The sequence below is a fragment of the Asterias amurensis genome, chromosome 10 (genome assembly GCF_032118995.1).
Source record: "Asterias amurensis chromosome 10, ASM3211899v1".
Lineage (NCBI taxonomy): Eukaryota > Metazoa > Echinodermata > Asteroidea > Forcipulatida > Asteriidae > Asterias > Asterias amurensis.
Window position 1 is genome coordinate 18,483,605 of NC_092657.1, and position 72,089 is coordinate 18,555,693.

The 72,089-nt window shown below is 37.9% G+C and overlaps 1 protein-coding gene across 1 annotated transcript; it reads right to left on the bottom strand.

Annotated features, from left to right (window-relative positions):
• Positions 1 to 1,986: 1,986 nt before the first annotated feature.
• LOC139943338 (uncharacterized) lies at positions 1,987 to 48,216 on the bottom strand. Its single transcript, XM_071940173.1, has 16 exons — positions 48,191 to 48,216; positions 35,675 to 35,782; positions 34,306 to 34,455; positions 30,071 to 30,268; positions 19,269 to 19,444; positions 15,112 to 15,230; positions 13,939 to 14,200; positions 12,996 to 13,309; positions 12,552 to 12,690; positions 11,348 to 11,670; positions 10,775 to 10,931; positions 9,869 to 10,203; positions 9,113 to 9,251; positions 8,243 to 8,454; positions 7,702 to 7,837; positions 1,987 to 7,210 (listed from the first exon to the last, which is right to left on the bottom strand). The coding sequence occupies exons 2-16, from the start codon at positions 35,776 to 35,778 to the stop codon at positions 6,927 to 6,929; spliced, it is 3,048 nt and encodes a 1,015-aa protein (XP_071796274.1). The 5' UTR covers positions 35,779 to 35,782; positions 48,191 to 48,216; the 3' UTR covers positions 1,987 to 6,926.
• Between the last annotated feature and the right edge of the window lie 23,873 nt (positions 48,217 to 72,089).

The following is a 72,089-nucleotide window of genomic DNA, read 5'->3' on the forward strand; positions in this document are numbered from 1 at the left end:
ATGCTAGGCACTTTTTGAAAGCGAGGGAACTACCAATACACGTTCCTGATAACATTGAAGCTCTTTGGATCCACATGAGACCCCCTAGACTACCACGTCAAATGTCATCTCTTATTACGTGTGTTGTCTACTTCCCACCAAGGAGTCCTCATGCCAAAGACTATATAGATCATCTCATTGCAAGCATTGATTCTCTTCAAGTACAGTATCCGGGTGCTGGAATTTCTTTGATTGGAGATTTTAATGACTTGGATATCCAAGGATTTTTACAGGATGAGCGTTTTACTCAAGTTGTCTTGCAGCCGACTAGAGGTCTTAACATTTTAGATAAGATTATCACAAATTATTCTTATCTTTATTTTCAGACTGAAATTTTATGTCCAGTGGCTAGAAGCGACCATAATTGTGTACTTTGGGTGCCTAAAGACAAAGTTGTAAAAACTAACCAAGTTAGTCGCAAGAAGACTGTACGCCCATTGACAGACAGTGGCCTCAGGTCATTCGGTTCATGGCTCACTAGCCATACCTGGGAAGAAAACTTGCAAATCGATGATCCATCTCAAAAGTGTGATCTACTATGCAAAACAATCCAACAGCACCTTGGTGTCCACTTACCTACTCGCAATATTCGTTTCCACGCGACCGACAAGCCATGGATCACGGCCGAAATTAAAGCGGTTATAAAACAACGACAACAGGCTTGGCATCAAAACAACCGGCCCTTATGGAGTCATGTGAAGACTAGAGTCATGCATGCTATCTCGTCAGCCAAGAGACATTACTACCAAAATAAAGTTCGTCATCTGAAGACCAAGGACCCTGCTGGCTGGCACCGACAAATAAAGTTACTCACCCAAGGCCGACGAGATCAGCCACCCATAACTGTTCCTGGGGTTGATTGCAATGGACAGTTTGAACATGTAGATAATTTGATAAACAATCATTTTATATCTATAGCTAAGGACATTCCAAGTATTGATAGATCACTATTACCTCCCTATTTACCGTCACCCATGCCTTGTCCGCATGATCAGCCAAGAGAAGTATACAAGGAAATTCGTCAGCTTAAAACTAACAAGTCTAGTATTTCTGGTGATTTACCTGTACGTATATTGCGTGAGTTTGCTTATGAGTTGTCTTTCCCACTTACTGACATTCTTAACACTTCCTTTGATCAGGCAAAAGTCCCTGAACAATGGAAATGTGCTGAAGTAGTACCAATCCCAAAAACTAATCCTCCGACCATTGCTGAGCTGAGACCAATTGCACTTACCAGTTGTTTTGCCAAAATTACGGAAACCTTTGTAGGTAAATGGTTGTTGGATGACGTTGCCGGGAAAATTGATTTTAACCAATTTGGCAATCAACGCAAATTATCCACTTGTCGTTATTTGGTAAAATTGTTGCATCAGTTGTACGAAAATGCAGACAACCCTAAATAAATTTTCACCATTGTTTTAACGGATTTCTCTAAAGCATTTGACCGAATTGATCATAATATATTGGTTCAAAAACTGCTTCAGTTACAAGTACGGCCATGTATTGTGTCCTGGGTTATTAGTTTTCTTGAATGTCGTAAGCAGCGTGTGAAGTATAAAGGAACATTTTCCTCCTGGGAAACAATTCACACTGGAGTCCCCCAAGGAACAAAGTTAGGCCCAGTATTGTTTCTTATTATGATCAACGATGCTTGTATTGATGACAACACCCCTTACTATAAATATGTTGATGACTTAACCTTTGTTGAAAGTCGAAATTATGTTCAATTACCTCATATTCAACAGTCCTTAGTCAATCTACAAAACTGGACTTAATAACATGAAGTTAAATGCAGCCAAATGTTGTACCATGTCAGTGTCTTTTGCCAGAAACTTGCAACATCATGAAATCCTGCTCATTAATGACACTCCATTAGAAAATGTGCATTACGTTAAAGTGTTGGGTGTGATTATTCAAGACAATTTAAAGTGGGACAGACATGTCAATGAGATAATCAAAAAATGTAACAGAAAGTTGTACATGTTGCGTTGTTTACGTTCTCATAATCTACCTGTGAACGATCTATTGGCAATTTACAAGGGTTATGTTAGACCTGTTTTAGACTACTGTGTTCCTTTGTTCAATGGTAATCTAACTAAAGAGCAGGTCAACAAATTGGAACGTAATCAAAAAAGGGTGTGTCGGATAATTTTTGGTAAGAACTATTCTACTTATAGGGAAGCTTTAAATGTGTGTAAACTTGAAACCCTTGAAAACCGTCGAGACAAACTGTGTAGCGATTTTGCTTATTCAATCGACTCCCATCACATGTGTAGAAATTGGCTACCTCCCCATAGAAACTGTCAGATTAATTTAAGACACACCAACAAATATGACCCACCCAGATGTAAAACAGTTCGCTACAAACAAAGTGCAATTCCTCAAATCGTCAGTCTGTTAAATACCTTTTAATATAGTTATGTGTGTATATTTAATAATTGTGCCTACTGGTTTTTTTTTTTTACCAATGTATTTTTGCCAATGAATATCTAATAATAATTTTTATCTGATGTCCATTTCCTTGTTAACTTCTACTTAATGTAATTTTTTAAACATATTATGATGTTGACATGTGCAATTCAGTTTTTTTAACTGCGAGTCATGTTTTAATAAACCATTTTTGAATTGAATTGAATTGAATAATGGATGGAATGTTATGGCGGATGGGGTACCTCCATCGACATCTACGGTTCCACCAACGGCAGCGGCGGTGCATGGGGCAGTGATGCCGCCGACAACGATCGGTGAATCTTTCAATACACCAGTATTTGTAAGTTCCGTTAGCGCGTTGGGCTAGATAGCGCGCCACTGCATAGCGTTTGTGACGATCTTGGAGCCGCCGCGCCCTTTTAGCGTTGCACGAAAAAATTTGGAAGGGCGAGTTTGTGATTGTTATAACTATGGTATTCTGCGTTGACGAGATGAACCGTATTTTAGGCGCTTTGGCTTAATTTGCCAACAACCGGGGAATATGTGCTGTTTATTTAACTGTGCTATATTTGCTTTAATTTCAAGTTCCTTTGCAAACCTTTTATTTTAACGCTTTTGGTTTCGCGGTACAGCCTCGTCCGGAAACCTGTATGCAGTAGTAGTTTTGGCGACCTCGCGGATTTAGCTACGGCCGGAGGTCAGTTTTGCTATTGGTTGATTTACTGTTGTTGATTTCGCGGAAATCAGTTTGGCTTTACTTGCTTTATTTATTACTTTTGATTTCGCGGGTGAAGCGACTACCGGGAATCAGTTCAGCTTATTGGTTTGCATTAAACACATTTTAGACGATCTTGCGGATGGCAGGCAACAGCCGGAGATCTGGTTAAGCTTTATAAAATACAAGCATTTTGTTATGGCTTGGCTCATTGCAGCATGAACAAATAAAAGGCTGCCCAGGCCACTCTGTTGATCGAACCAATCTGTTTCTGTGTCGTATGTGGTAATAAAACCGGTAAATAGGGTGTACGTTGTGCCATTGTTTAATCATTTCTAAAAAAAAAACACAGCACCTCATGAAGTAAGATTTCACCGGAAGCTTTCTACTATTTTCAAACCGTGTAAGTTTAACCACAATCGAGGAACAAAATGTAAGATTTTAAAAGTGGCAAGGATAATGGTTTGTTTTTGATTATTCAACAACTTAGCAGTTTGGCCCCCTTTTTGATTGGTAAGTGTTACCGGTATTCTTAATCATTTTACAGCCCTATTTATCGAGGCATTATGTGATGGCCTGAAACCTTTTTGTATCGACCTAGATTCGAACCCACAAACCGATTATCTTTGCCACTTTACTTTGATTCCAGTGCAATAAAGACATTCAATTAAAACATGCAATTGAAGTAAAATCTAGGTCTATTTTTTTTTGTTAGCTTGATAAAGTTACGTTTAAATAAGACATTCTTAAATCAGAAGAAACCATTATTAAAGCTTGAATTCTTGAGTATCAATATCAGTAAACGTTCATTGCTTTTGGCAAATTTTTTTTTTTTTTTTGTATTGTTGTATTTCATTATTTTCAATACATTATTTGTTTACTCAGAAAATAGTAAAACCCTAAGTCGTCCAACTCGTTTTCCTGGTCGTTAGCATTTTGATGTTTGTTTAATTCATCAAAAGAGAATTCTAGCATTTAACAATGATTTCAACTATTACCAATAATACATACATCGATATAATAATACATAATAACTCAACAAATGTTGAAAGGTTTAAATCTTCTCATGACTGATTATATAATAAGGTTACCTAGATAAAGATTATTGATTTCTCATTTGATTGTGATTTGTTCAGAATTGAAAGCTTTAACAAATCTTCTGCGATAGTGTAAAGGACCTGCTTGGTCACCAGATGTAAATTAACTCCGTTGCTTACAATAGCGAACTATAAAACAAATACCAGTTGATGCCCGCTACCATCGTTTGCCTTTAACTTTTAAAGGTCAGTGTTCAGAAATAAATGTTAATTATAATAATATTCTCTTTGTTCAACAGATATCTTTCTGGTACCATTTTAGTCTAGTTTATCATGTTTTGCTCCACTAAAACCAAGAGACTTTGTAAATTTTTGAAAACTGGCAGTAGGAGAGCTCAATAATGATCTACTTCTTACTTAAAATTTAGTTGAATGATTTTTAACAAGTAGCTGTGACCTATTTTAACCGTTAACTATCAAGTGTGTTCATGTGTTTGTCTCGTTTTGAGTTTGCTTGCTTGTAATTCTTATTTGATTACATTGACACATACCACCAACATTGGTTGTTTTGTTGACAATTTCCATCAGTTTTGCGGATTATTGTTTTATCCCCTAAACCATTTCAGCTCTCTGTAGACAGACATGTTGTCACTTATAAGTCACTATAACTTAATCCAAACACTCACAACAACTATATATCTTCCATCTAGCCATACATACCCAGCGACCGGGATTTGAATCCAACCCATTGCCTTAGTTACTGAATTTGTTAAACAATTAACGGCAAGTACCACCACTAAAATAAACACTTTTCCCCTAAATTTAGGAACTTTTCAAAACAATTACAATTGAATTACAACACTTAAAATCAGAAACCCTTCTTAAAACAAAGCTTTTTTTTACCACAGTTTGGTAAAACGTAATGTTTCTTTTAAGGATTTTTGCCATGTTTGCTTTGTTGACAAATATGAAGCTGTTGTTATTCTTCTACTCAATCGCAGCTTTCATGTATTTAATTTTAACAACATTTCTTTTTAAAACTTAGTCTTGAAAATGGTTTATGAGATGACAATTTTACCAATAATTTACCATATTAATCAACACCAATATAATACTACCTTAACACACAAATATTGATAGGTGCAAATATTAATTAAAATAAGTTAAAATTTAGTGAAAATTGCATGTGACAGAAGTTCTTGAATCAAGCTGAATTGTAATACTTAAGATTGGAAAACAAAAGTTTTGTAAAAGTATTTCCACCTATGTAAAAGCACAGGTACAACTTCTCTGTTCATTTATCATTCAGCAGTCGTTGTTAAAAGTTGTATACATAATGATATGTTTGAAGGTTTCTGTTCAAATTTCAAGAACAAATCTTTCCCTTGCAAGGCTAAGTTGTTTGTCCAACTGGAAACGGAACTGCATTGTTTGACAAATTTGCCACCAAAGTAGTCCTGTAACATTCACTGCAGTTGGTTTGCCTCCATGTAAATTGACCTTGTGTGACAAGGCCCTGACAGTATCTCTAACGAAATGACATCAAAACCATCGATAATTAGGCATGGGAACACAATGTAATCATTTTCCTTCAATGTTGTTATGGTATGTTAGGGGGATGTTGATCAACACAGAGCTCGTGACTTGTTTTAACAGACTTGTTTTAATGTAACATATACAGGTGAACAAACTGAAAAGATTAACGTATTACCATGGCAACTGTTTCATTTTACCATGGTACGCATTGTTTGATATGGCTGTTTGACAAGTTAGATTGCTGAGTAAAAGGGACAAAACGCTGTGCCGTTTTGTTTGTAGAAAATAACAGTCAAAGTATTACATTTGCGTGATTTTGATAAAGTCACTGAACATTTATCTAAAGTTATAATTTTTTAAAGCGGCAATGCTTATTACTTAATACTTCTTCCTTCCGAATTGTGCTGAAAAGTTAAATAATCCGTTCGCTATATTCATAAAACCCTTTTAAATTTGTTGTTTACATCAACCTCTACAAGAAACCATTTTTAAAATTTGAACTCTGTAAAATTCAAATCAATTACAAAGGTTTTGTTTTCCTTAAGTTAAACCCCACTCATTGCCCATAAATTCATTTCTACCTGTGTTTCCTCTAAATCGTAACGTAACTGTAACTTATTTAGCAGTTTGTTTTTTATGTTTACGAAAAGTTTATTTAACTTTACATTAATGTGATAACTTCTTCTGAATTTTAAATATGGTTTCAGCAGCTAGCTACGAAATACAATTCAAAATTACTTTGATTAAAACAATGCTTAATAAGTGCACAATATGAATAAATAAAGATTTTAGGGCAAACATGGCCAATTCAACTACGTAATCTAAAAAAACATTTTTGAGCCAAGTAAAACACCAGGTTACCAGTCATGCTGCATTCGATTTGTTTTAGCTGATAGACCGTATTGAATAACCCTTTTTGCCATGAAAAGTCGCCATCTTGTATGGCAAACCGTAAATGAGTATGATAAATAATGCACAAACATACTAGTCTGCGTTTCTTGATCTTTTGACGGTGAAAGACCAAATTTTAAACGGATTTTTGTAACACATGTTTAAGACTCGGCTGAACAGCTTTTCGATTTAACAAATAAACGCACCAACATGCGATTGTGCGTTTCCTAATCGTTTGACCGTGAATGGGCTTAGAACATTTTCATCCTGAAATATTTTTAGCCACGAGGTGGAGATTGGCGGCGAATTTTGATTTCAGTCTTTACAATACGAGACCCATTCCATTCAGTAGCTCTAATAACTCGTTTGTATGGACCCTTAGTATCACCAGGTTGGATATATTCAGCGTTAAGGTTATTATCTACACCAGGTATACCAGAGCATCTATTAAACCACCATCCTCCTTCACTATTCAGACCTGGGCAGTTTGTGTCGTTTTGGTTATTATCTGTACGATGGTGAATGCTGAAGGCTTGATTGTTGGCAGTCTCAAGAATATCATCTGGAAAAAACAAAATAAAATACAAATATTATTTGATGCTCTTTTAAAGGATTCAGGTACTTTTTCAAAAATTAAGTAAGCAATTTTTAATGTCTGGTAAGCTTTTTTTGAGAAAAGTTACTGCACGCGTGTTCTAGAATATAAGTTATATCAAAGGTGTAAATTAGCAGGCTATACTGAAAGGTGTAAATTAGCAGGCTATACTGAAAGGTTTAAATTAGCAGGCTATACTGAAAAGTGTAAATTAGCAGGCTATACTGAAAAGTGTAAATTAGCAGGCTATACTGAAAGGTGTAAATTAGCAGGCTATACTGAAAGGTGTAAATTAGCAGGCTATACTGTTTCAAAACACTTTAATACAAGGCTTGCTTTATACACGTTTCAGATCGTTGTTATTTCTTTATATTAAGATTAAAGCCAAACCAACAAGTAAAACAACACCAGCAGTTGGAATTACAATTCAGTTGGGTTATTACTTTCAAGGAACTTACTTCTGCATCCAATGAGTTCAATGCTTACAGCTGGATATCCGATGTCTGTTTGAGTGACAAGGATGAAGCGTGCTCGGATCGGCTGCTGAAACATGATGGTTACCGGTGCGGTTTGATTCGTGTTACCATGGAATATCTGCAGCACAGGATAGATAGAGCAACTTGATTAAGGTAAAAACAAATTGACAACTTTGCTTTTATATTCGTCACAAAGAAAACTAAATCTATTGTTCATAATGTTGCAATGTTCCTTGTGCGTACGAGTTTCTGGGATTACCAATTGTCTTTGTTTAATGCTAAGTTGAGTAACAAGTCCACGAGAATCAAAACTCGTCAATTTAAAGAGGCACACCGGCTCACCGTATACGCAATTTAGTGGTGTAGGATCATAACACATATTTTTATAGTGACTGCTCTTCTCCATTCCTGGCAGACCTTTGAAGTCATTATCTTAGTCTGTGTTGTAGCCCAAATAGCCCAATTCAGCCGGTGCGCCCCTTTACAAAACCAGTTTTGTTTGTGCAATGACAGAACCATTTACCTGAGGTTCTTTTTCAGGTGCTCCCTGGTGGCTTAGGTAGACCCAAGTAACGTTATCAAGGCTGTATTCTACTTGAAATGACGGTTCGCTTTCCCCTTGAGCTATGACTCCCTCAACTAGAGTTACTAACAGCAGGTCAATCTGAAGCTGTGGTGATTCGTCTGGAATAATATGGGCTTCCTTAAGAAGGCGTTGACCACATACCCATCGTACTGTAAATACAAACAATTGATTGATTGAAGATTTGATGTTAATGCGTTGTGCTCCAGTTCTGGTAAGTTCTGGATTGTTTTTATAAAAGGCTTCTCTATAACACGATAGACTGAAACTGGGCTCTGGTTCGTGAGTTAATTAAACAAATCTTGTTTGGTTGATCAATTGAGTTTAGAAATACTTCATGAACAAAAAACACATTTGTGAACATTAAAATTCAAAAGATCACCAAGCTTTTTGATAATTTATTGTCCATACTCAGAGAACAAAACGGAGAGACATTATCGTAAGAACTAGTTCTCAGATCGAAAGTTTGTGGGGGAAAACAGTTCCGTTTATCAATCAAATAAGTTGTTATTGCCATTACTTTGAAGTAATATTACAAAACGTGAATTTAACTTAACTGTTCGAGAACAATCTTGGTTTTAGAGTTGTAAGTTGCCGTTAAAAAGCTGAGCAAAACTCATTCAAATTATGTACACTTTAAAATTATAAATCGTAACTTTGTCAACCACCCTTTTATTGTTTAAAATATTGCTGTGTTTGATTTGTTTGTTTATGTATATACACAGTTTTCGCGATCAGTTCACTGTTATATTTAGACGAATATAACTTGTTTTAAAGACAATGTGTCTCAGACATCTCGTTAGAACTAACCTTTGCACCCTAGTAGTTCAACACGTATCCACAGAGAGCCATCAGTCTGGTTTAGTATGATGCGGATATAACGAGCACTGATTGGTGGATTGAACATGCTGGTAGCTACCGAGTCTGCTGCGGTGTTTCTTCGGATAATCTGTGAAGAAACAAAAACTGCAAATTATGATCATGCTATCTCCATCAAATAGCATGTCACTCACTAGTAAAACAAAAACCATTTAACTTAGCAAAGCAGAATTATCAATACACATTTTGTATTTTGTTCAAATCAGACTTATGGTCTCGAAATCAATTCAACTGTGCATATCACAACAGTTGAATTGATTTCGAGACCATAAGTCTGATTTAAACAAAATACAAAATGTGTAGTTAAAAAGTAGCCATAGAAGCTTAAACTAAAGTATCTTTGGCACAGCGACATTGTGGTTGTCCACAAACAAGTTGAACAAGATCAACCAAATCTGTTTGAATAGAATTTGCTTGTCAGTTCTTAGATTCGGACTTAATGGATTTGTGAAACCATTATAAAGCGCCAACTCATCAAGAACACAGCGTGTTTCAGTGGGTAAAGATAATGTTTGATACACTTCGCGAATTTGCATGGAAAGTCTGACTCCCTGTCTGAGTGCATTCCGGGTGTGTGGAGCAAAATGCGAGAAGGTGCGAATGGAAGCAGACTTTAGAAGCTTGACAGGTTGACATAATTAGGTTCCAATAACCTAATCAGTTTACATTAAACATGTATGTTCTTACCTGTGCTGAACCCTTAGTATGCCAAGTGTTCTGGTCATCACTGTACTCCAGCCTGTACCCATGACTCACATCTTCATTGATTACCTGATCAGATCCCTGCAGCATCATAATTCCCTCTACTATGACATTACTTTCGAGATCAATCTGTAACCATGGGTTGATGTCATTAGGATCAGGGCACCAGCCAATAGTATCACTGTTTGCTGATTGAGTGAGTCGTGCATTGCTTGGTTGACAGTTACCATCTTCCCTCTGCTGTGTACTTGATGCTGTGATTCTGTAGTCTGGAATGCTGCCATCTCCCATTCCGAGACGATTCAAACAAAAGAATCGTTCTGTATCAGATGTAATAAAGGCAACACAATAATATAAGATTTCTGGACATAACGGTATGTTTCGAAAAAAGAAGAAGAAAAAAAAAAAACACACACAAGCAAGTGACTTAAACGCTTTTGACAAAACAAGGTAATCTCAAATTATGGAACTAACAGGTTGTATTTGGCCCGGGACTTTGCTAGTTGTTGTTCCTTGCTCCATCAAAATAAAACAACTTGTATTAAACAAAAAATGAGCATTATGTGCGTGCTATGCATTTTTACATAACACATACTTATATCAATAGTTAATACATGTAGAGATTATACATGTTTAGATAAAAAACAAAGTATTTGCAGCGATTGTTTTTAGTAATGTTGTCATTTGAGATCAATATGAATCAAGTAAGTGTTTGCTTAATGAGACGTATCCCAACGGCGAGGGCACTTTGGTGCTTTTTGAGTCTTGCTGTGAAACATAACACAAAGTTTCAACAAATCAAACTAAAGAAGTATTATGGTTACTTTGATGTTGTACAAATCAACGGGATCAATAAATAAATAAATAAATTAATCACTTTTACAACTTTACCATTACATCCAAGGAGTTCAACACGCAACCCAGGACGAGTCGAAAATCCAGAAGTAGTATAATACCCAGTTGGTATGATGCGGATGTAGCGCGCTCTGATTCCCTCATTGAACATAGTGGTAACTTTTGTATTCATATCTGTATTTCCGGAAAATCTCTGTTAAGAAAACAATGTGATGCTCAATATCAAGAGCTATTTCAGAACAGAACAGTTTGATTCCGCCAAGGTCATGTGAATCGCAGCTTCCATACACGAAATCGATTTTGTTTTAGTTGAGATTGTTAAAGCATGCAGACGCTTACTACAGCAGTTGCTGTTAATTTTGGTAAAACATGCTGATAAACAGTGTTATAAACAATTGTTTTTTTACAAAATCTGGTTTAAAAGTTCATTCCGTTTCCATATGTAAAACAAAAGAATTGTTGATTATGGAGGAATAGTAAAATTGCCGTTTTAGTGAATCGATGGTCAATAAATAATATATTTTCGTAATCAATTACATATGGTGTCGTTAATACTTATTCAATATTCTGCATTGAACGGTTTTCTGCCATGTATTTATAACGTCATACCTGTGCGTTGTCCTTTTCTGCACCTCCTATAAAGCGCATGTCTTGCTCAGTGTCACCGTAAGATACGATGAACTCTGTAACCCAGAACCCTTTGTAGAAGTTAGCCTGTGTAACAACACCTTGAATCAATACCGGGTGATGTAGATCCACTTGGAACCATGCACTGTCTGTGTCATTCAATGTGGGACACCAGCCACCGTACAAATCTAGCCGTCCGTAAGTGTTCCAACTGCAGTACTGGTCATCAGTAGACGATGTCGTTATGCTTCCATCAGGGATGGTACCATCTCCCATTCCAAGCTTCTGCTGACAAACTTCATGAGCTGAGAAAATAAACAAATTCATAGTGTTCCATCAAGCCAACCTTTAGTGAAAACATTCAATTTTTTTGCGAATTTTGAAGTTGGTCTTGTTTACCTCAGAATTGTTTTAATTTTATTAATTCTAATTGAGACCGCGGTTTACCTTAAAAACGCGTTTTATTTTGGCTTTATAGTACATTTTCATAATAGTAGCTAATGTGTTGTCTAATAATTGTTTACAATAACTTTGAAGGGGAGTGAGGTAGAGAGTGCAAATATATTCTTACTTTACGAATTTTCCCCCCTATTTCTATTTCAATTGTATGACTTCGTGTTCTTGGAGAACGTGGTGAGTGGTCAACAGCATACATTATTAATTTATATCCTTTACCTTTGCAGCCACTGAGCTCAATATCTTAAGTATTCCAGGTTGTTGGTTTGCAGCTGATGCACCGAATTTGTTATGTGCAGTGTTCTGTGCAAGTCTGGCAATAAATTGTTTTCTAGTTGCTTTATAGATGAGATTTATAGACTAACGTTCGAAATCAGAATAGGCGTGTCTCGGTTTTAGGGTCTGTGAACTTCTTTTAGGACACCACCAAATTTCATCAGATTTACAGTTTGAAAATACAAATTGCAGAAACCTTCCATCGGTGTTGTTTTAGCATGTACGACGTATTTTCATGACATCGTTTTACTCATTTCTTAAAAATTACAGCACATCAGCAAGCAATATTTTTTTTATATAAGTTTTTTACTGACATTATCATCAATCTGTGTAAATTAAATGTAAAGGTCAATCGGTAGACTTTTGTTTTGTTATACAAAAAGTACCCCAATCGTTTCAGTGAGATTATGTACAATTTGACGTTTGAAAAAGTGGTGATTGATTGAAACAATACCTCTGCATCCAAGGAGTTCAATACGTAGGGTTGGGCTATTATTCCAGGCTGTAGGTCTGATGCGGATGTACCGTGCTTGAATAGGCTGCTGGAATATATTGGTAACTGGGGTGTTTCCATCAGTGTTGCCAATGAATGTCTGTAAAAATAAATTCAAACCAGAGGTGGAGACACAAATAAATACAAAATGATTATTAACACTTTGGTTACAACTAACGGCTGTACTGCAATATTGGAGTGTTTGTGTTTTTAATGAATATTGGTAAGGGGTGTTTGTATCAGTGTTGCCAACGAATGTCTGTAAAAAAACAGGGGTGGAAACAAATAAAGAAATAAAAATGATAATTAAGCTTTTGGTCATGAATAATAGTTGTATAGCTTAATTGGAGTGTCAATACATGATTACATGTCTGGATGGAAGGTGTCTTTGCCGAGTACTCTTACCTGTGGAGTAGAGGCCTCATTCACATACAGCCATGCAGTGCCATCAATGCTGTATTGTACCTGGTAGTGTGTCGTCCAGTAATAACCGTCTGGATTGCCCTGTGTGATGACGCCCTCAATATGCACAGGCTCTAAACCCATATACATTATTTGAAGCCATGAACCTTGATTTTCAGCTGGTCCCCAACAACCGTTCATATTCAGTCGTGCATTACTTGGCAGATAATTTGAATTCCAATGACTAGATGCTGTGATCTTATCATCGGGAATACTCCCGTCTTCCATTCCTAGTTTGTGTCCACAATGTCTACCAACTTGAACAAAACAAAAACAATTTAGCCTTTAGTTATTTTAAGTAACTGTTGAATTAATAATAGCCTCGTTTAGATTTTTGCCCGGAGTCAACTAACAGATTTAATTGTGTCAATTTTAGTGTTAAATTGAACGGCGGTTTTAAAACGTTAACATAAAGCAACATAGTAATTAAGAACAGGCCCGTCAAAACGTCGTTTGTGTTTTACAAACAAATATTTTACAATTTGTTCTTTACAAAAATTACAATAAATGGAGCCTTTAAAATAACCTTGATAGACTATCAATATAATCAGTGGAGCCCTGGTAATAGTATCCACAATATCTGCAAACTAGAAACTGTTGATGAAACTATAATAGTTTTCGTTTGAACTTTTCTCAGTAGTCGACGAACGGTAAATATATTTAGCAAAATTTAATTTTTAATTGAATGGCGGTTTTGAAATGTTAGCATTAAATGCAACATAATAATTAGAGAACATGCCCTTAAAAACATTGCCTATAAAGTTAAAGACAAATGTTTAAGATTTTGTTCAACACTACATTAAATTGAGCCTTGAATATAGCCTTAATCCTAATATAATAAGTGGAGCCTTGGTTGTGGTGAATACAAATCACACGTTACACATACCACTTTGTTGTATCCCGGAGTGCTCCAGAAACAGGGTGTAATCGCCAGGTCCGACGTGAAACTGTTTCTTCAGCAAATGACCGGTCATGTTATCTTCATTGGTTAGGTCCAGACGGATTGTCCAGTTCCCTTCAGCATCAGTCAGCTCATGTAAAATCTCATTGCCAAGCCAGAACTCACCATCCATTGACCCAAAGCCTTTCTTGTATTCTGCCCAACTGCGGTTGAAACTGACCGATCCGTTATAGCGTCGCTGAACCACCTTCAAATAAACGTATCATTTTTTTTGTTATGATAATTTTTTCATCGACAGTCAGATTGATCTTCATTTAGCTATTTTGTACAGGTTACTTCAAAATGAAAAGAAATCGGAAAACTCTTATTTTCTTTTCCTGGTAAAATGAAGCAAATTTAATCTATTCGAAAAAGATATATACAAATTATATTTAGAGAGACGTGGGCGAAAGGGCGATCCTTTTTTTCTTAAAGTTATTGCAACAAGTGTGGATCAATTTTGTTTTTTTAAGAACTGATTGCTGGTAATGCAGTGGTTTCTGGTGAATAAAGTCAAATGTAAACAAATATTAAGGGGACGCCATTAGTCTATATTGTCTCATTATAATATACACAATCACATACTGTGTAAGCAGATACTTAATCATTTGAATACGTAAAGTTTTAATATTTACGTGTGATTTATTTTCAACAAACGCTTAAATAGTTAAGGTGTGGTTACAGAGAATTGGTCATACCATTAAAACATTATGTGTGCACAATTCAAACACTATATGTAGATCCAGCATGTACAATTATTTCTATCAGGCCGGCTCGGAGGGTTAAGCACATTATTTCATTTGTTAACAGTTCTGAAAAAAACAATGATTTGTCGTGCTATACAACATCATACACGTCAGTTCTTAGGATGGTTTGAAGCTGGAGAGAGTTCTTTTTAGTCTGAGGTGCGGTAGAAGAGCATTCCAATTAGATGGACCAGAATGTTCAAAGGAACGGTCTACCCAAGTGTGTTATTGGCGTAATGTAACCTTGAGAGCATCAAGCATGCTTGGATACAACTAGAGTTAAATAAGATTTTGCTTCGGAGTTGGCGGATTGTTTAAGATGTCTTTGAATCTACATGAGTGAGATGCATTCCCAAATGAGTGATGTACTTACAATCCAGCCGGTATGGTTCGTCATATCACAAAGCACCTTGATTCCTTCGTTATTCTGGAAGGAATGGATAGTGTATATACCATTGTCGTTGTTACCAGCATCCAACAAAGCCTGACAGTCTGGGGGAATAAACAGAGTGATTTGAAAAAGTTTAAAATAAACGAAACATCTTTCATAGAAAACACGATCTGTGATTATTTTTATTTAAAGTCTTAGTACCCGGCTTTGCTACCTTTTTCGTCTTCTATTAAAATGTAGAGATAAGATGTTTCCCATTAAAACGTTTTTTTTTTTTATATCCCCGACGTGGGCTAGCTCGGTAGCCTAGTGGTAATGCACCTGCTATAGCCGAGCAAGGTCGTGGATGGTAATCCCACCCGAGTCTTTTATATTCAATGAATCTTACCCTGAACATGGCATTCATAATAATCATGTATCTCTTCTTGGTCATCAGTGAAGATTGGTTCGTTAGTGTAGATTTGTTTAGTTTGTCTTTTTGGAGCTACTTTAAACAGCCCTCCTGGTCGGGTTGAGGTACATAGACACATATCCTCAAATGGTTGGATCCATCGTAGTTTGTTTTGCCTTATTTGAAATTTTGACCTTAAAAAGAGTCGTTAAGACCCCCACATGACGGTGGTATTGGAATTTTTTTTCTCAAAAACTGCCTGGGTATATTTACCTTTCAAAAAATGTTGTTTGGAACCATTATATGCACCAATGAGGATGGGGAGTGCAAAACCAATTGGTGTACTCAAAATGTACCCTTTTCAAGATAATCACACTTTTACACTTCGTTTTGCTATACATTTGTGCATAAGGTCAATATTTATACGTTAATTACATAGGTTTGTAGTATCAACATAAAGTTAAAAATACATTTTATGAATAGATCTATCAAATGTGAATACATTTGACACCAATTTTGAAAATATTGATTTTTGACCTTTTTTGACCTTTTTACCCCCAAATTACCTTAAAATACAAAATCAAGCTGGGCATCCACCATAATCGTCTTCCCGAGCCCATGATCCATACTTCTAGCATGGATGCCAGCCAATAACAAACTAAGCCGTTTTTTTTTTTTTTTTTTTTTTTTTTTTTTTTTTTTTTTTTTTTTTTTCTAGAGCACTTTTTAAAGTTTGGCTGGTCTACTATACTTAGAAATGTACACTATTGTTCAACATTGCTCTTGTTCATAAAGTATACACTCCAAACTAATAATTGCATTTTTTTTCACTCACCCGGTACAAGGGCCTATCCCTACAGGGATCTTTCTCAAAAAGTAGTATATTATAAATTGTCATGCAAAAAAAAAACTTGTTATCCCTTGAATTTGAAAAACCAAAAACTACAATAAAGCGTTGATTATAGATCGCTCAAAAACTAACATAATAATTATGTAAGACACATAGATCCTTGTAACTTGAGTGTATGCCACATGTTGTTCAATAAACCCAAACCAGTTAAACCACTCAACATTTTTTTGATTCCTTTCCTATTTTGCAAACCAGCCTACATGTTCATCCCCAGTGCTTTAACCAAGGACGTTGAGGCTGAGTGAACAACACACGCAGCAACATAAAACGTAGTCCGGTACAGTTGTACAGATTATTCTCACACAACTATTCTACACACAATGTCGATGTGTGTTAGCCCTGTATATACTCAGTATTTTCTAGTGTTCTGTGAAAACAAATCACGGACATTTTACTCGGGTTGGATTCGGACCAACGACTTTTGCAATTCTAGAGCAGTGTCAGGCAAATATAGGGTGTATGGATAAAAACCAATATTCTTTCTCTCCGATGCAAGTTTAACATTTGAAACAATACTTTGGGGTGTCATAAAATAATACTGTAAACAGTGATCGTTTTTGTACGGAGCCTAAAAGGGACATTTACAAAAATAAAAATTTTATATATTTTGTGCACACGAATTCTCTCGTGCGCACGACATAAATCTGGATTCAGGAAGCAGCCCGTCTCTTCGCAACGCCGCCATTATCACACAAGTGAAATACCCATGTGACTCACCGAGACCGACCATTGGGGTTTGATGTCAAACCAGTAACTGTTGTTTGGCATTCATAGGAGGAACTAGTTAAGTTTGACATTCGAATATCGACTGTCAAACAAGGACCATTTACTCGTTTGACATCAGACTCATTTCGCCGGCGGGAGGGTCAAATTTAAGGAACACACCCGGCCCATGAGGTTTTACTTTTTAAAGATTATTTGAAAAGTCAATAAATTTAACAAACAAAATCCGTACTTTACTGCTCACAAATATGGACAGTTTTACATATTTTTTTTAACCAAATTTTGAAGGGTCTAATCTACAAATTCAGACAACATGGGCCTGGCACAACTACATTGAATTTAAAGAGGATGGATGGTGGTAATTCCTTGATCGGGCCCATGAGGTTTAAATTTTTTGTTTTTATTTATTTTACTTTTTGACCAAAAAGTGATGATTTTTTTGACCGAAAAGGTATTTGAATGGGAACTAAAGTGTGTTGAATCGGTTTTCAACTAGTGGTTTAAACCTCCCGAGGCCTGGTTCTTTTTAATTTACCTCGACTTCGTCTCGGTATAAAATGATCAAGAACCAGGCCTCGTTGGGATAAAACCACTAGTTGAAACCTATCCACCACACATTGATTCCCTTATTCATAAATACCTTTTCGGCCTAAAACATCATCACTTTTTGGTCAAAAAGTAAATTAAATGCAAAAATGTTAATTGTTAAATGATTTATTTCATCACAACACCCCTCCAGCTATAAAATGATAAAGCCCTCCACCGCCCTCTGGTAAACAACTCCTTATAAGGGAATGTTATGCGCCTCGCGCGTATCGCGTGATGTGACACAACTGTTTCAGCCGTTGCTCTCGACCGATATGAATGAAGAAACTGTCTTATAAGAACAGGTGCAAGGTCGCGTGTAACGCCCATAAATTAACACTTTTTACCGGCCATACACAAAGGTTTATACACACCCACGTGACGCGCTCTCCACCAATATGAATAGCGAAATTGTCTGAGGTATTTATGAATCGAAGATAAAACACCGTTTTCGCACAGTGTGTGTTTTCAGATGCTTAAATTTGGGACCTCAGCTTAGGTCTTGGACTCAATTCAAATATTTAAGTGAGAAATTACCTCTTTCTTAAAAACTACGTTATCTTGTACATTAGTTACAAATGTAAATTTGGAGGCAACCATATGCACTACATAATACAACAGGAAGGAACACCTCAGCAGCAAAAAAAAAAGATTTTCTTGCAACTCTATTTTACGGAAATTGACAAGTCAATGTTTGTTCCTTCGTGAAAGTTGTCTTATATTGGCTGCATGTACAATTATTGCCCTTCGTGACATGACCCGAAAATGAGTTTACAGGGCAATGTATTGATGGGAGCAATTATTTTAAGAACAAGAACAATTTTGTCAATTTCTAAGTAGGTCCTGGATTGACCTTTACAAAGGTGAAATAACTGGATTTCCCCAGCAGGCTGGGTGAACAACACACAACAACATAAAGCATAGTCTTGTACAATTGTACAGATTATCCTCGAGCCAGATATTTTGGAGCATTTAACCCAAAGAAGATGGAAATGAAACGGCGTTCCATTAGTAGGTATGCCACTTCATTTAGTCGCCGCATTGGGACAGCTGTTCTGCAGCACCCACAATTTATTTGGTCTAATCTCACTCTATTTCGTTTTGATGGCATTCATCTGTCTTAGGTTGGGATGAGCTATTTCGGTGTAATTTACGGGGCTGCATCAATTTACATCACCCCTCCTACAAATTTTCGAAGTACAAGTACAACATTTTGGTGTTGACTTGGTTGGAAGTTGAACCGAAGTGAAGTTCCCGCACATAAGCAGCATAGGGCGACCTGTTGAGCTCCGCCCATTGCAAAAAGACGTCTCGGGAAAACCCTGGAAAAATGTGCAAGGTCATGAAAAGACCAACTGTACTGGGCTTAGCAAGCCCACATAGCATTACTGAACTAGCCAAGGTGGCACCACAACAGTTGTGTGGGTCCACTGAATAATGTATTCTGTGAGTGATAAAATGAATTATTCTCCAACTATATTTAAATACCACTATTAAAATGTTACCCATACACCAGTATACATTATTTACCTGCCGGGAACTTGTGACCTACAACATACAGGAAACCAGCGTAAGGATGTTTTTCATATAGCACATGACCAAGTGCAATGACGTTAACGGTTTGTGTCCAGCAGTCTTTATCATCATTAAACGATGCAGCTTCACATCCATCAAGTCTTTTACCAGCTTGGAGAGCCAAACCCGACCTATCAAGCAAACAAAAACGTAACATAATAAAGTGCACCCTCCGTTTTATGTTCTGATATTTATTCAATTAATGTGTCAATAACTACGTATTAAGTGAATGGCCAAAATGATGTCGATATTATTTACTTTTAACCCAACACCTGTGACGCCATGCTATTGTTAAATCACCTGGATACATTATCATATACTGAAAATGAGCAATGGTCAATAAATTGACAAGTGACATATTTTTATCTAATAAAGTTGATACTTTTGGTTTATTCGTTTTCAGTCAGTGACGACACACATACGGAGCCGGCCCCTTCAGACGATGTGGCCTTTGACGTCACTCGAAACCATGATTCGCGCGTATACCACCGGGCAAAACCTTTTTGTTTTGGCAGCCACCTAGAAAGTACACGATTCGCGAATATACCGCCGGGCAAGACCTTTTGTTTTGACAGCCAGCTAAAGTAGACGTAAAAATTGAAACGAAGGCCATATCTGTCGTTATGTATGAAAAAATCGATGCAACTCAAATTTCAAAAAGATAAAATTGTACGTAAAAAACATTGCTTCAAAAAGACAGAAAACAAGTCACAAAAACACAGCAAATTTTCCCTTTATGAATGTCAGCAACATTCCCCAAGTAGTATTTATGGATTGAGTATTTCATATTCTTCCCGAAAATGTCAAAAACGAGACCGGATCGTAGCTCGTCCAGTCAGGATACAACGATTTCCACCGTTAATCCAAAACTCCCTTTACACAAAAAATCAACTATTAGACAGCATGGTTTTCCTGCACGGTGATTGGCTGATGATGACATCATCGACTGATATGGCATCATGCTGTTTTTTCGTTGTATCCTGACTGGACTAGCTACGACGTGTTCTCGCTTTTAACATTTCCGGGAAGAATATGAAATATTCTATCCATATATACCAAATGGGGACTGTTGCCGACAATCATAACGGGAAAGTTTGCCGTGTTTTTGTGACTTATTTTCTTTCTTTTTGAAGCATTTTTTTGTTTTAAGTTGCACTGATTTGTTTTCATACAGAACGACAGATATAATCTCCATTTGAATGTGCTGCTACATTATTTTTGTCAATACTTTTCAGATAAGGCCAAAAAAGACTGAATTTCAGAAGCCCTTTGTCCTAATTATTCATTCAAACCGAGGTCACGCATGAAAAACCACAATCAACACTGCATATAAAACCGGGCAAATAGGCCTATTAACGCATGGGTTGCGGGTAGACTGTACACGTCTTTTTGCCCGGCGAAATATGACGTGTACAGTGTTTTGTCAACAGAGGGCGATTTTGAATGTAAAGGTCACATCGTGTATAGAGACCGATCTAAAGAAGAAAATCATTCTATGATTCAATTCACAATGTCATTTAATTTGTGTCCCCTCATCGGAATTTTGTTGTATTGCTCTTAAACCGTTTTGATGTATAGACTTGCCTTTTTTACGTATATCATTTTTGGTGTGTTTTTCTGTGTTTGTCTTTGCTTGTTTGCCTTTTTATAAATTGTTTTGTGTTTTGTATTATCTTCTGCTTTTTTATATGCCCCCTCTTGCCTCAATGTATTTTTAGGGTTTTAGGAGACATACGCCTTTTGGCGACAGTTATTTTTTTATACTTTTATGCTCTCCTGGGCACCCCACTGTTGTTTTACTTTGTTTTCTTAAATATTTTTTAATGTATGTATATGTGCTTGTAAATGTGATTGCCCGAATAAATATTATTATTATTATTATAACTATCACAATGATCATTCAATTTCATTTGAACCAACCTAGGGGTTGATGAAATGATCAGGCATTTATCTTTATAAAATAATTTGGGTATTTTTTGTGACACAAAACACAATGACCACAGATTTACATTTAATTTACACCGTTTTAAGACATTGCTAGTATAAAGCGTAGCCGGCCTTAACATTTAGTTGCTGGGGTGCTGACGGTTTTGAGAAATGAGTAAAACAATGTAATGAAAATACGTGTAACATGCTAAAATAGATTTCGTCTCATGATCACTGAGACGAAAATTATGTTCATGACATGTTGTTTTACTCATTTCTCAAACAATTTAGCACATCATCAGCAAGTAATATTTTGAGGGAAGCTTTCTACCATCATTATCTTCAAACTGTAAAAGTTTAATGCTAATCTGTGGACATTGTGTTTTTTGTCCTACAGAAAGTGCATAGCCCATAATGGGCTAACGATAGTAATGTCCTGCATGATGCCCAACACTCTAACAGTGTGGATGGCTACATTAAGGTCTACTCGTATGTTGTCTCAGGGTTACAACACTCTGCATTTAGACTCAAAACAAACAATGCTGATTTTTGCGGTACCCGCTGCCAAAACATAGGATTCGAACTGCCTCTAGCTGCCGGGCAACCTCGGTAGTCTAGTTGGTAAGACACTGCTCTAGAATTGCAAGGGTCGTGGGTTCGAATCCCACCCGAGTAACATGCCTGTGATATTTTTTCACAGGACTCGGGAAGTACTGAGTATACACATCGGTGTATGGGTAAAAAACGAAATTAATATTCTTTAACCTATAATATGACGTATAACCATGGGAAGTAGAAATGCTCGCAATCTGCCAGGCGCACATTGTCAACTTAACAATTAGGCAGAAGGTAACTTCAACTAGCATTCATTGACATTTAGGTATATCTGAGAAACAAAAGTGATTTAAAATGTGTGAACTCTTAAACCAAACTTGAAGGTGGTAAAATCTTTTAAACTTGGCTTATGAAGAAAATTTGCCCCTTGCTTGAATTGTTAAGTAATGTAGACATATTATTGTTTGCGTATAAAAGCAATAGTTTCGCAACAAACGACCAAAAACTATTACATTTATTTAACACTACTGAACAAGTAAAGTATGTTGTCAACGTATCTACCACTTTGAAGTTTCATTTTACTTTTGTATATTGTATAACATAGGTTTTACAAAAAGTATTTACATTGTAGAATTAGTTTTGGGAAAATGTTAGGGAAACAAACGAAAATGGGAGAACCTGCTCCCCTCTGCATGGAACACAGAACTTGATATGTGTCAATTCCAGATAAGAAGGACATCAGGAGAGTATGGAACTTACGATAAACATGATGTAATCGGCTTCTCACTATTTACTGAATCAATTGGCACTTTCAGTGCAGGCTACGTTATACGTCATGTTTTAAGTCATATGTTTACTTATGTAGCGTTTCATGCTAGATACCTAGTAAAACAATAAACCTTCAGGTCTCACGCAATATATTAGGTCTTATACATGCTACATAAAGGTTTCCGGTTTCAGGTCCGGGCAGCACTCAATACCTGTTCCGACGTAGTGGTCGGAACAGGTATTGAAATCATCAAGATTTGTATTTGTTATTAGCTGTTCCGACGTAGTGGTCGAACCAGCTATTATTATTATTATTATTTCATTTTATCACAGCATGCAAAAGAAAGATGTCATATTCCTTTGTGCCGGTAACTCCTCCAGTCGGGCTACGTCCCGTAGCCTTAGATCTCAAGAGTCTTTCTCAGGATCCTCGCTGTTCCCAAAAGCGCTGCATTCTGTAACAGATCTACCCTCACATTTGTCCCTATTTCATCTAGATGTTTCCCCAGTGCTTTGGGAATGGTGCCAAGTGCTCCAACCACCACGGGGACTACTTTTACCTTTTCCTGCCAAATCTTACGAAGTTCCCTAGCCAGGTCCTGGTACTTCTCGATCTTTTCCATCTCCTTCGAAGCTACCCTTATATCACCTGGCACAGCTATGTCAATGAGATGACACATCTTCTTCGTCTTATCTAATAGCACAACATCCGGACGCCTATGTGGTATAACATGATTGGTCTGAATGTTAAAGTCCCAAAGGAACTTGACCTGGTCGGTCTCTACAACTTTTTCCGGAACATGTTCGTACCATTTCGCAAGCACTTTGACACCATACTTCTTACACAGATCCCAGTGAATAACCTTGGCCAGCTTGTCATGTCTTCCTTTGTACTCCGTTTGGGCCACCTTACTGCATTCGCTAACAATATGAAACTACTCACAAAAAGTAAGGAAACTTTTTTCAATCCAGTATATTTGTTATTATTTAAGAGTCAGTTCAGGTAAATAATTGACATATTTGTTTACGGTCAAAAAATGATTTTTTTTTATACTTTGTGGGTGGAAGGGCCTTGGGGTGCAAGTAAACAAAATTGCATTTTCAATTCCATATATAGCCCGTTGCCATGGTTACGGCTCATTTTTTTTTTTTGGGGGGGGGGCCATTTTAGGCCGATTTTGGGGTCTGAAAAACTGGATTTTAGCTCATATTTACAACTCCACCCCACCAAAATGCAACATTATTTCAAAAACCTTTTATATCACTACAAAGTATCATCCTTGGCCTTCCTTGAGAAAAAAAAATATTGCTTTAAATATCACCCTTGTGCTATTTTTGCATCATGTATTACAGTATGTTTTTAGAACTTGCAAAATCGACATTTTTACCCTATTTTTGGACCCCAAAATGTCAACTTGCCAGGGGTCTCAGAAAATTGTCCTTTCGGCTGTGATTAGGGCAAACATTGGTCTTTCCATATCTGGTGTCGAAAACTTGGGCAATTGTATCATGTTGTGACAGTACTGCCTCAAAACTAGACTACATTTTTCCCCCAAAACGTGAAAAATGCCCTTTTAAGGGTCTTTTCACATAGTATCGATAAACGTGTCCACGGTAAAAAATAAGGAACATTTTTGTTATACTTTGTGGATGGTAGGGACCTGGGGTCCAAATAAACAGCGTTTACATTTCAAATAATAATATAACACGTTGCCATGGTAACAGTTTATTTGTTTTTAGGCCACTTTAGGCCGATTTGGGGGTCTGAAAAACTGTGTTTTAGTTAATATTTACAACTCCACCCACCCCACCAAAAAACAAGCATATTTATGAAACCTTTTCCATCACTATAAATTATCATCCTTGGCTTTACTTGAGACAAAAAAACTATTGCTATAAATTTCACCCTTGTGGTGTTTTAAGATCGTGCATTATAGTATGTTTTTAGAACTTGCAAAATCAACATTTTTACCATATTTTTTGCACTCAAAATTTCATTTTTGCAGGGGTCTCAGAATATTTTCCTTTCGGTTTTGATCAGGGCCAAAACTTGTCTTTTTATTTCTGTTAAGAAAAACCCGGGCAATTGCATCCTGATGCAACAGAACTGCTTCAAAAATAAACCCTTTTCCCCGAAAACATAGAGAAATGCATTTTGAAATATTTGCTTCATTTTGAATTTATAACATTAAGAAGTTAGTAATAATTCCATCAATCTGGCAGCTTTTCATAAGCACTCTGTAGGCTTAGTGCATTACCAAACATTGATCAGGACTTGTTAATGACCTAAATCTTAGAATTTGCCCCGGCCCCACCCCGGCCCAGGCCCAATCATATTTCTTGACATTGCATAACAAAATAAAAAAGTTTTGTGAACAGCGCCTCTTTTTTGAAAGTGACATTTTTTAATTTCCCTTGCACATCAAGAAAGTTTGTACTGTCTTAATTTATTATTGGTCCTCAGAATATTTCCCCTTTGGTTGTGATTGGGCTATCATTATGGTTTGCATGTCTGCTGGGGAGAAACACTTTGGTTTAATGTATTCTATTGTGACACTTCTGCCTGAAACATGGTAATTTTTCTAAAAACAATAAAAATGCATTTTGAAGTTATCCCTTAGTTTGCATTGATAAAAAACAAAAACGAGCATGCTTGTTAAAAAAATATGGCACTGTTTCCATGTTCTTTAAGTAACATATAAAAAGTTTATAACCATGCTTTGCCACTGAGAGTTCTTGTTTTGTCATGACTACTTTACCTAGTTGTACATGTATGATTCACATTGCAAGAAGAGAAGTAGTACGATGAGCATTCTTTACTATTCTTGTGTATACATTTGTACATGGCCTTTTAACAGTCTTCTTGGTCCCCTGCTCGCTACCAAACTAAACATTTTCATCCCTATCAGAACAAAGAGGCTCTAAAAGTGAGCAAGTACTGTGTCCAAATTCAACTGCTTTGGCCTTCTGTAAGCAGTTCCCCCAACCATGGTGGGGTTCCTTTCAGTTGTACTGTTGCAAACAATAAAAGAGTTCAGCAGGTAATGTTTGACAATGTTTTTTGTTGATCGTTCTCAGAGACGTATATGCTAATTATGAACTAGTAAGATAGTGAATGGAAAAAATAATCAAACTAGCCCGAATAAACTTTTGTCACTGCAAATGCATCTTACTTATTTATGTTGAGCAGGTGCAAGTATTTACAACTTCTATCCGTGTTGTTTCATTAAAGGAACACACGTTGCCTTGGATCGGTCGAGTTGGTCTTTGAAATGTGTTTGTAAACGTTTATTACAAAATGCATATGATTAGAAAGCTATTTTAAAAGTAGAATATAATGATCCAGACAAGTATCACTCAAAAACATCTTTCTAGCCATGCATTTTATAACAAGCGGTTACAAACGCATTTCAAAGACCAACTTGACCGATCCCTGGCAACGTGTTCCTTTTAAATGATCTCTTACGCTCGTCATGCAAATCGTTAGTATCATTGTTTTTAATAAGATCTTGGCAAATTTTTCCAACACTTTTAAGCAGGCTTTTTAATTTCCCGCATTTGTGTTGGACATGATTGGATGCTCCAAACCATCTGCCTCAAGCACAGAAACTACATTGTTTATGATCTCTATCTCTATGAAAAGTTTTACATTTGGTAGCAGGCAGGGACCAAGGTGAGTAGGCCCTGTATTAAAGACAACCTGTAAAGAATGCTCATCGCACTCTACTTGCAATGGGAATCATACCTGTACAATAGGTAAAGTAGCCAAATCAAGAACTCTCAGTTTCAAAGCATTGGTTATGGTTTGGTTGGATACCATTATATACAAACTTTGTATTCATTACTCAAAGGGCATGGAAACAGTGCCAGATTTTTAACAAGCATGCATTGCTTTTGGAAAAATTACTATACTTAAGGCATGATCAGTCACAACAGGATACAATAAACACAGTGTTTCTACCCAGAAGACATGAAAATACCAATAACAACCGAAAGGGAACACTTTCACAAAAAGAGGCGCTATTCACAAAACATTGTTTTATGCAATGTCAAGAAATATGATTGGGGCTGGGCCTGGCAAGATCTAAAATTAAGGTCATCAATCGTTCCTGATCAATGTTGGGTAATCCACTAAGCCTATAGAGTGCTTAGGAAAAGCTGCAAGATTGATAGAATTATTACTTTTTAATGTTCGAAATTCAGTATGAAGAAAAAACAAAATCAAAGTGTATTTTTCTGTTTGGGGAAAAAAGTCTATTTTTGAGACAGTACTGTTAACATCAGGATACACTTGCCCAAGTTTTTCTACCAGAAAAAAAGACAAATTTTGGACCTGATCAAAACCGAAAGGAAAATACTCTGAGACCCCTGAAAAAAATGACATTTTGAGGGCCAAAATATGGTAAAAATGTTGATTTTGCAAGTTCTAAAAACATATTCTAATGCATGTCCTAAAAATAGCAAAAGGGTGAATTTTATAGCAATATTTTCTTGTCCCAAGTAAAGCCAAGGATGATACTTTGTAGTGATGGAAAAGGTTTTATGAAATATTTTTGATTTTGGTGGGGTGGAGTTGTAAATATTAACTAAAAAACAGTTTTTTTCAGAACCCCAAATCGGCCTAAAGTGGCCTAAAAACAAATAAACTGTTACCATGGCAACGTGTTATATTATGATTTGAAATGTAAATGTTGTTTATTTGGACCCCAGGTCCCTACCATCCACAAAGTATAACAAAAATGTTCCTTATTTTTTACCGTGGACACGTATGTCGATATGTGTGAAAAGACCCTTAAAATGGCATTTTTCACGTTTGGGGGAAAAAAGTCTAGTTTTGAAAAGTCACAACAGGATACGATTGCCCAAGTTTTTGACACCAGATATGGAAAGACCAATGTTTGCCCTAATCACAGCCGAAAGGAGAATTTTCTGAGACCCCTGGCAAGTTGACATTTTGGGGTCCAAAAATAGGGTAAAAATTTCGATTTTGCATAAAAACATACTGTAATGCATGATGCAAAAATAGCACAAGGGTGATATTTAAAGCAATAATTTTTTTCTCAAGGAAGGCCAAGGATGATACTTTGTAGTGATATAAAAGGTTTTTTGAAAAAATTTTGCATTTTGGTGGGGTGGAGTTGTAAATATGAGCTAAAAACCAGTTTTTCAGACCTCAAAATCGGCCTAAAATGAGCTGTAACCATGGCAACGGGCTATATATGGAATTAAAAATGCAATTTTGTTTACTTGCACCCCAAGGCCCTCCCACCCACAAAGTATAAAAAATTTCATTTTTTGACCGTGAGCAACTATGTCAATTATTTACCTGAACTGACTCTTAATACTCTCTTTGTATATGGTATATATCAATGCAAAGCTGAACTGTTCCTCTTTAAAATGATGCCACATTTGCAATGATTACATGTTGCTGGACTTGTCTACATGAATAACAATGAGGCAAAGTCACAAATCAAATGTGCCAAAATTACCGTTGTCTGTGAATGGTCAATAGGTAATGCTCATTAACCAAACCGATCAAGCTTTTCAGAACTATTACACAGTGATTTTCACCAGTGAGCTCATCGGACACGATTTACCCTCATCTCATGAAAAACACCTTGTTTGATGGGTATTTGCAAGAAGATATTCTACAGCCGGATGCAGTCCCATACTTGCAGACTTTGGACCAAACGCCATCTTTCAAGATGACAACGCTCGCCCCCTTCGAGCCCGACTGGTGATTGACTACCTGAAAAATGTTGGGGTGCACCGGATGGATTGGCCCGCTTACAGTCCAGACCTGGATCCTATGGAACATCTGTGGGACCAGCTTGGCCTCGCTGTCCGCGCCAGAACCACCAACACATCAACTGTGGCTGACCTAACCAGGTTCCTTAATGAAGAATGGAACGCCAATTCCTCATCATCAGCGCATCACAAGACTTGTGTGCAGCATGAGAAGAAGGTGCCATGCTGTTATCAACGCCTTCGGATCATCCACTCGTTACTGAACTTTTTGTATCAATAAAGTGTAATAAGATCAGTAAGTTGTCTTGCTCTATACCCAATTTCTAGTCTCAATCAAGTGGATTAAGATCAGTAAGTTGTCTTGCTTGTTTGAATTACAGTGTCAATTCATACAGTAACACCAAAATATTGCTAATTTTGGCACATTTGATTTGTGACTTTGTCTCATTCTCATTAACGTGTTCAAGTCCAGCAACATGTAATCATTGCAATTGTGGTATCATTTTAAAGAGGAAGAGTTCAGCTTTGCAATAATACATACCATATACAAAAAGAGTATTTAATAATAACAAATATACCGGATTGACCGAAAAGTTTCCTTTCTAACGAAAAGAAAAATATATAGAACGTAACCAAAATATATAGAACGAAATAAAATATATATAGAATGAAATATATATCTATATAACGAAAAAATAATTGATATATAACGAAATAATAATATAAAAATAATATAGAATAAAACAGAAATATATGGGACGAAACATAAATATATAGATCGAATCAGAAATATATAGAACGAAACAAAAATATATAGAACGAAGAGGGCGCACTGTGCGGCCTGGCCATTATTCGTCGAAGGGGGCGCTTCGTTCTATTTCCAGCTCAACCGGAAGTGGGACCATATCTTAAGAACTACACAACCGATTTTCAATCTTGTTACTCTTATAGACTTCTTAGGCATTTAAAATAAACTTTGAAAAGCCGTGACCCCAAGTTGACCTCTTCTTCCGGGTCAACCGGAAGTGGGACCATATCTCAAGAATTACACAACAAATTTTCAAACTTGTTTTCAGTTACAGACTCCTTGATCATTGTAGCACTTAATCCAAGCAAAAGAACACGAAACAGCTTTGTGTTTGTTCACAAACACCTAATGTCTAGTTACCACCATTGAGTTTGTCAATTTTCATAATCACCAAGAGGGATAAGTATATTGGCCAATTATTAATCTTTGTCCGAAATATTGAATATAAATGTTGTGATAAAGGAGCGTAATAAACATGTTCTTTATCAATACCTGACGGGAAAGTCTCCTGATTTAGGGACTTTATAATGAACGAAATAATAATATAAAAATAATAAGTAAGTTTCCGTTTTGGTTTATAACTTGATATAAAACTACTTCTTATTTTTAATTTTGAATTGGTTTAGTTTCAAAGACTGATTGAATTTCAAAAAGTCTAACTCGAACTCTGATTCACTGAGCGAAACATTTCATTCAATTATTGTAAACACTTTTAAAATGTTGCGTTGCGTTTTAGAGGACCAACCGATTTCACGAAACGCTAGGGATTAATTCTGTTTTGAGTTAGGACAAGTAACTTGTTCTAACTTATGGTATGTTCAATGCGTCCTAACGTTTATGGATACTGAAGTCCAAAAGTTTAATCCTAAGTTAAGAAGGGGTTGGTGAAATCGACGGCCGCACTATTTATACGTATAAGAAATCAGTTATGTTGCACATCAATAATTGATACCTTCCGTTTGCCGTTGGTGTTCTGTCGTCGTAATAGCTAGATTGTTCCTCGTGCTTGGGATAGAGGTAAAAGCCATTTGTGCCTCTATCAAGGGTTCTGTATTTCCCAATGAGGTACTCGTTGAAGGGTAAGGGCCCACCGATCATCGTGTCATTCGTCTCGTCGGTAGCGGTGATACAACATTTCGATGCCTTAGGCCTTCAAAAAAAAAAGGATTATAAAAGGTATTGCTGTCATAAGCTTTTCATGCCATGGTAAGCTTGTGAAAATCATTTTTAGCAAACCAATATTTTGTCAAGGTTTGCGACTTGGGTTACAAATCGTGAATTATATATATCAAATTTTTACGATACGGGCAAGATCATTGGGCCGAATTCATACAACAACTTTTTGATTGCGTTTTTGAGCAATTGCTTGAAGTGTTACAAGACGCCAACATGACAGCTTGACCTCTTACTTGTTCGTGATTTACAGAGAAGATTATTTGTTCCGTGGAAGATTTCATCATGTTTATGCTCGGTACAGATGACCGGGCTCGGCCTAGAGAAACAATCGGGAGAAATTCCACCAATCCAACCTATCGTAAATTGTTTTGTTTCGACAAACAAAAATGAATGTTCGTTCTATTTTTCTTTTCAGTTCATGTTGACACATTCATGCAGCCATAACTAATACATTTTTTGCTTCAAGTACAGCTGTGACGGATTTGTTTTTCTTCAGAAACATAACGATAAAAAAATCATCACGTGTCTGAAACCATTTTTAATGTTAATAATCTATCCCATTTCGGACAGAAAATAAGCCCCTGCTCTTTCACACAACACTTGTGCGCACAAACACACATATTCATGAATATGCAGTGCGGTCACAGCCATTCCAGATAAAGGGGGTAAATAAAACTAGAGCGGATAATGTTCTCGCATACAGCCATGAATACAGTGCATGTAGCCTGATAATTATTTCCAAACTGAAAACAATAAAGAGTGTTATAATTGTCATGCTTGTTGTAGTAGACTGAACAATAACAATAACAATAACAATAACGATAACGATAACGATAGCGATAACGATAACGATAACGATAACGATAGCGATAACGATAACGATAACGATAACGATAATGATAACGATAACGATAACGATAACGATAACTATAACGATAACGATAACGGTAACGATAACGATAACGATAACGATAACGATAACGATAACGATAACGATTTGAGTGTCACAGATTGACTAATGGAAGCAGTTGCAAATAGTTGTTTTGTATATTTTGTGGTACACTAAAATATAGGGCCATGATTTGCTGTTGTAAATAGTGCTAACGCGAGCTGCTACTGTGCAACTACTGGGGCAAGCGCTACTGGCTACTGTGCAGCGGCTACAGCTACTGTGTTGTAAAATCATTTTTGTTTAAAGGAATTGTTGGTCCAAAAGCGGAGAATTGCAAGTTTGATAATTTGTCATTGTTTTATTGGAAAGCGTGCCGATACCATCCCATAATGTTAGCGACCTTGTTCTTGTACAGTTTTGGTTCATTTTTAGTTATTATAGATATCCCTTATCCACCCGGCTAGTAATTTCCGAGAGTGGAGGATTTGACGCTTCTGTAACATGAGAAAGCACATGTGAATGTCGGCCAACATACACTGAGCTATGGTGGTGAATGAGAAAGCCGGAGAGGCGAAACCTTTGCATCAATTGAACCGGATAATCTGGAACTGGGAAATAATGCCAATATGAACATCCAATGAACACTTGTACGAACATTGATGAACTATGATAGTGTAGATTCAACGAGAGAGTTGACGAGCCTAAGGAGTGAGGTTAACCCTTAGAATAGACAGTTGTTGAACACTTGTTGGATTATTGAGACGTTACCAAGTACTGTGACATATTGGGGTCGAATTATTGAAAAGTTTCAAAGTACTGTGATATGTTGTCGAATTATGGAGAATTTGCAAAGTACTGGAGATAGATTGTTGAAGCATTGAGAATTTGCAAAGTACTTGATATATAATATTGTTGAATTTAGCGAGAAGAAAGAAGCTGAGAAACTAGTTAAGATTACTCGGAGTCTGTAACTCCAAAAGCTAAGAGTTGAGGTGACTGACTTCGTGGATTGGAAGTAGTGAATTTTGAGGGTTGGATTTATTGTAGTTTGAGGCGTGAATTTCGTTGTTTAAGCGGTGGCCACAGAAAGGAACTCAGAGAGCAGAATTGTGTTGTAAATAAATTTGTAATATTTTGTAAATATAATCTTGATTGGCTTGAGTGCAAATTTATTTCTGCAGTGTTTGGTTCTTCCTCGGTTGCAACAACAACCCCGATGCGTTGGTTGTGACATTGAGCAACAAAGGATAAACCAATCTAGCCCTCCCTTTTCTTGCTAATTTTGTGAACCCGATACTGACTTTGTTCTCCCAAAAGTATTTTATAGAAAAAAAAAAAACAGCAGATTTCAACACTTTGAAAACATCTTCAAGAACATTTGCTATATATTACCGAAAAAACCTTTTAACCGTTCTTCCAATCCATCTCCAGATCTAGATCTCTTCATTGGAATCGGGATCATACAGTCGATAATGCAAACATACATCATCACACACAGTTTACCCCTCTCAAAAATAATGAGGTGATCCATCGCGAGGATGTCAATTCTTACACTTAATTGCTGGATATTTAGACAGATTTAACTTATGGCAGTTATTAAAAACGAAGCGGAACATAAATACTTTTATAAAATCACTTTACTTGTACACAAATCTGAGATTGAAGCAGTATATTTCGCGATTTCGCCGACGAAAAAAAACAGAGTCACTCGCTTCGTCTTTCACGTGGACGGAAGCATGAGTGTATTGGGCTAGTGCCCAGTACAAGTGTGTTCGTTGCCTGCATACGGGAAACCAATGGAGCCAGACTTTACTAACTACTTACATACCCATTACGGGTCACGTCTTCAGATATGAAAGGAGTTCAACAATTGGATCGAAAAAGGCCCTATATTCCTCAAGACCAATCAAAAATATTATTACATCACTGCAAAAAGCATTTTATTTAGTTTATTTAGACATGCGATCCAGTTGTGTAAGATGAATGGAACGGCGGTGCTGTTCAATTTAGTGAGCAAACCCCGGGAAAACTGAGTTGACCTCCATAAGTATTAATTACACTTTTGAGCGTTTTTAGCAGTTCTTCAATCCAAAAAGGCCCTATGTTCTCGAGTTGCATGAATTTATAAACAAATATCGTATCGAAAGGGGATGTTTTATACACTCAAACACTGAGCGATCTGGTTTGATTCCTGAGCGATTCCACGATGGTGTATAGTTGCTCAAGTTATAAAGTGGTGCATTTGCTTTTTAATTCTGTGGAACACATATTTCACTGCAAATGTTGGATGGGAATTTTATTCAGTAAGATAGAACGACAAAACCAATACTTGATCAAATCATTTCTGACGAATAATTTTGACCAAAACTGCACTCCCTTGTTGATCACTTTATTTGACCATGACTGTGTGTAGCTGTGTTTTTCTATACCCACTATTGGTCACGTGATCACATGTAGTCGTTTGGAGGGTTTACGCAGTAGGGGTTGCGTCGCAATTTACAAAATTTCTGTGTTAAACAGTAACCCAACTATGCGTAACATTTCTGACACAACTCTCGAGGGTACTAGCCAAATCGCCACGTAGCCCAACATTGCGTAAGAAGGTACTCAACTTGCGTTCCCAACACATTTACTCAGCAAGTTTTCACACTTCTTATTTAGAGTGCATGTAAGACGGACGTCCTCTACATTATTATTCAGCCCAGACTCATGACCCAACCCATAGCCAGCGCTAGTGTATATGATTTTTTTTGTACGTCAATGTCTGAGTAAATATTTGTTAACGTTGGTGTTATGTGATTTGGGGCACAAATCGTGCATATTTGGACCAACATTGGAGTGGACAATATTTGTATATTAATTTGTGCAATGTTCATAATTCAATAAAGCCAAGGAAAGGCCGAATTAGTAATGATAACAGTAAAGATCGGTATTTAAACATAAAATATATTACACGTCATATACACGTATCAGTTATGACAAATAAATTGCATTGTGTTATTAATAACTCAAAACATGCTCATGTAGGCCTATAAGTTTTACAAAAAGAAAATGAATTTTTACTTTTGATAACTATTGCGTATCACGTGCGTCAGTCAAAGACGGATATCAAAACTTACTGATACGGGTGGTTACACACCAAACAATTGACTTGTCTGTAGAGGACACAGAGCGTAGCATTAATGTTTGCTTCAGATCCACCTGCTGGACTCTGGCTCGATGGCCACTCAGGTGGGGATGCTGTAGGAACTTCCTTTCCAGCACAACAACTGTCGAGAAGGTAAAATATAACACATCAAGGAACAGATTATAATGTTTGGATCTAGTTATTCCTGATATTCGAGATAACCAGAGGATGAGAAAAACAATCCAACCTAGTCTGTTGCATTATTAAACCCTGCTAGCTAGGTCATTACAAATCAATGGATGGTCAAATGAGGGAATTTTGTTTTTAGAGCCGGAGTAACAAAATGCCTAACAAAGCTCAAAAGGCCTTTTAAAGGCAGTCGACGCCATTGGTAATTACACTCAAAATAATTATTAGCATAGAACCTTACTCGGTCACGAGTATTATTTTATTTCGAGACCTCAGAATTAGATTTCGATGTCTCAAAATCAAGCGTCTGAGAGAACACAACTTCGAGTGACAAGGGTGTTTTTGTTTGTTCATTGAACCAATTGAGCTTAAATTTGTACAGGTTCGTTTGTCTGCATATGTTGTGATAAATCAAGTGAGAAGCCTGGTCTTTGACAATTACTGATATAGTGTCCAGTGTCTTTAATAGACCGGTTGTGCTGCGAACGTCACGTGACCTGAGATGGGTATTACACATCAACAAACACGGCATCTGCATATCAACGTGCATTAAAAAGACTTATGATTATTGTTGCGTTTGTTTGTTTGTTTTAATAGAGGCTTTAATTCTCGAAATCACTGAAGAATAGTCTTGAGTTTGTATCTTGGGACTTTAGCGGTTGCTGAAAAAAAGAAACCGAGGAAATTCTACGAGAATGCTCACACGAAGTCATAATTGTGTTTGTGCACGGAAAGTGTGGTTTTGTTGTAATGATTTTACTGCCACTATAAAGCAAAAACAAATCTCCTTGAAAAGCTGCGCATTCTTTTATTTTCAACCTTAACTTATTTAATAAGAAGGGGTAGCTGTCAGCAAGAGTCGGACAACTTTGAGGTCTCTTTCGGCATAGCCCGACTTCACGCCGTGCACACCGCACTAACCACGGCGCATGAGCTCGCTCAAACCTCGGCAATTTAGTTACGTATAATCTAACCATACTCTCAAAAGACACCTCTTAAGTAGTAGAATTCTGCATTTATCAAACACAACATCTGATTTAAATCAGTACGCGCCTGCTCATATATTATGTCTGTACTGGTGTAGCTGTGTTTTTATATACCAATCACATGATCACATGTTAGTATTGACAGCGCAATCGGTCTACTGCTTGAGAAAATAATGAAAAACTTACGACTCGGGAAGCTCCTTGTCACATGTTTCTTGATCAGTACTTGCAATGATATGCACCAAACCAAGCATGCACACGACGAGCACTGAGTAAGAAAGCTCGGCCATTTTACTATATTGTTAAAGGAATAAAAACAAATAATTGAAAATACAATGAATCTCTTATTTTCATATAAGTTTAAGTTGTACTGACACCAACATAAACCTTCCACTTGCTAAGGACCAAACCCACACACAGAAACAGTTTGTAAAGTATGGATTAAATTACCTCTTATTGGAAATAAATCAGTTTGATCTTCAAAATGAAATGCATCATACAAACTGTTGGATATCGTACGTCGGAACAGAGAAAAAAAAATTAAGTTCAGAGATTTGCCAATAACTTACAGGGTTTACATATAGTCAGGTTGCTAAGCGTAAAATATAAAGGTTACCATTACACGGCGGACAAAAGCACACTTTTTTCCCACAGGGCTTCCTAAGGGTATATTAATCAATACTAGTCGAGGAGCCCTCCAGAATTTGTAATTTCTTTTTATGTAAATCGCACAAATTCAAAATGGCGGCCTACATAACAGAATATCACTTTTTTTTTCCTTTTTTGTATAACTACTTTAGACCAGTGTAAAAGACACTTTCAATGAGTTCTCATTGTTTTCGAAGTATATATAGGGGATTGTTACGCTAATAAAAAACAACCGGTGTACACAGTTATACCACCTTTCTGGAAAGGAAAAGCACACTCTTTCCCGACAGCTACTAAGCCTATTATATACCAGCCATTTCTTTAAAGCCATTGGACACTTTCGGTAAACAGTGTTGTCCAAGGCCCACCCTTCATGTATCACAACTTATATATAAAATAACAAACCTGTAAAATATTAGGCTTAATCGGTCATCGGAGTCGAGAGAAAATAACGGGAAAACCCTACCTTGTTTTCGCACGTTTCGCCGTGTCATGACATGTGTTTACTGTAAATCCGTAATTTTCGTAGTCGAGAATTGATAATTGTTTTAATGTTTTCTCAAAAAGTAAAGCATTTCATGGAATAATATTTCAAGAGAAGTCTTTTACCATTACCCTTTGTAAGCCCTGTAAGGTATTTGTAAATCTGTGAACTTTTGTTTCTGTTCCGAAAGTGTCATGGCTTTAAAGTAATGCCAGATTGTATACGTGTTATGTTTCAAGTCGAGAGGTGCTTAGATCGGTAGAGCATTAAAATAAACATCAAACTCTCCTATTATTTGAGAAGTCCCCACTCCTGCTATAATCAAGCATGCAATGGATGTTGAGAGACAAACTGTAAAATGTCTTAGTCAATGACAAATCCAGACATTACTTCGACCAACCTGTGTTCACCCTGGCAAAGTCGGTACAGAAGAAATGACCAGATTCTCACTGCGAGAGTAAGCATGTGCTACATGTAGGTGGTATGCTAACACAAAAGGCACTCTGGAATAAGCTTGGGGATGTCTCTGCTTGAAGTTTCTGGCCGGACCGGACGACATTTTTCTAAGAGGAAGCATTATCTTGTGTGGCTGACATGTATCTGAAGGCATCCCACACAGAAACTCGATAGGCAAGCCGACAAGATCACTCTCTTGTCTGTGCACATCTCCATGAGTTAGGGTGTCATGCTCATTGAGGGCCCCAAAGATAAAGAGTCTGCCACAGCTTGAAGAAAAGAAACAGATGAGAAATCCTACTTTCATATACTTGGACCCATTAGACAAAAAACCTCATTCTCATCTTCACGGGCTCACAGAGAGAATCCTCCCCTCTTTCTGTATGTTGATTGTCTTGCAGGAACTTACACTGCTGTTCTTTGTCATGAACCGTGTAAACTACTCATGGAGGATGCCTGCTGTCCGCATCAGTGATGAGCTCCTTGCCCTGTTAATGATGAGTTGGGGAAGTTTTGTGTGCACTTGGTCCTTTCAGTTAGTTCTATGTGATCGCTATAATCAAGCTCATGAGCATAAGAACAGTGTGAAAGATTCAGGTGGAGCTTTTTGGCTCAAAGAAAACCTGTTGTTTTTATTAGTTATGGATGCTCTCGGGACCAGATACTTCCTGCTGAAGCAACTTCAAGAAGAATGACTTCTCGAAAATGTGAGAGATATCCTGGAGAACTTCCAGCAGAATGATCAGGGCCTCCCAACAAAGGAGATCTTCCAGCCACAGATTGTCAGCCTCTCAAATGCAATCAGATGAATGGGCAATTCTCCTTGGATTAGTTTTCAGGTCGTATGTGCATAGATGAATCAATTGTAACCGAATCGTGCACCTTGTGGGCTCGGATACAGGCAGAGAAAGATAACTTTGTAGCCAGAAACCCCCTGTCTTCAGAATATTTAGATCCGCCCCCTAGTTGAGTATTTGCGATGTTTAAAAAGCAAAAAAAAAAGATGTTGTACTCCTATATTGTCAAATTACCTGTAAGTCACTTAGCAACCACCTTGAGGTTTGTATGACCCCCAGGACTCAATAAAAATGATATTTTGTCATTTTGGCGGCCGTTTTGAAATTTAGCGATTTACATAAAAAATAACAAAAATTCTGGAGGGCTCCTCGGCTAATTTATTTAATAGACCCTTTAGGAAGCCCTGTGCCAAAAATGGTGCTTTTGTCCGCCGTGTAACGGTAATTTCACTAAGCCACCTGACTAAAAAGGTAATTTACAGATTTATTTTAAACACGTGTCATGACACGGCGAAACGTGCGGAAACAAGGGTGGGTTTTCCCGTTATTTTCTCCCGACTTCGATGACCGATTGAGCCGAAATTTTCACAGGTTTGCAATTTTTTTATATAAGTTGTGATACACGAAGTGTGGGCCTTTGAACAACACTGTTTACCGAAAGTGTCCATGGCTTTAAGTTATAAACAAAAGACAAATGAGGCAGGTGTAACGTACGTTCAATACTTGGGTTATATCCACGTGGTAAAAACAAGACAAATCGCCGAGCTCACGTTACAACGAAAAAACAACACTGGGTACGTCACTGCTGATAATTTAAAGAATGATTCGGTGGACCACATTAGCCCTCAACATGGAAAAAAAACAATCGTGAACAGTTTCAGTCATATTAAAAACAGAATAGTGGGTTTTGCTTGTGGATTTAAAATAAGGGGATCAATGTGTGGTGAATAGGTTTTCAACTAGTGGTTTAAACCCAACGAGGCCTGGTTCTTGATAACTTTACCGAGACGAAGTCGAGGTAAATTATCAAGAACCAGGCCTCGGCGGGTGTAAACCACTGTAGTTGAAAACCGATTTAACACACGTTGATTCCCATTCATAATTACCTTTTCGGTCAAAAAAAATCAACACTTTTTGGTCAAAAAGTAAAATAATGCAAGAATTATAATAATGTTCAATGATTTCTTTCAACACAACACCCCTCCAGGTATGAAATGGTAAGGCCCTCGGGTAAACAACTCCTTATAAGGGAATGCTGTGCGCGTCGCGCGTATCGCGTGATATGGAACAACTGTTCCAGCTGTCGCTCTCGACCATTGATCTCCATTATACTGACTGGATAGGACATTGCGCTATGCTGCGTGCATAAACACGCGGCCCAACAATGGCGGCGCAATTCCTTCAAACGGGTAAATTAATGTGCACTTGGTCGGGTTTGAGTCTGTCAGTTGAAGTTGTAAATTGAGAATAGAAATGTGGGGAAAACATGCCGATCGATAGTTTGAAGTATGAAAAAGTTTCTGAGTGAAATGCAATAAAGCAAACTAACTTTACATTTGTTTCTATCAAATGCCCTATTAGTATTATGATAATGATATTTAAATTTCTAAACAAACACTCGGCCGAGAAACTGTATTGGGATTCAGGTACATGTTTTTTTTTTATTCTTTCAGTTCATTGAGAAAATGGCAATAAACCATATAAAGACAAAACAAGAGTCGCTCCTACAATAAACAATTCGAGTAGGCACTAAAGTGAGAACTACATACTCGCTAAAATCGAGGGAAAAGAACAAGAAAGATGAAAACAAAATACTATGTGATAAGTGAGAGTTGACTCCATTAACAAATTTAAACTTTTTATTGTGAAGCTTCTATTCATCATGTTAATTGAAAAACAATCCCAACAGCAAAACTCCCATAACCGTTTACTGTTCCACCAGAAATAAATATTTTTATTTTGGTCACAAATAACGAAGTCGGCTATTTCCGAGATGACTGATCCTCTCAACGAACTTGTATCGTCTGTACATAATTCGCATATACTTGTCGCTTTCCCGAACCTTTTAATTATTGATGCTATGACGAACATCTGTTGAAATCCGGGCTTCCCGTCCTCGTCGATTCCAGACAACCATCTGTAACGGAGCGAAAACAAAAATAGTATTGCTCGGTAAAAATAACAAATACTTGGCCTATAATAATTATTTTAAGAAAGATAGTTTAAATTTCCGGCTTATATTTGAACGTTATATATAATAATAATAATATGAATCGCTAAAAAAAATGCAAAGGCCTACCTACTTATGGAAAGACAATCCCTTTGCCGACTCAGTTTTCCCTCCTCCAGTGATTGACAGCCGCGCACGACTTCACCATCAGCATTTTTAGTTTGTTTGATCCGACTCCAATTGTATTTATCCCCAAATGACAATTAAAAGGACGAAAACTTCTCTCTGCTTGCATCAACTCCGTTTAAAAGTGTACAGCGCATTTCGTGTGACGAACGGTCTTCAACATTGATCTCCATTACACTGACTGGATAGGACATTGCGCTATGCTGCGTGCATAAACACGCGGCCCAACAATGGCGGCGCAATTCCTTCAAACGGGTAAATTAATGTGCACTTGGTCGGGTTTGAGTCTGTCAGTTGAAGTTGTAAATTGAGAATAGAAATGTGGGGAAAACATGACGATCGATAGTTTGAAGTATGAAAAAGTTTCTGAGTGAAATGCAATAAAGCAAACTAACTTTACATTTGTTTCTATCAAATGCCCTATTAGTATTATGATAATGATATTTAAATTTCTAAACAAACACTCGGCCGAGAAACTGTATTGGGATTCAGGTACATGTTTTTTTTTATTCTTTCAGTTCATTGAGAAAATGGCAATAAACCATATAAAGACAAAACAAGAGTCGCTCCTACAATAAACAATTCGAGTAGGCACTAAAGTGAGAACTACATACTCGCTAAAATCGAGGGAAAAGAACAAGAAAGATGAAAACAAAATACTATGTGATAAGTGAGAGTTGACTCCATTAACAAATTTAAACTTTTTATTGTGAAGCTTCTATTCATCATGTTAATTGAAAAACAATCCCAACAGCAAAACTCCCATAACCGTTTACTGTTCCACCATAAATAAATATTTTTATTTTGGTCACAAATAACGAAGTCGGCTATTTCCGAGATGACTGATCCTCTCAACGAACTTGTATCGTCTGTACATAATTCGCATATACTTGTCGCTTTCCCGAACCTTTTAATTATTGATGCTATGACGAACATCTGTTGAAATCCGGGCTTCCCGTCCTCGTCGATTCCAGACAACCATCTGTAACGGAGCGAAAACAAAAATAGTATTGCTCGGTAAAAATAACAAATACTTGGCCTATAATAATTATTTTAAGAAAGATAGTTTAAATTTCCGGCTTATATTTGTAACGTTATATATAATAATAATAATATGAATCGCTAAAAAAAATGCAAAGGCCTACCTACTTATGGAAAGACAATCCCTTTGCCGACTCAGTTTTCCCTCCTCCAGTGATTGACAGCCGCGCACGACTTCACCATCAGCATTTTTAGTTTGTTTGATCCGACTCCAATTGTATTTATCCCCAAATGACAATTAAAAGGACGAAAACTTCTCTCTGCTTGCATCAACTCCGTTTAAAAGTGTACAGCGCATTTCGTGTGACGAACGGTCTTCAACATTGATCTCCATTACACTGACTGGATAGGACATTGCGCTATGCTGCGTGCATAAACACGCGGCCCAACAATGGCGGCGCAATTCCTTCAAACGGGTAAATTAATGTGCACTTGGTCGGGTTTGAGTCTGTCAGTTGAAGTTGTAAATTGAGAATAGAAATGTGGGGAAAACATGACGATCGATAGTTTGAAGTATGAAAAAGTTTCTGAGTGAAATGCAATAAAGCAAACTAACTTTACATTTGTTTCTATCAAATGCCCTATTAGTATTATGATAATGATATTTAAATTTCTAAACAAACACTCGGCCGAGAAACTGTATTGGGATTCAGGTACATGTTTTTTTTAATTCTTTCAGTTCATTGAGAAAATGGCAATAAACCATATAAAGACAAAACAAGAGTCGCTCCTACAATAAACAATTCGAGTAGGCACTAAAGTGAGAACTACATACTCGCTAAAATCGAGGGAAAAGAACAAGAAAGATGAAAACAAAATACAATGTGATAAGTGAGAGTTGACTCCATTAACAAATTTAAACTTTTTATTGTGAAGCTTCTATTCATCATGTTAATTGAAAAACAATCCCAACAGCAAAACTCCCATAACCGTTTACTGTTCCACCAGAAATAAATATTTTTATTTTGGTCACAAATAACGAAGTCGGCTATTTCCGAGATGACTGATCCTCTCAACGAACTTGTATCGTCTGTACATAATTCGCATATACTTGTCGCTTTCCCGAACCTTTTAATTATTGATGCAATGACAAACATCTGTTGAAATCCGGGCTTCCCGTCCTCGCCGATTCCAGACAACCATCTGTAACGGAGCGAAAACAAAAATAGTATTGCTCGGTAAAAATAACAAATACTTGGCCTATAATAATTATTTTATGAAAGATAGTTTAAATTTCCGGCTTATATTTGTAACGTTAGATATAATAATAATAATATGAATCGCTAAAAAAAATGCAAAGGCCTACCTACTTATGGAAAGACAATCCCTTTGCCGACTCAGTTTTCCCTCCTCCAGTGATTGACAGCCGCGCACGACTTCACCATCAGCATTTTTAGTTTGTTTGATCCGACTCCAATTGTATTTATCCCCAAATGACAATTAAAAGAATGAAAACTTCTCTCTGCTTGCAGCAACTCCGTTTAAAAGTGTACAGCGCATTTCGTGTGACGAACGGTCTTCAACATTGATCTCCATTACACTGACTGGATAGGACATTGCGCTATGCTGCGTGCATAAACACGCGGCCCAACAATGGCGGCGCAATTCCTTCAAACGGGTAAATTAATGTGCACTTGGTCGGGTTTGAGTCTGTCAGTTGAAGTTGTAAATTGAGAATAGAAATGTGGGGAAAACATGACGATCGATAGTTTGAAGTATGAAAAAGTTTCTGATTGAAATGCAATAAAGCAAACTAACTTTACATTTGTTTCTATCAAATGCCCTATTAGTATTATGATAATGATATTTAAATTTCTAAACAAACACTCGGCCGAGAAACTGTATTGGGATTCAGGTACATGTTTTTTTTATTCTTTCAGTTCATTGAGAAAATGGCAATAAACCATATAAAGACAAAACAAGAGTCGCTTCTACAATAAACAATTCGAGTAGGCACAAGGGTGAGAACTACTTACTTGCTAAAATCGAGGGAAAAGAACAAGAAAGGTGAAAACAAAATACAATGTGATAATTGAGAGTTGACTCCATTAACAAATTGAAACTTTTTACGACAAACATCTGTTGAAATCCGGGCTTCCCGTCCTCGTCGATTCCAGACAACCATCTGTAACGGAGCGAAAACAAAAATAGTATTGCTCGGTAAAAATAACAAATACTTGGCCTATAATAATTATTTTAAGAAAGATAGTTTAAATTTCCGGCTTATATTTGTAACGTTATATATAATAATAATAATATGAATCGCTAAAAAAAATGCAAAGGCCTACCTACTTATGGAAAGACAATCCCTTTGCCGACTCAGTTTTCCCTCCTCCAGTGATTGACAGCCGCGCACGACTTCACCATCAGCATTTTTAGTTTGTTTGATCCGACTCCAATTGTATTTATCCCCAAATGACAATTAAAAGGACGAAAACTTCTCTCTGCTTGCATCAACTCCGTTTAAAAGTGTACAGCGCATTTCGTGTGACGAACGGTCTTCAACATTGATCTCCATTACACTGACTGGATAGGACATTGCGCTATGCTGCGTGCATAAACACGCGGCCCAACAATGGCGGCGCAATTCCTTCAAACGGGTAAATTAATGTGCACTTGGTCGGGTTTGAGTCTGTCAGTTGAAGTTGTAAATTGAGAATAGAAATGTGGGGAAAACATGACGATCGATAGTTTGAAGTATGAAAAAGTTTCTGATTGAAATGCAATAAAGCAAACTAACTTTACATTTGTTTCTATCAAATGCCCTATTAGTATTATGATAATGATATTTAAATTTCTAAACAAACACTCGGCCGAGAAACTGTATTGGGATTCAGGTACATGTTTTTTTTATTCTTTCAGTTCATTGAGAAAATGGCAATAAACCATATAAAGACAAAACAAGAGTCGCTTCTACAATAAACAATTCGAGTAGGCACAAGGGTGAGAACTACTTACTTGCTAAAATCGAGGGAAAAGAACAAGAAAGGTGAAAACAAAATACAATGTGATAATTGAGAGTTGACTCCATTAACAAATTGAAACTTTTTACGACAAACATCTGTTGAAATCCGGGCTTCCCGTCCTCGTCGATTCCAGACAACCATCTGTAACGGAGCGAAAACAAAAATAGTATTGCTCGGTAAAAATAACAAATACTTGGCCTATAATAATTATTTTATGAAAGATAGTTTAAATTTCCGGCTTAAATTTGTAACGTTAGATATAATAATAATAATATGAATCGCTAAAAAAATGAAAAGGCCTACCTACTTATGGAAAGACAATCCCTTTGCCGACTCAGTTTTCCCTCCTCCAGTGATTGACAGCCGCGCACGACTTCACCATCAGCATTTTTAGTTTGTTTGATCCGATTCCAATTGTATTTATCCCCAAATGGCAATTCAAAGGACGAAAACTTCTCTCTGCTTGCATCAACTCCGTTTAAAAGTGTACAGCGCATTTCGTGTGACGAACGGTCTTCACCCGTTTGAAAAAATACGCGCGCGGCCTGCGTTTAGACGCGATGTCCTATCCAGTCAGTATAATGGAGATCAATGCTCTCGACCAATATGAATGAAGAAACTGTCTTATAAGCACAGGTGCAAGCTCGCGTGTGAGGCCCATGTTTCAACACTTTTTTACTGGTAAAAAAAAAAGGGTTTATACACACCCAAGTGACGTGCTCTCCACCAATAGGAATAGCGAAACTGTCTGAGGTATTTAAGAATGGTAGTTTATATATTGACTATTTTTTAACCTACGAACTGTACAGAAATATTCATGAAGTTGTACATTTTGAAGTAATTTTTTTTATTTTTGAATACAAAAACATTAGGTCAAAGGTTACGATAACATATTTAAGGTCACGGTTATCGACTTTCAACGAAAACAAAAATCATAAAAGATTTGGTTTGGTGATGCAATTCTCGTTACTTTGATTTTAAATTTGGAGATATTATGTGATGAAAATTAACATGTTATGACACAATGTTTACCAAAAATACTTTACTTTACTTTAAAATCTATACATTTTAGCAGTTTATGCCCTGACAACATGGAAAGTCGGATCGGGCAAAAAATTGTGTGCATAATTGCTCACTAGGAAACTACAAACAATTTCTATTGAGGTAAAAAAGTGCGTTGGTCTGACATGGAATAACCCGTTATTTATGTTCAACTCATTTAGTAGTTCAGACGGAAGACTTTATATTTTATGAATTTCTGAATTTGTGTTCAAACTTGTTGTTTTTATTCTGAAACATTTCGCTCAATCAATTTCGTAAAAAAAGTCGATTGTTATTGTAATAACTTAAATTGAGAGTAACATTATTACTATGAAGTTAAGTTACTACATTGTTACTGGTTCACAATGAACCAAGCGCAAGATTACAGCTGATTCCTTGTTGTTGTTATTTGTTTGGCTTTTCGTTTATTAGATAACTATTTTGAATTTCTGAATCAATAATGTTAAAAATGCCGCAAATGTAGCGTTGTGCACGGGACACTTGCTGACTTTTTTTTTATTTTTGCCGTTTCTCCTTATTTGTTGACCTCCCATCCAGCCGCGCAGGTCCTGCTAGTGGTTCTTTCCCAGTCCCGTTTCGGATTTTTTTTTTTTTTTTCACGTTCAGTTTATTACTTTCATATCCCGTATTGTTTATAAGTCTTTTTTCCCTTTCCCGTAGGCCTATTGTATCCCGGCCCCTTCCACCGTCCCCTGTCCCCTTGAGCCCCTTCCCTCTCCCGTCCCAGGCCATATAACCCGCGCCTCCGTTTGCCTTCGTTCCCCCGCAATCCCGTGTGTTTGCATTGTGCTTCCCTTGCCACTTGTCCCGTTATACCCCGTTGCGACAACCGCTAGACATCATTGCGTATTTAATTCTGCAAGTAGCGTGGTGAAAAGGGGGAGGGGTAAGTGGAGGGACACTCTGAGTAACGACGAACCGTTTGATTCCTATTGTTCCCGAGCAGTTTATTATTTTCCGGTCCTGTACCGTTTTCAAGTCCCTTTGTTTTCCCTTTCCCTATATATATTCCCAGCCCGTTTATTTTCCCATAAATTATTTTGCCCTTCCTCCACTCCCTGTTCCATCGTGTGTTCCTTCCCTTTCCCCGTTCCATAATCCCGCGCCTCCTGCCTCCCTTCCCCGCGGTCCGGTGCGTTGGCATTGTTCTTTGCATGTCAGTGTTTGCCCATAACTCATGTTTTCCAGTTTTGCGCGGGTCCCACTTATAGTGGCTCTATCCCTGTTTTTACGGTTTGATTTTTCCCAGTTCAGTTTCCCATATCCCATATCGTCATAGTCCCTGTTACTTTTTCATGTCCTTACCCCAGCCCTGCTAATTCTCTCTGAAATTCGTTGCACATAAATAAAAAAGAAAACTCAAACTAGCAGCAAAATCATGTTTGCTTCGGTGAGTCTTAGTTCGAATGCATCAATTGTAAATAGGTGGTAGAAATTCAACTTAATTATGGTCAAAGTGTAGTCTTGAATACCTAAAAAATGAAATAGAATCACTGAAGCGAATCTGAACGAGAAAATTGCAGATCATGTGTGCACGAAAACGAAATTGAATGCATTAAGAGCTAAAAAGAAACCCTAGTTTGAGAGGATTACGGGAAACTTCGTGAATTTGAATGCATGTCAATGAAATTGCATGACTTTTTGCTGAAATTGGCCGGGAACACCTAAACAAGGGAAACGTTCTGCCATCAGTTTTATAAAGCGTAAGTTGAATGTAAATCTCTGTGGATGTTTGTGTTTGTGTCGTACAAAAAGTACCCAAACCCTAACGTATTTATTGGGGGTGCAGGTACAGTAAACACCGGCCTGAGTCTTTGATTAAAAGTCTTTTGTATAGGTGTTCTCGGTAAATTTCGGAAAATGAGCAGCCAATTTAACCACCAGCCTATTCTATTTCGCACGAAATCGAATGTTACTAAAAAAGGGTCATTCTATTTCATTTTAAAACAAGTCAAATCTACTTTTACGTCCGTCGATTTAACAAATTAATCATTCAATTTAACAACTCACCGAAGCTGCATTCAAATTAGCAGGAGTGTTTTTGAGGCGTGTGTTTAGTCATTCAATTTCAGTTTGAGGCAGTAAATTCTGATAGTTGTGCAGTCTTAAAAACGCTTGGTTAACTTTTTGTTTCCTTATACGAATGTTAAAGGCATGCGGTTAATGTTTTGGCACTCCTGAACATAAATGCCAAGATGTTTGGCACGCCAACAGATAGTTGGTGAATATTTACAAAAAACAACAACTGGAAACACATTAAAAAACAAAAACAAAAAACAACATTCAAACACATTCAAATGTCAGGTCTTGGTCAGTTAACCATTGAAGGTCTCCCCCAAAGATAAAGAAATAAAAAAATAAAACAACCCTTATTGGGCCCAATGTAAAGTCTACTGGAAACAAATTTTCATTTATTGAAAGATCGATTCTTCAGCTCGACTTCGCCTTTTTGAAGGAAGCATTCCATCTTGAACATGTGATGGTACGAAACGGTTTGCCTTATACAGTTTATCTATTTATTCGTATTTCTTTAGTCGTACTTGTTTGAATTCTCGGTGAGCGAAATTGATTGCCTCTTTACGAAATTGAAAATGATTAAATCAGCAAAATCTCTAGTCGAACCAGCTTTGCTAAATTGAATGATGATTGTGTGTCATGAAAAAGAATGAGTGCTAGGAACGTGAATGCCTCAAAACGAAATTGAATGACCGAATTCTGAATTTGAAGCGCAGTAAAAACCGGTGAGGCAAAATAGCTTTAATTCGAGCGCCTGAAAATGAAATTGGCTGCTCATTTGCCGAATTTGACCGAGAAAACCTATATTTATGATGGCCTACTTTAAACTGTTCAATCATTCAACCAGTGTTTCATATGCCTATAATAATAACTTACCTTGTGTAAGCTGTCTTGCTCTCCGAGATAAATGCTGAATTTGATGATTTTAGTGGTACGTGTACACCTTTTATAACAATTACGCCGCAAAAGTTTGTACAGTACTGGCTCAGACCACGCCCAAAAGACATCACCGTCCTTTCGGATTCTCAGCGTGATTGATCAAAAACAAAATGACGTCAGAGCGCTTTTTATTTGGAACCAGTGGTCGGACATTTTAGCAAACTGTGTTAAAGGGCTACTTTATGTTACCATAAGTGCCGCTTCCCACTCTGATTTAATTTCATAACTTTGTTTCCCCTCCCCCCCCCCCCCCCCGCTGTTTATGGTATTTAGCATGAACCTTAAAGCCACCTGGCAATATATTTTCTTTTCAAACATAAGAGTATCATTATGTTTCTGAACAATAAAATATTTTTTGGAGTGGTTGTTTTTAACGATTTATATGTTTAAACAAACAAATAAAGTTGTGTGGGGGTGACTCCGCCTACCCTTTTTGTGACGTCAATCGAGGCAGACTTTGCCTCGATCGAACATCGAACTCGCGGGAAAACGTTTTCCCCTGATATTCTTTCTTGGTAAGACTTATTTCCTGATACTATCCTGGTCAGACGTCTTTCTCCGATATCTTATTCTGGGAAAACGTGTTTCCCTGATATTCTATTTTGGTAAGACGTATTTCCCTGATTTTCTATCTTGGTATAATACGTCTTTCACACGCTTCTTCTTTCCGGTTAAAATCGGAAGTTGAAATTTATCAAGAACTACGACCATACTACGTTGAAGGTACCGGTTCTGGTCCGATAACTGAGGTTAAGCAAAGTCGGGCCCGGTCAGTACTTACATGTGGCTTCGTATTGTCTGTGATCAAGGCGTTCTCGACATACATTTCCCTTTCGGTTTGTAAGTCTCTTCTACAGTCGAACATATGTGTGTGTGTGGGGAGGGGGGGGGCATTTTAAGAGACATTTATTTCATGTCAATATCTATCAATTTCATCTTTAAAAATTTATACATCATAATATGAAAGAGCTTAACTTCAAAAATGGATATGTTGGTGACCTTTTCTTGAACTTTTGACATGTCTTAATCGGAGTTGCTTATAAAATGCAACATTGGTAATCAAGCTGTGCATATATCCAAGCTGGGATTTGTTACTTCCGAAAAAAAATTGTTCACACCACGATGACGTCATCAAGGGTTAATGACGTCACCTTGATGATTCATGATCTATATGATCTATATGCTAAGTAATACAATTCAGGCTTGGTCAAGGTGAAGTGAAGCTTACATGTATTAAAACTGGGATGTGTTACGACCAGAAACTTATCGACATTTCGAACACCTTGTTTTTGTTACGATGACGTCATCAAGCGTCTCATGACGTCACCATAAAGGTGCAGGTTCATGATGTATATACTAAGTATTACAATTTAGGCTTGGTCAAGGTGAAATGAAGCTTACATGTATTCAAACTGAACTGGGATGTGTTACGACCAGAAATGTATCGACTATACGAACACCTAGTTTTTGTTACGACACAAACTTAAGTTTAGTTATTCTCTTCGTCCGCTAGCAAAAGCACCTTTCCCAAGCTCGTATGAACTTGAAACTTCACACATAGTGAGATTTTCATTAGAAGAGGAAACCCTTTTAGTCATCAACTGGGGTTTTACGTTGAAAACGTGACCATTTGCTAGTTGATGTATAAAGTCTTTTTTACAGCTTTTATATTCATGTTCGGACATCTGATAGATCAAGATTGGTGCTACATTTGAAAAGTAACCGTTAAAATCGTATGACCCCTTTTGTTCGTACTAGAAAGTCAAAGTTTGCAATTGTATTTCTTCTTCAACAGTTCATTTTTGGGCTTATCTACGTCCATACCTTTTGACTACAATTCGTATATCATCATCAGAAAGGTTGTTAAAAACTCCGTAAACTTCTCACAGACATGACTCCATTTTGACTTCGTCTTCCGGTTCAAATCGATAGTTGAAAATTAAAAAAAAATCATGTTTAGAGAACAACGTACCTTCCACATTGGTCGTGCATAACGAGTTTACACGTGCAACACGTAGTGCTGCGGTAGCCCTATATAGGACTCTTTTTCTGTACACTGGAACAGAGTCCTAACTAATGAGGCCCGTTTCTGGGCCGGAAAAATTTCACAGCTTCATAACTTAAATCTTACCTGCAACAAGCCACTAATTTCAACAGATTCACATTCCATGGCGGCATACATTTTTCTGCGGTGGGTTTTGGTCCTCATATTTTCCTAACAAATCTGTCATTTTCGTGAAATAATGCAGCTTCCAACGTAAAAAAAAATCCCGTTTCGATCGTTTTCTCACAGTGTTGTCTGTTGTCGTGCGTACGCGTATACATTCGCGTGCAAGACGCACTATGCAAGCTTAGACGCATAAATTTTTGGTCACCGTAGCTTGACTGCACAGCGTTAACAACACAATTCAAAATTTGCGCGTCGTGCGTCTTGCGTACACACGGCAGACTGTGAGAGTTCGAACAAAAATGGGAATTCGTTAACGTTGGGAGCTGCATTATTTCATGAAAATGACGGATTTGTGAAGAATATATGACGATCAAAACCCACCGCAGAAAAACATATGCTGCCATGGAATGTGAATCTGTTGAAATTGGTGCTTTCTTGCAGGTAAGATTTGAGTTATGAAGCTGTAAAAAATTTCCGCCCCAGAAATGTACCCTGATGTCTTGGACGTCACTGTAGTACAAAACGAAAGTGTAAGGCCGCCAGGGCTAGTGCTGCGGTGACGAGTCACGCTCCACAACAGGGTGTAGGTAGCTATTTAGGGTATAACAATGCAAAAACCCTGTCTTCACTTCGTGGTAATGACCGGGTTGGTGGCTGGCGCTGTTAACGGACCGAGCCGGAGGCGAGGGATACCGTTAACACCGCCAGCCACCAACCGGCTAAATTAAACGGCTAAAATTGTCAAAATTGTCCATTAAAACGCGCGCATGAGCTCAGCGTCAATTTATAAGCGCACCTGTTACACGCGCGCACTCAACATTTCTACATTTTCAGCGGGCGTACGCGCAAGTGCGCGAAGTTGCAACGAAACTAACATGGATATAAATAAGCATGCGATACAGTGCAACGCGCAAGGTTTACACAATGTATGCTGAGTTAGGGGCCACTTATTCGCTATTTTCCAAAGCCGGTTGTGTGGCACCATAATGTAGCCCGAGCCCTAAATGTAGCCCGGACCTAAATGTAGGCCCAAACATGCCCTAAATGTAGCCCGGACCTAAATGAAGCCCCAAACATGTACCTAAATGTAGCCAGGACCTAAATGTAGCCTCAAACATGTACCTAAATGTAGCCCGGACCTAAATGTAGCCCCAAACATGTACCTCAATGTAGCCCGGACCTAAATGTAGCCCCAAACATGTACCTAAATGTAGCCCGGACCTAAATATAAATAAGCATGCGATACAGTGCAACGCGCAAGGTTTACACAATGTATGCTGAGTTAGGGGCCACTTATTCGCTATTTTCCAAAGCCGGTTGTGTGGCACCATAATGTAGCCCGAGCCCTAAATGTAGCCCGGACCTAAATGTAGGCCCAAACATGCCCTAAATGTAGCCCGGACCTAAATGAAGCCCCAAACATGTACCTAAATGTAGCCCGGACCATATCTCAAGTATAAGGCCGATTTTTAGACTGTTTGTAGTTACAGACTCCTTGGGGGATGGAAGTTAATTTTGAAAAACAGTGACCTCAAGTTGACCCATATTTCCGGGTCAACCGGAAGTTGGACCATATCTCAAGAACTATACAACAGATTTCCAAACTCTTTTCAATACTAAGCTCCTTAGGCATAACATATTTACTTGTGAAAAACCGTGACCTCAAGTTGTCCTCTACTTCCCGGTCAACCGGAAGTGGGACCATATCTCAAGAACTATACAACATGTTTCAAACACTTTTCAGTTATAAACTCCTTAGGCATAACATATTAACTTGTGAAAAACCGTGACCTCAAGTTGACCTCTACTTCCGGGTCAACCGGAAGTGGAAACAAATCTCAAGAACTATACAATAGTTTTCAAACACTTTTCAATTATAAACTCCTTAGGCATAACATATTAGTTTGTGAAAAACCGTGACCTCAAGTTGACCTCTACTTCCGGGTCAACCGGAAGTGGGACAATATATCCAGAAATTTACCACAGATTTTCAAACTCTTTTCAATTATAAATTCCTTTGGCATAACATATTGTGAAAAACCGTGACCTCACGTTGACCTCCACAAACCGGAAGTAGGACCATATCTAAAGATATATACAACAGATTTTCATTTATTTTTTTCATTTGTAGACTTTTTTGGCATTAAAATTAAACTTTAAAAAAAGGCGTGACCCCAGGTTTACCTCTATTAACGGTTTAACCTTTTTCCAGTTATTGGGTCCTTGGGCAATGAAGCACATAATCCCAGCAAAACAACACGGAACACTTTCATGTTTGTTCACAAACACTTAAGAGTCAGTTCAGGTAAATAATTGACATAGTTGCTCACGGTCAAAAAATGATTTTTTTTTATACTTTGTGGGTGGGAGGGCCTTGGGGTGCAAGTAAACAAAATTGCATTTTTAATTTCATATATAGCCCGTTGCCATGGTTACAGCTTATTTTGTTTTTTGGCCATTTTAGGCCGATTTTGAGGTCTGACAAACTGGTTTTTAGCTCATATTTACAACTCCACCCCACCAAAATGCAAAATTTTTTCAAAAAACCTTTTATATCACTACAAAGTATCATCCTTGGCCTTCCTTGAAAAAAAAATATATTGCTTTAAATATCACCCTTGTGCTATTTTTGCATCATGCATTACAGTATGTTTTTAGAACTTGCAAAATCGACATTTTTACCCTATTTTTGGACCCCAAAATGTCAATTTGCCAGGGGTCTCAGAAAATTCTCCTTTCGGCTGTGATTAGGGCAAAAATTAGTCTTTCCATATCTGGTGTCAAAAACTTGGGCAATTGTATCCTGTTGTGACAGTACTGCCTCAAATCTAGACTTTTTTCCCCAAAACGTGAAAAATGCCATTTTAAGGGTCTTTTCACATATATCGACATACGTGTCTACGGTAAAAAATAAGGAACATTTTTGTTATACTTTGTGGATGGTAGGGACCTGGGGTCCAAATAAACAGCATTTACATTTCAAATCATAATATAACACGTTGCCATGGTAACAGTTTAGTTGTTTTTAGACCACTTTAGGCCGATTTGGGGGTCTGAAAAAACTGTTTTTTAGTTAATATTTACAACTCCACCCCACCAAAATCAAAAATATTTCATAAAACCTTTTCCATCACTACAAAGTATCATCCTTGGCTTTACTTGGGACAAGAAAATATTGCTATAAAATTCACCCTTTTGCTATTTTTAGAACTTGCATTAGAATATGTTTTTAGAACTTGCAAAATCAACATTTTTACCATATTTTGGCCCTCAAAATGTCATTTTTTTCAAGGGTCTCAGAGTATTTTCCTTTCGGTTTTGATCAGGTCCAAAATTTGTCTTTTTTTCTGGTAGAAAAACTTGGGCAAGTGTGTCCTGATGTTAACAGTACTGTCTCAAAAATAGACTTTTTTTCCCCAAACAGAAAAATACATTTTGAATTGTTTTTTTCTTCATACTGAATTTCGAACATTTAAAAGTAATAGTTCTATCAACCTTGCAGCTTTTCCTAAGCACTCTATAGGCTTAGTGGATTACCCAACATTGATCAGGAACGATTGATGACCTTAACTTTAGATCTTGCCAGGCCCAGCCCCAATCATATTTCTTGACATTGCATAAAACAATGTTTTGTGAATAGCGCCTCTTTTTGTGAAAGTGTTCCCTTTCGGTTGTTATTGGTATTTTCATGTCTTCTGGGTAGAAACACTGTGTTTATTGTATCCTGTTGTGACTGATCATGCCTTAAGTATAGTAATTTTTCCAAAAGCAATGCATGCTTGTTAAAAATCTGGCACTGTTTCCATGCCCTTTGAGTAATGAATACAAAGTTTGTATATAATGGTATCCAACCAAACCATAACCAATGCTTTGAAACTGAGAGTTCTTGATTTGGCTACTTTACCTATTGTACAGGTATGATTCCCATTGCAAGTAGAGTGCGATGAGCATTTTTTACAGGTTGTCTTTAATACAGGGCCTACTCACCTTGGTCCCTGCCTGCTACCAAATGTAAAACTTTTCATAGAGATACTGATCATAAACAATGTAGTTTCTGTGCTTGAGGCAGATGGTTTGGAGCATCCAATCATGTCCAACACAAATGTGGGAAATTAAAAAGCCTGCTTAAAAGTGTTGGAAAAAATTGCCAAGATCTTATTAAAAACAATGATACTAACGATTTGCATGACGAGCGTAAGAGATCATTTAAAAGGAACACGTTGCCAGGGATCGGTCAAGTTGGTCTTTGAAATGCGTTTGTAACCGCTTGTTATAAAATGCATGGCTAGAAAGATGTTTTTGAGTGATACTTGTCTGGATCATTATATTCTACTTTTAAAATATCTTTCTAATCATATGCATTTTGTAATAAACGTTTACAAACACTTTTCAAAGACCAACTCGACCGATCCAAGGCAACGTGTGTTCCTTTAATGAAACAACACGGATAGAAGTTGTAAATACTTGCACCTGCTCAACATAAATAAGTAAGATGCATTTGCAGTGACAAAAGTTTATTCGGGCTAGTTTGATTATTTTTTCCATTCACTATCTTACTAGTTCATAATTAGCATATATGTCTCTGAGAACGATCAACAAAAAACATTGTCAAACATTACCTGCTGAACTCTTTTATTGTTTGCAACAGTACAACTGAAAGGAACCCCACCATGGTTGGGGGAACTGCTTACAGAAGGCCAAAGCAGTTGAATTTGGACACAGTACTTGCTCACTTTTAGAGCCTCTTTGTTCTGATAGGGATGAAAATGTTTAGTTTGGTAGCGAGCAGGGGACCAAGAAGACTGTTAAAAGGCCATGTACAAATGTATACACAAGAATAGTAAAGAGTGCTCATCGCACTACTTCTCTTCTTGCAATGTGAATCATACCTGTACAACTAGGTAAAGTAGTCATGACAAAACAAGAACTCTCAGTGGCAAAGCATGGTTATAAACTTTTTATATGTTACTTAAAGAACATGGAAACAGTGCTATATTTTTTTAACAAGCATGCTCGTTTTTGTTTTTTATCAATTCAAACTAAGGAATAACTTCAAAATGCATTTTTATTGTTTTTGGAAAAATTACCATGTTTGAGGCAGAAGTGTCACAATAGAATACAATAAACCAAAGTGTTTCTCCCCAGCAGACATGCAAACCATAATGATAGCCCAATCACAACCAAAGGGGAAATATTCTGAGGACCAATAATAAATTAAGACAGTACAAACTTTCTTGATGTGCAAGGGAAATTAAAAAATGTGACTTTCAAAAAAGAGGCGCTGTTCACAAAACTTTTTTTATGCAATGTCAAGAAATATGATTGGGCCAAGGCCGGGGTGGGGCCGGGGCGAATTCTAAGATTTAGGTCATTAACAAGTCCTGATCAATGTTTGGTAATGCACTAAGCCTACAGAGTGCTTATGAAAAGCTGCCAGATTGATGGAATTATTACTAACTTCTTAATGTTATAAATTCAAAATGAAGCAAATATTTTAAAATGCATTTCTCTATGTTTTCGGGGAAAAGGGTTTATTTTTGAAACAGTTCTGTTGCATCAGGATGCAATTGCCCGGGTTTTTCTTAAAAGAAATAACAAGACAAGTTTTGGCCCTGATCAAAACCGAAAGGAAAGTATTCTGAGACCCCTGCAAATATGAAAATTTGAGTGCAAAAAATATGGTAAAAATGTTGATTTTGCAAGTTCTAAAAACATACTATAATGCACGATCTTATAGTGATGGAAAAGGTTTCATACATATGCTTGTTTTTTGGTGGGGTGGGGTGGAGTTGTAAATATTAACTAAAACACAGTTTTTCAGACCCCCAAATCGGCCTAAAGTGGCCTAAAAACAAATAAACTGTTACCATGGCAACGTGTTATATTATTATTTGAAATGTAAACGCTGTTTATTTGGACCCCAGGTCCCTACCATCCACAAAGTATAACAAAAATGTTCTTTTTTTTTACCGTGGACACGTTTATCGATACTATGTGAAAAGACCCTTAAAAAGGCATTTTTCACGTTTTTGGGAAAAAAGTCTAGTTTTGAGGCAGTACTGTCACAACAGGATACAATTGCCCAAGTTTTTGACACCAGATATGGAAAGACCAATGTTTGCCCTAATCACAGCCGAAAGGAGAATTTTCTGAGACCCCTGGCAAGTTGACATTTTGGGGTCCAAAAATAGGGTAAAAATGTCGATTTTGCAAGTTCTAAAAACATACTATAATGCATGATGCAAAAATAGCACAAGGGTGATATTTAAAGCAATATTTTTTTTCTCAAGGAAGGCCAAGGATGATACTTTGTAGTGATATAAAAGGTTTTTTGAAATAATTTTGAATTTTGGTGGGGTGGAGTTGTAAATATGAGCTAAAATCTAGTTTTTCAGACCCCAAAATCGGCCTAAAATGGCCAAAAAACAAAATGAGCCGTAACCATGGCAACGGGCTATATATGGAATTGAAAATGCAAGTTTGTTTACTTGCACCCCAAGGCCCTTCCACCCACAAAGTATAAAAAAAAAAATGTTTTTGACCGTGTGCAACTATGTCAATTATTTACCTAAACTGACTCTTAATGTCTAGTTAATATTGCGCTTGCGGCACATTGCGGCAAAAAATCTTGAGGATCCAAAAATTATCTCGACAAGTGTCGTAAATTTCACTAGTCACCCAGGTCTATCATGATGGGAACTTGCTTCATGAAAATTCTTGTGCGAAAGGGCCCAATGTCATGCTCTGCTCTGGAAGCAAATATTCAGTGCTTGACAGCTGTGGTGAATAATGCGCTTAAGTCAAGTGAAATGTGTGCTTCCAAGCTCGCACATCATTTTCCGCGCTTTCACTTAAAGCGGAAAATGGTGATCGTAAGCGCTGAGTTATGTGGTTTTTTTAAAACCATGAAATGTTGCTCTGTAAGTAGGTTTGGTAAGGCCTACACTTCAAACAAGTAAAAGTTAAAACATTACTCTGCTTCACTGCGTAGGTAAATAAATGACACTTTAAAAGTGCAGATATTATGCGCTTACATAAAGCATATTTCACAGCTTAGCAGGGAGATTTTTGCTGGTTTGCGGGGAAACTCATCGTATGTTATATTTGATTCGAAGCTTGCAAAGATTTTTCAGTGCTTGCACAATAAGCGGAACATGGTGGTTTTGTGGGCAGAGTTTGGTTGAAGCATATTGGCATTAAAACTGGGCCCCGTTCTATAGGGGGCCTATATAATAATGTAAATACCATTTAAAAAAATCAAAAAAAGGAAATGCAAACAAAAACCAAGATGAAAACCTCGACAAGGCAAAGCCTGCGGCATTTAGCCAAGAAAGTCCAGCTAAAAACCGGTCTCTCTTTGACTAAAACCACAGGCCAAGCATGGCGAAATTTACTGAATGAAAAAGAATATGAGGGGAAGTTATTTCTTGACATTTAATGCCAGTTTAGTCTCTGCGACGTGCACATACTAATACAGATACAGATACAGACACCTATGGTACAGAAATCGTGCAATTGAAATGTCTCATTAGAACGCCTCTTGTCGGCAGGAGTAGGAAAGAAGTATCCTACAAAATGATGTGTTTTTAAACACGTATAACAATATCAAGTGGAAACTTAGGACGTAAGCTTGTTCCTATCGTATTTTTATTTAATTTTTGTTGATAATTAACCACGTGATCCTCATTTGCATATCAAATTAGGAAATCTTTGCAGCATCACAGCATCATTTCTCAAGAACTACACGGCCGATTTTTAAACTGTTTGTAGTTTGGTCTCTTGGGGGGGGGGGGGGGGTTGGAGACAAATTTTGAAAAACCGTGACCTCAAGTTGACCTCTACTCCCTGGTCAACCTGAAATGGAACCATAACTCAAGACACTTTCCACATTTGTCAAACCTTTTTTTCAGTTAAAGACTCATTGGTAATTTTAGCACATAATCTAGCAAAAGACCACGGAACAGCTTTGTTCACAAACACCGAATGAACCATGTATGTTCTCGTTTCGGATATAAACGCTTTTTTCATATAGATGTTTTTCTTAAACACAATTAAACCTACTGCTAGATATTCGTCGTATAGGAATTATGTGGAATTTGTACTTCAACCGTTTCTTGAGCACAAGCCCATTGGGTTGTTTTTTATTGTTCAATACCGCTACTATAAACACCCCCACCCTCAATGTCTCTCCCCGACCTATATGTTCCAACTACCCTTTCCCCAGAAACCCCTTCCTTTTACCGCCCCTCCTCCCTTTGTACCTCCCTTGTCTTCATAGAGTTTCATAAACACATCATAAATTAGTTCTGCTGTAATCATTGACTCAGTGTTTGAACACAGAGACATCTGTCTCCCACCCAAAAACATCAATTAACAGTCCTTGAAAACTTTTACTACCAGAGACCATACCGATAACATGCCTCATACGTTCTTTAAAGCTTTAATCTACATGATTCTCCATCAACAAGGGAAATAGTTTCAGTGCGTTCCGGTATTACTTTATTTTTGTTTGTGCGTGTCCTCCTACAAACACTCTTTACGATGCTTATTATTCTAAAAAATTGTGTTTTTCTTGTCACACTACAGTCTCGTCTTTATAGTCTGATTGCACAAGGGCTACACGTCCCTACACACACCATGTTGTTGAATGGTCTGTCAGTTGTCGTGTGTTTAAAAGATTGCAAACCACCACCAATGATCGATCTCTAATAAACCCACACTCCCTTTCTTCCGTGGAGATATATAAAAACATCAAAGATAGTAAGTGTAGTTTTAACCACCGTATTGACAGCTCCAAAAGCAACGTCCAAGCAACCAAGGGATTGTTTACTACCAGGGACCACACCAAAAACATGCGTTTTCCTCATCAACCTCTGCATTCTCTACCCATTTTCGTTTCCTACCCGCACCATCATACAAACGGCGCATGCTCATCTATAGTAAAACTCTGCATAAAGATGCACTTATCTAATAATATACAAAAAAAATCACACTTGTCTCATCTGATGGTCGGATACACAGCTATTAGTTATGTATGATTCGCTTCTCCCCTTATACACTATGATTGCTACAATGAGTGTAAGGGCGAGTTGTTTGACTCGTTTCAAATGAAAAACATGCATAATAAACTGGACTCAATAGACCGATTGCGCTCAGTGCGTCACGTGACCTGTTGTGGGTATTATTATTATTATGTAAACAAACATGACATAAAACGTGCGTTAAAAAGACTTGATTGCTGTTGCAATTTGTTGTTCAATAAGACTCCATTCTCGAAATCACTGGAGAGTTTCCGGGATTTGTAACATGAAACCTTACCGGTGACTGAACAATGCCAGTAATGGGTAAACACAGTTACACCAAATACGAGAAATTCCACGAGAATGTTCACACGATGTCATGTGATTGTGAACGGAAAGTGGGGTTTTACATTGCCATAATTGTAATGATTTTGCTGTCAATATTTTCATAAATATGTAATTAAGGAGCTGCAAATCCCTTATTTTTCACCCGCAAACTATTTGATTGGAAGGGGTAGCTGTCAACTATGAGTCGGATCAACTTCGTAATCTCCCTTATGGCAGCCCGACTTGACGCTGTGCACAACGCAAACGGCGCGTGAGCATTTTGTAGTAGATTACTGGAAATATCAAACAGCAAATGTGATTTAAATCAATATCACAGCATTTAAATTTACAAAAAGGGCTTCGTTTTAAGTTTAGGGTTATTTAGCGAAAATACAGCCAATTATGGTCTATCGGTACGAGTCTTCCCATGTCTTTACTGTGTAGCTGTGTTTTTCAACACCCACTATAGGTCACGTGATCACATGAAAACATTGGTAATGCAATCGGTCTATTAAAGTGTTTAAATAAAAACTATTCGCAGTGCAGATAAAAGCAACAGCTGTTTACATGGCGGGTTTATGTGGGGTCTCGTAATAAAAAAAGTAATAATAGTTAAAAAAAAAAAAAAAAAACGGGACAACAGAAAATGACAAAACGAAAAGGATTTTAAGGCAATACCTAACTCGCAAGTCTTAACATTTGAATATAATTATAGACAAAAGAGCAACGACTAATACATATTAACTCACCATAATTATTTCAGAGTTGATAGTGCAGTTTGGGACTGAACAAACTCCCGCTGAATACACTTGACACCAGGAGTCATCTGCCTTACTACCTAAACCGAAACGAGTCCTGAGACCGCAGCATCCGGAATGTTTGTGGTGTTTGATAGGGTGTGTGTGTTTGTATGGGGGGGAGCGGTGTCGGACAATGGAAAGAACGCAATGGACTTGTCCCCAGACGACCATAGATTGAACATCCACAGACGGATATCTAGCTGTTATGGTGTTCCAAAGACGACTTATGCGTCGCCGTCGCCGTCGCAGCCCTCTGCCCCCTTACATCTTTAAACATCAGCTCTGTGCATGATAGTGAAACAGCGCCCTAAAGAGTCGGAGGCGACGGCGACGGCGACGGCGACGGCGACGGCGACGACAACTGCGACGGCGACGGCGATGGCGATGTCGATGGCGAAGGCGACTGCGACGGCGACGGCGACGCGAAGTGTCTTTTTTAGAACACCATAAGCAGTAGTGTCATCTGGCTAAGTTCATTTAGGTCCGGGCTACATCTAGGTAAATAAGGTACATGTTTCGGGCTACATTTAGGTCCGGGCTACATTAAGGTACATGTTTGGGACTACATTTAGGTAAATAAGGTACATGTTGCGGGCTACATTTAGGTCCGGGCTACATTTAGGTACATGTTTGGGGCTACATTTAGGTCCGGGCTTCGTTTAGGTACATGTTTGGGGCTACATTTAGGTAAATAAGGTACATGTTTCGGGCTACATTTAGGTCTTGGCTACATTTAGGTACATGTTTGGGGCTACATTTAGGTCCGGGCTACATTTAGGGCATGTTTGGGGCTACATTTAGGTCCGGGCTACATTTAGGGCTCGGGCTACATTATGGTGCGGCACAGCCGGTCTTTATACCACCGTTAACACTCTCACACGTGACCGGGTTTTGACCAATCAGAGACTTAAAACCGTCCAAGGTATGTGTTAATCCTTCTTAATGTAGTTGTATGTACATGTATAGTCTGTGTTCGAGGCGTTTTCAACATACCTTTCCCTTTCGGCTAATTAGTCTCTTCCACAGTCGTCAATATTTCATAAGTTCATATTATTCAACAAAATAAGCTATTTTTTTTTACAATCTATACATCATATGAAAGGGCTTTACGTACTTCACAAAGGTAAAATGAAGCTTACATGTATTCACCTGGGATGTGTTACGACCAACAATTTAACGACATTCTGAACACCTTGTTTTTGTTAAGTCTAGTGTAGTGTTATGTTTGTTTGCTTAACAAATCTTCTTCTCAGCGTCCATTGTCCCCTGACAAAAGCCTCTTCCGAAGCTCATATGAAATTGAAACTTAGTAATGTTATGACGACGTCATTGTATACACTAATTCAAAGTTTAATATTTCAAAATAACTTAAAACGCCTCAACGAATTTGTTAGAATCTATACATCCTCGAAAAGGGCATTCAACATTCAACTTTTGTTACAAAAATGTGACCCCATTTGACCCCGATTATTGGTTCAACCCGGAAGTTGAATAAATTAGAAAATCATATCTCAATAACTACCAATCATTTCGTCAACATTTTCACATCAGTGTGTAGATCTGTAATCCTTCTCAAATGTTTGCTTATAGAGATACCCATTTTATACCCATTTTGATAACAATTAAAAACTACTAATAAACAGACCCAAGTTTTTTGTATATTGCACAAAGCATTGTATTTGGCTGTTCCGCTCCATTGATCAGCCGACGGTTCATTGACCAGAAAGTCCACAAGACCTAATTTGGCAGGAGGCTTTGTTAGTATATTCGTATGGTGAGCACAACAAAGACACATGAGTTCAGTGGTCTAATGGCAAGAGATCTGCTCTAGCAGTGGTGAGAGATCTGCACAGCATTGCAAACCTTGTAGGTTCGAATCCCACCCATTTTATAAAACACATTGGGTTGGGATTAAAGGGGTTAAGTTTCTATAATAAATTTGATGTGTCTATACACCGAACAATTACTGTTTGTAAAATACAACCACTACATGTAAAAATGTTCTTTATAATGTTTTTTGTTTTTCCGAAAGAACCATAATATACCTGAAGATACTCGTGTAGTGGTTAAGAAATGTCAGTTTTAGATTTGGTATAGGCAACTATTATATAGAAAACCCCAAACAATGACGTATAGGGTCTGAACAATCAATCCACACGATTCAAGCCATCGTTCCTAGGTTTAAACTGGGGTGCACTAAAAGTTCACATACTAAAATTTGCACTTTAGTTTGTATTGGTGAATTATTCATGTTTGGAGTATTATCAATTAAGGGTTCCAACAGCCGGTGTGGATGTTGTGTTATTGTCATTTATGAGCTAGCAACTATTAGTGCAACTTTTGACTTTACAAACAACGTTAGCTTTCCACATCTGTTTTCATAAATGTAAAAGCCAACAAAAAACATTGCTATCTTCGCAAGCATATACAATAAATAATAAACTACAACCAAGGCGCACTTTCAATTACTGAAAAAGAGAAACATTCAAAGGCGTCGGTCAAGTTTGTCAAGAGAAAACAACAAGAGTATCAACCTAAAAAGTACAAATCAGTACTTGCATTAAATTGGCTAATTATGTTGAACAGCAGTGCAAGATGAAGTTTGATTTAACTCCAGTTTGTAGAACGGAGACATTATTATAGTTTTCGTTCGTTGTTTTCATCATGACATCATTAGATGTCAGGTCACGCGAATTCTAGGCTTATAGTTTATAGGTGAACAAAAATATACCTCCTGCACCACGTGTCGTCGAGTTGCAACCTTGTTTCTTTCTTGAAGCTCATCGGACGCTTCCCCTGGATGTGAAAAAAATGCTGTTTCTGTTAAAACAAGTTGCTATACGATATTATGGGCCAAGAGCAAACCTATTTCTTTTAACATTCCTTACGTTTTCTGACATATTTGGTTTGCGGTAACACCATGTACGTGTGTATCATACTTGCCAGGTAGAGTTTGTTCTTAGAGACCTGTCTTGCATTTATTCTACTGCCGCGGAGTAGATAATCGGTTTCGTGAGACTTCTCAGTTCTGAAAAGAGCTGTCCTGCTTTTTATCTATCACCAGGGCGGATGGTATAGAAAATAGACCTGGACTTTAGCTTATAGGATCGTATTAACTGTACTGCCGCGGAGTCAGTTCTGAACTGGTCTCAACGTTTCGACTAGCTTGCTCTTTTTATCGTCAGAGGAGACTGACATCTTGTTTAAAGATCGTTCCGACAAGCGTAGTGTCCACACTGGACACTATTGGTAATTGTCCAAGACAAGTGTTCTCACCTGGTTTATCTCAGCATATGCATAAAATCACAAACCTTTTAAAATTTAAGCTCAATTGGTCGTCGAACCTGCGAAATAATAATGAAAGAAAAAACACCCCTGTCACACGATGTTGTGTGCCTTTAGATGGTTGATTTCGAGACCTTAAATTCTAAATCTGAAGTATCGAAATAAAATTCGTGGAAAATGACTTCTTTCTCGAAAACTATGTCATTTCTGGGGAGCCGTTTCTCACAATGTTCTATAATATCAACCTCTCCCCATTACTCGTCACCAGGTAAGGTTTTATGCTAATAATTAATTTGAGAAATTACCAATAGTGTCTACTGCCTTTAAAATATGGTAGGCAACCCGGATAGTAGGGAAACCCCAAAGAGTCTGAACTATTCATGTTTGGAGTACTATCAATTAAGGGTTCCAACAGCCGGTGTTGATGTTCTGTATGGTGTTCCAAAGACGACACTTCGCGTCGCCGTCGCCTTCGCCGTCTCCTCCGGACTCTTGAGGGCGCTGTTTCACTGTCCTGCACAGAGCCGTATATTGGGAGAGTTGCGACAACTTGCGATTAGAAGCTATTTTGTGTCCAAAACAAACGCGCGGGACCAGACTATAATGTGGACTACACCGTAGACTACACATGTAGGATGCGACGTCCCGACTACTCGCGCACACGAACAAAATCCATCGTTTTGTATCGAGTAAAAACAGAGATTCTTCTTTAGTTTTGAGCAGATCAGCAGGGAAACAATGTTCTGCCATTCAGGTAGTGATATAAAATCGTTTAACCTTCCACCCAGGATCTTGTACGTTAAAGTTGTATGCATGTGAAAAGTTTGTTATGATACTGACTGAACTCACCGAACTCATGCTGAGTCAGTCGGCGACTGTGAACAAGTTTAAACGATACAGTGACAAATGTGGACCATGTCATTTCTGAAATTCTTAACTCTTGAATATTATTAATAACTGTTTACATAAGAATGTACAGGACAAAACACTGGGAAGAAGAATGCCTCAGTTCGTTCATGGTGGTACTGATGGAGCATGAAGGAAATATTTTCTTTCTGGTTTGGAGCCAAAACTTTGTTCAACGCCGACTCTGTCCGTGTATCTACTGTTCACAAATGCAATGGCTAATATAAAAAAAAAATTGTCAACAACAACAAAAACCAAAATGAGCCATGATTATTGTTTAACTCACATTTAGCCATGAATGGCTCCCAGTCAAAACTGGGCCAGTGGCTCAATGTCTTTTTGTCAAAAGTTTTGGGCCATTATTGTGAACAGAGGAGCCGATATTTTTGGCTCAAACTGAGTTTTTTTTTGGCAGTGAAAGATTAATATTCATTGATAAAAACATGTAAAATACAAGTGTGGAATGTATAGACGATGTGACCTCTGACGTCACACGAAAACCACAACATGATTCGCGCGCATACCGCCGGGCAAAACCTTTGTGTTTTGGCAGCCAGCTAGAAAGTGTACGCAATCTCACTTTGACTACGCATCTCAGTGCCCGGCGAAACATGACGTATATAGTGTTTTGTCAACAGAGGGCGGTTTGAATGTAAACATAGGTCACATCGTCTATGTAAGACTGGGAGTAAAAGTCAACAAGGGTTCAGGGTTTTAAACCAAGTGCAATCAACAATTCTCAAAGGGGGGCTATATTGAAACAACTGAAGATGTTTACCTTCAACCTTCCTCGTGCAGTTGAGCCATGTTTGAATCTCCTGTTAGTCATCACTGTGGATGAATGTATCCATGTATGTAACCACGAAGGGTCTGTAAGGTGTACGGGTATTCAGACCACCAACACGTATCGTAGCGCACTGGCATGGATCAGGTTCAGGAATTACCCAACGGTAACGAAAACCAGACTCTGGATCACGTTCAATGGTGCAGATAAGTGCTTCGTGAAAAAGAGAATATACAAAACAATCAGTTTTTGTTTTGACTGCCTGGATGGCCCATATAGTAAGGTGGATTAAGGAAAAGATCGTGACAGGGCGGACAGAAGCACCATTTTTTCACCAAAGTATCAGTTTTACCCACAGATTTCAAAAAAGTCATGCTCCAAAAAATCTAAGATTGGCATCACCTTGAATTACGTCATTATGACGTCATAACCTTTTTTTATGTAATAAAGCCTAGGAAAATGCCATGCGATGGGATTTCTACTTGCCAAAATTATGTTTCTAAAGGTCAAGGAATTCAATTAGGGTAGTATTAGTTTGAAAAAAATAAATAATATATTTTATGGTGAGTATAGTGATGTAATTATGACGTCATCATCATCAACACTACACAAATAACGCAAAGTTTGAAAGTAAAATTAATGTCGTGTGGCTTCGTCAAAATGCTAATCTGTTTGAGTTCATATGGTATAATTACCGTGACACTGATCTATAAGACACCGTGATGTCATTATGATATCGTAAACAATATACTATCAACCAAAACAAAACACATTAACACAATGAAACACAATGACTCTTACCTGATATAGGTTATAGGGTGTATTATTATGTTGAATAGCGCATATGGGAAACTTCAAAGGAAATGTTGCAAAAAAGTCTCACGGAGAGTCAAAAATGAAACTTTTTGTATTAATAGTAGTAGGCATCCGTCAATCTTTGAGAACCACGGAGTTGTGCTGTTTGAATTGGATGTTGGTTAGGGAATAGCGTATGGTGTGGCTGTAGAGTCCAATGCGGGAATGACAGTCTCTGCCGCAGTAACTGCAGGTGAAAGATGAAGCTGCCCTAACTGCTTGAGGCTGGGCCTTCCTCTGGAGTCATTCCTCATCTGCCCGTTGCGACAGGTATTCCTCGAACTGAGAAATACCTCTCTGCACCTCCTGCTTCCGGGCGCATCGGTCTGCAGTGACTGCTTCACAGGTGGTTGTATTGGTTGCAAGTGACTTGGGGTCACACTTGGAAGTGTCTTTGTAGCGCAGCTTGGGTCTACCGAACGGCCTCTTCGTTCCCTGATGCCAGCTCTCCATACAGGAGGTCTTTTGGGATACGTCCGTCCTCCACTTGGTGACATGTCCCAGCCAAGGCATTATACTCGAGGAGGGTAAACATGGAGACTTGCTGCTCTATCAAGCAATGTGTTATTGGTATGTGGTCTTTTCAGGAGATGCAGAGGATGCGCCTCAGGCGTTGCATGTGGGAGGCGTCGAGTCTATGCTCTTGACGGGAGCCTATGGGTACGGGGTTCACTGCCGTATAGAGGAGCGTTTTCACCAAACGAACCTTCTAAGGCTGGACTTTGGTATGCTCTGAAAGCTTTTTGTTACATCATTACTCTCTTTGTAAGCGTGGAGAGTGTTGTGGTAGTCTTTCCTATACCTTAGACGCCTGTTGAGTTCTACTTATACGAGCGAGAGATTGTCGGAGATGGTTGAGACATGATACACAAACTCATGGACAGCCTCAAGCTCATGGTTGGTGATGCTGGTAGACAGTGGTTCATCAACATCCTGGCCCCTTACCTGCGTTTTTGTAAGACTGATGGTAAGTCCAAAGTCTTTGCAAACCGCATAACATCGATCCATGAGCTGCTGTTGGTCATCTGGTGTGTGTGTGTGTGTGTGTGTAGAGATGGCTGTGTCGTCTGCAAACAGGAAATCTCTAAGGCATCTCGTTTGAACTCTGGACTTTGTTTCGAAATGTGAGGGGTCAAGAGGATTCCATCCGACCTCGTACGAAGGTAGCTGCCCTCCGTGGCTGATCTAAGAGCATGCTTGGGTAGAACAGAGAAGAAAATGCCAAAAGGGTTGGAGCCAGACACAGCCCTACTTTACACTGTTGCAGAGGTCGAAGGGTTCAGATGTTGAGCCACTGAGACTATGAACCCCGTAAAGTTCTCCTGAAAGACGATTTTACGATGCGAAGCAGAGCAGGAGGGCAACCAATCTTGGAGAAGTCCTTGGTGAGGTCTATACGGCGATGTAGGGTGACTTTCCCTACTCCCTACTTTTTTTCTTGCAAATGTCTGATGGATAATATCATGCCAATGGTCGACAGTTTGGCTTGAAACCACACTGAGACTCTTGGTAGACTCTTCACAAAGAATTCAAAGTCTCTTTAGGACAACTCAAGCAAAGAGTTTCCCCACAATGCTAAGAAGAGAGATGATGCGATGGCAAAATATATCATGCAGATCCTTGATGTGGATTCGTTTTACGCACTTGAGGACTTCGGGGATGCCATATTTTCCTGAAGCTTTTCCGGGGGAGAGTGGACGGGCAATCTTTGTTGTTCAGAACTTCTGTGTTGACATTGTTCTCTCCGGAGTACAGCTCTGAGTAGTGCTCCACCAATCGATCCATCTGCTTCACAGGGTTCTTTAGGACCTTACCGGTAACTGACTTTAGAGGAGCGGTCATCTTCGGGTGGCCTACTTTATTCCCTCGTACATACCTCTAACATTTCCTGTGGCAGCAGAGGTCTGGATCTGAGAGCAGAGTTGGGCACAGTAGTCAATGGCGCATCGCCTTGCGGTTTGCTTGACTCGGTTTCACGTGGTCCGTGGTGCATGCAAGTTTCTCACAGAAGGTGAGTGTTTGTATGCAGAGAGAGCGCGTCTCTTATTTTCTATGCGAGTTGATATCTCCTCAGCATGAGCCTCGAACCAAACGGGTAACTTGATCTGCCTCTTGCTGAACCAATGGCATTGTAGACAGCATCCCTGAGGTGTTCCCATCTTCCGCTGACATCGAAATTGGGTACTCTTGGCAAGACATCTTTATGGACCTGGACAAACGCTTCCACTATCTCAAAGTTGTGAGTCTTGTTCGTGTCAATGCGAGGCTGCCCTGCCTTCTTGGATCTATGAACTCTCCTTGGTTGAAGCTTTACTTTGCTGCACTCAAGGGAGTGGTCTGTATCACAGTCTGCATTTGGGAGCTGCGGGTTACCTCTCGTGAGCACGAGATCAAGTTGGTGCCAATGCTTTGCTCTATAGGGTGTCTCCAGGATACCTTGTGTTGGGGTTTTGTGTTGAAGAAAGTGTTTGGTGCAGAGATTGTTGTGCAGCAGACGTTGACCGTTTACATTCATAACTTTCCGATGTGAGGAAGACCAGGATTTTGATCGGCACCAACTCTGGCGTTGAGATCTTCGAGGATGAAGATTGGATCTTGCTCTGGGACTTTGCTGATAATGGAGCTTAGATCGTTGTACAATTTGTCCTTAGGTTCCGACCAGTTAGCTTGAACATGTTCCGGTTTAAAACCTAAATCAGTGAGTGATACAAATCCTGATACCATTCGTTTAACACCACCAGACGCAATCCAGATGCAAGATGTTTATACTTGTGTGTTTTTTATCTCCAAAACAAATCCGTGGTTTGGTCATCGTAGGACATTTTCGACACCAGTCGGCCCCAAAACAGTTTACAAAGTTGCATATGGTAATTACATTGTCTCAAACTGAAACAAAACCATTTCAATCCAAAATCAAATTTTAATTTCAAATGTTACTAACGCTGGTTTGCTAGCCATCAGAACCATAAGCTGAAAATTAAACATAATAAAATGTTTTCATACAAACCACTGATTTGTCCTCACAGTGATGATGACGTATTTTATACCATTATATGCTAAAGAAATACAAATTTAATACACAATCATAAAACTGTTTGTTTCAGCGAAACAAGAACGTCGCCATTCGATTCCCTGGCCTCTGATACATATAATTCGCAACTGAAATAAGTTGCATCGGCATTACATAGCTAAAGTTATGCTGTTTTAAGGAAATGACTGCCATTTTCAATATATTACGTTATAATAAGGTCAAGGTCATTGCAATTTTTTGAGCATCAACATAGTCACCATAAAGGATATTAATTTGTTACAAACTAATACCACCGTCATTAAATTCCTTGGCCTCAGAAACATAATTTTGGCATGTAGAAATCCAACCATTGTATTTGCGTTTGCTTTACTACATCATAAAAGACGTAATGACGTCATAATGACGTAATTCAAGTCATCCCATGCTCAGATTTTTTGGAGCATGACTTTTTTGAAATCTACGGGTCAAACTGATACTTTCGTGAAAATTTGGTGCTTTTGTCCGCCGTGTCACGGTCTTCGTGTTTTTTGTCCCTAATGCACGCATTACCAGCAAGCGTACACTAATTAATACCACGCAGGGAAGATTGGTTGCGTCAAACTAAGATTCATCGCTTCAAACCCACGCAAACCCTGGCAGAAAATAATCAAGGTTGAATCAATTTTGAAACCTTACTATTTTGAATCGTTGTTTGTTTATGTCGGTATAGAAAAATAACTGGGCAGTTTCCATTCGATGATTTTGTTTAAAGCTACTAATTGAGTCAACCTGTCCACCTGGGTAGTGCAAATCAAACAATTCATGTTTCATTTAACAGTTTGCTTCATGTTTTTAAGGTTTTAATTGACTTCGACATGGTGTTAATTTGACGCTTCTCGTTGGAGACTTAGTCTTTATGTCGAGTATTTTTGTCAAATAAGTAAATCAATTACTCTAACGCATGTAATGACAATTGTTTTCATCTTAAATTGAAAAGGTAAAGGGAGACTTTCGAGACGCTTGGTGGCAGCAGACTCACCAGGTAAATTCCATTGTTCTCGGTAATGTACGTAGACAATGGAAATTTACCTGCTAAGTCTGCTGCCACCTAGCACCTCAAAGTCTCACATTGATGAAAACAAAAACAAGTGTTGCTTACTTTACCTGACTTTACTTCCCCAAAAATGCAGCTTTAAGTTGTGTACTAAATAGATCCATTTTGATGTCGAGGCTTCGGGAGCAACTTGGTAGGACGAGCGAACTGCTTCTTCGTTGTGCCAATTAAGCATTTCCTTTTCGTGTGTGGCTTAAAGACACTGGACACTATTGGTAATTGTCAAAGGTCACTCTTCTCACTCTGTGTATCTCAACATATGCATAAAATAACAAATCTGTGAACGGGACTCAATTGGTCGTCGAAGTTGCGAGAGAATAAAGGACGAAATAACACCATTGCCGCCCAAGTTGTGTGCTTTCAGTTGAGGTCTCGGATTCAATTCAATAGAGTGATAAATTACTCCTATATCAAAAACTACGTCTTAACTTCAGAGGGAGCCTTTTCTAACAGTTCCCAAGTAAGTTTGTAATACAAAGAATCATGTTAAGTAATTACGGTATAAAATACCAATAGTGTACAATGCCTTTGAAGCTAATTCTTGAGTCAAACTTACAAAATATCCGAGTACATTTTTGCATGCGTTTTCCCAATTTACCCCTTTTATCTATTTTTTTTTTTTTTCTGCAATCAATTCAATTTTCCTTGGCGATATTTTTGTTTGTACTGTTGGTTACTATACCTGACTTTACTTCCCCAAAATGCAGCTTTAAGTTTTGGAATAATGGCCCCATTTTGATGTCGAGGCATTGGGGCGAATCGGAAGGACGGAGCGAACTGCTCCTTCGTTATGCCAATTAGGCATTTCCTCTTCGTGCGTTTCCTTAAAGACACTGGACACTATTGGTAATATTGTCAAAGACCAGTCTTCTCACTTGGTGTATAATATACACCAAGTGATGTTATCAACATAATATTGCATAAAATAGCCGACCTGTGAAAATTTGAGCACAATTGGTCGTCGAAATTGCGAGATAATGACGACAAAAAAAAATCCCTTGTCACACGAAGTTGTGTGCCTTAAGATGCTTGATTTCGAGATCTCAAACTCTAAACTTGAGGACTCGAAATCAAATTCGTGGTAAATTACTTCTTTCTCGAAAACTATGGCACTTCAGAGAGAGCCGTTTCTCACAATGTTTTATACTATCAACCTCTCCCCATTACTTGCTACCAAGTAAGTGTTTAAGTTAATAATTATTTTGAGTAATTACCAATAGTGTCCACTGCCTTTAAAACGTGAGCTTTTCTGACGTTCACGTTCACGTTTGTGCTCGCGTAACGTGCAGATTAACATGACTATTGATAAAAGCCATCCTTGCCTGATGCTGAGCATAGCTTTGAAAAGTTGTTGAGCCGATAAAGTTATTTTGTTAACAATAACCTTTGTATCACACAACAAGTTGCAGTGCTTGTTATGGCGACCTGTTGTCATGACCTTTGTAACAGCAGAAGCAAATAGTGTTAGCATTGCTAGTTGTTTGCAGACAGGATATATGTGCATATTACAAGGTCTCTGCCAGGAGTGTCTATTGAAGTTTTATCAATCAAACATGTGTTATTTC

Coding starts and splice junctions, on each gene's coding strand:
- LOC139943338 (XM_071940173.1), bottom strand. CDS start 35,778: ATGGCCGAGCTTTCTTACTCAGTGCTCGTCGTGTGCATGCTTGGTTTG. Junction 11,671..12,551: donor TGAACTCCTTGGATGCAGAG/GTATTGTTTCAA, acceptor TTATTTTCTCAG/CTCATGAAGTTTGTCAGCAG. Junction 7,211..7,701: donor TGAACTCATTGGATGCAGAA/GTAAGTTCCTTG, acceptor TGTTTTTTCCAG/ATGATATTCTTGAGACTGCC.